Consider the following 72,089-nt stretch of genomic DNA (forward strand, 5'->3'; position numbering starts at 1 on the left):
ATATGGGTGAGATTTAAAGTACTGTTAATCCGGAGGCAAACTGCTCTTGAGCTGTGACATTGTGAAACCAGACAACTCAGGTGTTTCTAAAATGCAGTCATGGCACAGGCATAGAATACTCATTTCCATTCCAAAAGAGAGAAATTAGGAAAAAGAAAGGGGTAACAGATTCCAAGTAAGTGCGAAGTACAAAGCAAACTCCATGAGATTTCGACTTCAGAATAATCCTCTTTGGCTCAATGCTGTGCCTTTTAGGCACACCATGACAGAAGTCGTCCTACCTTTCTGACCCACTGGGGTGACGATCCACCTCTGAAACCACTGGGGGAGTGGTCCCGCCTCCACAGCTTTGGACAATTGTTAGGCCTGTTGAAAGAAAGGTGATGGTCTCCCCTTTTGACACCAAGGAGGCAGCCCTAATGATCTCTGAATTGCGTTTGAGGTCATTCTTCTCTGGTTTTAAAGAATAGTGCACATTTGAAGCTGAATAGCTCTACAGTTCTGTCCTGTAAAATACAAAAAGTAGGACAGTCTTCCTTTATTCCCTTTTGTGTCCTTCTTCTTCAGGTCAAAAACTAGAGCAGTTTTCCTGCTCTGGTGGCTGAGTAAGTCCGTGGTTCACATCTATATGAATCTCCTTATCTTAGCCACACCCTTAACATTCTTCCACGAAAACATCTCTCGTTTTCTTTCCATACGAATAAGCTGAGAAATGTTCACATCTTTAAGTTCCGCTTCCTTATTGCTTAATAATTCCATCTTTAAACCATTTATCCTTCTTTCAGCTTAGCAAAAGCAGTCAAGGACAGTTAAGCCTCCAAAACTTTGCTTAGAAATAACTTCAGCCAAATAGCTTCTACAAAACACTAGAACACAAACAGAATTCAGCAAAACTCTTTGCCCCTTTATAACAAAGATTTTATTTTTTCTATTGTCAACTAACATGCTCATTTCCATTTGAGACCTCATCAGAATGGCCTTTACTGTCCCATATTTCTTCTAACATTCTGATGATTTAAAGCCTACCCCAAGTCTGAGTGCCAGAAAACCAGGAGCAAAATCTCCAAAGGCAGAAGAAGATGAATGTCCCAACTCAAGCAGACAGCAAACTTGCTGTTCTTCCATGTTTTATTCTATTTAGGCCCTCAGCAGGTTGGTTGATGTCCATCAGCATTGGTGAGGGCAATCTTCCACATTTGCTCTACAGATTCAGTAATGATTTCTTCTGAAAATATTCTCCCAGACACACCCTGAAATAATATTTTGCCATATGTTGGGTCATCCCTTAGTATAGTCAAATTCACACCTAAAATTAATCATCACAGTCCTACCCTTTATCAACTTGGCATTCATAAACATGTTCCTAAATACTAAATACCTAAATAAAGACAATCACAAGGTCCTAATTCCAGCTAACATGATACAGCTATCCTGCACATTATTCCCTTTTCCAGTAGTGAAGATAAAGTTGGTGAGTGATGTTTTAAGAATAAGTTGGTAACCCATTCTTAAATACTATTATGTAAAATTAATAATAACAAAATAGTGATATAAAGTCAGTACATTTTATGTTATGTAATTGAAAAATAGGAAAGAAAACAAAGATATTGGCTTAATATATGAATGTCTATATGTATATATATACACACAGAGAGAGATGTATTTGTGTGCATATATGTGTACATATCAAATGCATGTATGTGTGTATATATAGCAAAATAAGAAAACACTCATGGCAGTTTGAGTCTTGTTTCTGTAACTAGTCATATGATTATAGCTGGTATTTATAACTGTCTTCTTCTACTACTCATTCTGTATTTCCTTTGCTTTCAGCAAGCATCTTAGCTAATTGCGATTCTTTACCTGGTAGTGTGACTAAAACCTTCATTCCTGAAGAGTCTCACCTATTAGTAGTCCTGTTTGAATTGGGTTGTAGTTTTCCATTGGCCTTAATCACAGGACATGGTAACACTGAGAGACACTTTAATGGATCTCCTGTATTCCAGACATATTCTCTTTGCCTCCATTTTGGAGTAGTAGTTCCATTTCCCCTTGGCAGTCAGGACTAATCACCCCAGCTAACACCGTAACTCCCTTCTTTCCTGTTGATTCAATGAGACGAGGAGCCCAAGGTGGACAGGTACTAATCTTAAAAATCCCAGTTCTGTGAAATCATTGTTGTGTCTCCTGGTAGAAACGTTCTTCCTTCTTGAACAAGACCCCTAGGCCAGCAGAGCAGAATGTCATGGAAACAGGAAGTAAGCATTTTGTTAGTGAATTTCCAAGGGTGACAATAAGTGGTGTGGTGCTACTCCTGTTCCCACCTCTTGATTTCCAGACTCATGAATCCTGGCTATGAAAGAAACAATACCATATAATTAGAGGCTAATTTAGAGCATATACAGACTTCTGAAAAACTATGCCCCAGCCCTGCAAGGTTTTGGCACTCACTTGCACTGTAACTGAACCTTCTAAAGGCCATTTTATTGCTCTGTCAAGCAAGCTGCTTCAGAATGGTGGTGATCATGGTAAGACCAGTGAATTCATGAGCATGGCCTCCTTACCACATTTCTTTTGCTGTGACGTGATTTCATTGATTAGAAGCAATGCTGTGAGGAATACCACGGCAGTGTATAAGGCAACCTGTAGATCCATGTATGGTAGCTTTGGCAGAAACACTGCACTCAGGGAAGAAAAATCCAGAGTAAGTGTGCATTCCAATAAGGATGAAATACTACCCTTTCCATGATGGAAATAATTCAATGTAATCAACCTGCCACCAGTATCTGGCTGATCACATTGGGAAATAATGCCATATAGAGGGCTCAGTGCCAGTCTCTGCTGCTGGCCTGTTGGGCATACAGCAGAGGCCATAGACAGGTGAGCCTTGGTGAGTGAAAGTCCATGTCGCTGAGCCCATGCTTAACCTCTTTCCCTATCACCATGACCACTTTATTCATAAGTCAATTGGGTGATAACAGGAGTGGTTGGGGAAAGAGGCTGACTGGTATCCACAGAATGGGTGACTCTGTCCACTTGATTTCAAACCCCCCTCTGCTGAGGTCACTTTTTGATGAGCATTCATGTAGGACACACATATTTTAACAATTTTTTTTTTCCTTCAGAGAGGTATATTCATATACCTCTTCCCCGTGTTTCTTTGTCAGCAATTTTCCAATTATGTTTCTTCAAATTCCCTGACTATGCAGTCAAACCATTGACTACAGCCCATGAACTGGCATAGAATCACTTTTTCTCATTTCTCTTTTGTGGCAAAGTGTGTGCAACCAGGTACACTGTTCAAAGATCTACCCACTGGGAGGATTTTCCATCACGACTGTCCTTCAGGGATGTCCCTGAGAGGGGCTGTTGTGATGTAGTTGCCCACTTTTGGGGGGAATCTGTGGAGTCACTAACCTGGCTAAATTTATGATAATCCTCTGTCATTCTCCCAGATCCATTTGTCTTCTGCATAGGCCAAATAGGAGAGTTGAATGGAGATACGGTGTGAATTGCTATCCTGCATCTTTTCTTAACAGCGGCACTAACAATCTCTGCAATTCCTCAATGACTGTTATATTATTGGTGATTTACTATGTTCATGAGTAGAGGCCATTCTAGTGTTTTCACTTGGCTTTTCCCATCTTAATAGCCCTAACTACACAGATCAGAGAGCAAATGTGGGGATTCTCGCAGCTGCTATGTATGTCTATTTCAGTTATGCATCTGGAACTGGGAATGCATAATTGCATACCCACAGGATGGGTTTAGGGACACACTCGACCCACTATGAGATGGAACTGAACTAAAACCTTATTTATCACCTGACCTTCATAAGCTCCTACTCTGAATCGTGAGCCACAATGATGTTTAGTATTATTTCAGAGCTAGTGTCCAGTAGTCCCCCTAAAATTGGATTATTTTATTTTCCCTAATGCACTGGCCAAGGTCTTTTTGGGGAAGACTGGGAGAAAGATTTACAGCATAAATTTTTGGTAGTCTGTTGGAGTATTTCCTCAAGAGGAACTGGACTCCTCCTTACTTCAGGGGGGTTCTGGGCCTATAAATTGGCTCAAGTCTGAGAATTGATTGAAAGATGGTGACTAACTTTATAATTTGAGATACACTTTTGTTTACTTGACTTGGAATTTTTCTGTTTATGCATATCAAATAAAACTTTAGCAGACTTTTATTTCATAATTATACATATTCCAAAACATCGTGTAGTCAATTTTTTAAAATTATTTTTTATTATACTTTAAGTTCTGGGATACATGTGCAGAACGTGCAGGCTTGTTACATAGGTATACATGTGCCATGGTGGTTTGCTGCACCCATCAACCTGTCATCTACATTAGGTATTTCTCCTAATGCTATCCCTCCCCTAGTCCCCCACCCCCCAATAGGCCTCAGTGTGTGATGTTCCCTCCATGTGTTTTCATTGTTCCACTCCTATGTATGAGTGAGAACATGAGGTGTTTGGTTTTCTGTTCCTGTGTTAGTTTGCTGAGAATGATGGTTTCCAGCTCCACCCATGTCCCTGAAAAGGACATGAACTTATTCTTTTTTATGGCCACATAGTATTCCATGGTGTATATGTGCCACATTTTCTTTATCCAGTCTATCATTGATGGGCATTTGAGTTGGTCCCAAGTGTTTGCTATTGTGAATAGTGCTGCAATAAACATACGTGTGCATGTGTCTTTGTAGTAGAATGATCTATGATCCTTTGGTTTTTTACCCAGTAATGGAATTGCTGGGTCACATCTGGTTCTAGATCTTTGAGGAATCACCACACTGTCTTCCACAATGGTTGGACTAATTTACACTCCCACCAACAGTGTAAAAGTGTTCCTATTTCTCCACATCCTCTCCAGAATCTGTTGTTTCCTGACTTTCTAATGATTGCTATTCTAACTGGCATGAGATGGTATCTCATTGTGGTTTTGATTTGCATTTCTCTAATGACCAGTGACGATGAGCTTTTTTTCATATGTTTGTTGGCCGCATAAATATCTTCTTTTGAGAAGTGTCTGTTCATATCCTTCACCCACTTTTTGATAGGGTCTTTGTTTTTCTTTAAATTTGTTTAAGTTCCTTGTAGATTCTGGATATTAGCCCTTTGTCAGAGGGATAGATTGCAAAAATTTTCTCTCATTCTGTAGGTTGCCTGTTCACTCTGATGATAGTTTCTTTTGCTCTGCAGAAGTTTTCTAATTAGATCCCATTTGTCCATTTTGGCTTTTGTTGCAATTGCTTTTGGTGTTTTAGTCATGAAGTATTTGCCCATGCCTATGTCCTGAATGGGATTGCCTAGAGTTTCTTCTAGGGTTTTTACAGTTTTAGGTCTTACATTTAAGTCTTTAATCCATCTTGAGTTAATTTTTGTATAAAGTGTAAGGAAGGGATTCAATTTCAGTTTTCTGCATATGGCTAGCCAGTTTTCCCAACACCGTTTATTAAATAGGGAATCCTTTCCCCATTGCTTGTTTTTGTCAGGTTTGTCAAAGATCAGATGGTTGTAGATATGTGGGGTTATTTCTGAGGCCTCTGTTCTGTCCCATTAGTTTATATATCTGTTTTGGTACCAATACCGTGCTGTTTTGGTTACTGTAGCCTTGTAGTATAGTTTGAAGTCAGGTAGTGTGATGCCTCCAGCTTTGTTCTTTTTGCTTAGGATTGTCTTGGCTATATGGGCTCATTTTTGGTTCCATATGAAATTTAAAGTAGTTTTTTTTTTTCTAATTCTGTGAGGAAAGTTAATGGTAGCTTGATGGAAATAGCATTGAATCGATAAATTACTTTGTGCAGTTTGGCCATTTTCAAGATATTGATTCTTCCTATCCAGGAGCATGGAATTTTTTTCCATTTGTTTGTGTCCTCTTTTGTTTCCTTGAGCAGTGGTTTGTAGTTCTCCTTGCAGAAGTCCTTCACATCCCTTGTGAGTTGTATTACTAGGTATTTTATTCTGTTTGTAATTATTTAAGTTATTAAACTTATTTGTAGTAAATAAGTTCAAGTTCTCTTTGAACTTACTTATTTCTGCCTTAGTTTTGCTATTTAATGAGTTTTGCTCATTATTTGGCTCTCTGTTTGTTATTGGTACATAGTAATGCTTGTGATTTTTGCACATTGATTTTCTATCCTGAGACTTTGCTGAATTTGCTTATCAGCTTAAGGAGATTTTGGACTGAGATGATGGGGTTGTCTAAATATACAATCATGACATCTGCAAACAGAGACAATTTGACTTCCTCTCTTCCTATTTGAATATGCTTTATTTCTTTCTCTTGCCTGATTGCCCTGTCCAGAACTTCCAATTCTATGTTGAATTGGAGTGGTGAAATAAGGCATCCTTGCCTTGTGCCAGTTTTCAAAGGGAATTCTTCCAGCTTTTGCCCATTCAGTATGATACTGGCTGTGGGTTTGTCATAAGTAGTTCTTATTATTTTGAGAAACATTCATTCAGTGCCTAGTTTATTGACTGTTTTTAGCAATGAAGGGGTGTTGATTTTATTGAAGGGCTTTTCTGGATCTATTGAGATAATTGTGTATTTTTTGTCATTGGTTCCGATTATGTGATGGATTACATTTATTGATTCACGTATGTTGAACCAGCTTTGCATCCCAGGGATGAAGCCAACTTGATCTTGGTGAGTAAACTTTTTGATGTGCTGTTGGATTCAGTTTGCCTATTATTTATTGAGGATTTTCTTATCAATGTTCATTAGGGATATTAGCGTGAAATTATCTTTTTTTTGTTGTGTCTCTGCCAGGTTTTGGTAACAGGATGATGCTGGCCTCATAAAATGAGTTAGGGAGGAGTCCCTCTTTTTCTATTGTTTGGAAAAGCTTCCGAAGGAATGCTACCAACTCCTCTTTCTACTTCTGGTCTAATTTGGCTGTGAATCCATCTCGTACTGGGCTTTTGTTGTTTGGTAGGCTATTAGTTACTGCCTCAATTTCAGAACTTGCTATTGGTCTATTCAGGGATTCGACTTCTTCCTGGTTTAGCCTTGGGAGGGTGTATGTGTCCCAGAATGTATCCATTTCTTCTATATTTTTAAATTTATATCCATAGAGTTGTTTATAGTATTCTCTGATGGTAGTTTGCATTTCTGTGGGATCAGTGGTGATATCCCCTTTATCATTTTTTATTGTGTGTATTTGATTTTTCTCTCTTTTGTTCTCTATTAGTCTGGCTAGTGGTCTATTTTGTTAATCTTTTCAAAAAGCAGCTCCTGGATTCATTGATTTTTTGAAGGGATTTTTGTGTCTCTAGCTCCTTCAGTTCTGCTCTGATCTTAGTTATTTCATATCTTCTGCTAGCATTTGAATTTGTTTGCTCTTGCTTCTCTAGTTCTTTTAATTGTGATCTTAGGATGTGGATTTTAGATCTTTCCTGCTTTCTCATGTGGGCATTTAGTGCTATAAATTTCCCTCTAAACACTGGTTTAGCTATGTCCCAGAGATTCTTGTACATTTTGTCTTTGTTCTCATTGGATTCAAAGAATTTATTTATTTCTGCCTTAGTTTTGTTATTTACTCCGTTGTCATTCAGGAGCAGATTGTTCAGTTTCCATATAGTTATGTGGTTTTGAGTGAGTTTCTTAATTCTGAGTTCTAATTTGATTGTGCTGTGGTCTGAGAGACTGGTATGATTTATAGTCTTTGGCATTTGCTGAGGAGTGTTTTCCTTCCAATTATGTGTTCAATTTCAGAATAAGTGCTATGTGGTGCTGAGAAAAATGTATATTCTGTTGATTTGGGGTGGAGAGTTCTGTAGATGTCTATTAGGTCCACTTGGTCCAGAGCTGAATTCAAGTCCTGAATATTCTTGTTTATATTCTGTCTCATTGATCTGTCTAATATTGACAATGGGGTGTTAAAAGTCTCCCACTATTATTTTGTGGGAGTCTGAGTCTCTTTGTAGGTCTCTAAGAACTTGTAGTATTAATCTGGGTGCTCCTGTATTCAAAGCATATATATTTAGGATAGTTAGATCTTTTTGTTTCAGTGATCCCTTTACCATTATGTAATGCCCTTCTTTGTCTTTTTTGATTTTTGTTGATTTAAAGTCTGTTTTATCAGAGAATAGGATTGCAACCCGTGCCTCTTTTTTTTTTTTTTTTTTTTTTTTTTTTTTTTTTTTTTTTTTTGCTTTCCATTTGCTTGTTAAATATTCTTCCATCCCTTTATTTTGAGCCTATGTTTGTCTTTGCATGTGAGATGGGTCTCCTAAATACAGCACTCTGATGGTTCTTGACTATTTATCCAATTCTCCAGTCTGTGTCTTTTAACTGGGGAATTTAGCCCATTTACATTTAAAGTTAATATTGTTATATGTGAATTTGATCCTGTCATTATGATGCTAGCTGGTTATTTTGCACATTAGTTAATGCAGTTTCTTCATAGTGTTGATGGTCTTTACATTTTGGTATGTTTTGCAGTGGCTGGTACTGGTTTTCCTTTTCGCTATTTAGTGCTTCCTTCAGGAACTTTGTAAAGCAGGCCCAGTGGTGACAAAATCCCTCAGCATTTGCTAGCCTAGAAATGATTTTATTTCTCCTTCACTTATGAAGCTTAGTTTGGCTGGAACTAAAATTCTGGGTTGAAAATTCTTTTCTTTAAGAAAGTTGAATATTGGCCCTCACTCTCTTCTGGCTTGTCAGGTTTCTGCAGAGAGATCTGCTGTTAGTTTGATGGACTTCCCTTTGTGGGTAACCTGACCTTTCTCTCTGGCTGTCCTTAACATTTTTTCCTTTTTTTCAACCTTGGTGAATCTGACGATTATGTGTCTTGGGGTTGCTCTTCTCAAGGAATGTCTTTGTGGTGTTCTCCGTATTTCCTGAATTTGAATGTTGGCCTGCCTTGCTAGGTTGGGGAAGTTCTCCGGGATAATATCCTGAAGTGTGTTTTCCACCTTGGTTTCGTTCTCCTTGTCACTTTCAGGTACACCAATCAGACATAGATTTGGTCTTTTCACATAGTCCCCTATTTTTTGGAGGCTTTGTTCATTCCTTTTCATTCTTTTTTCTCTAATCTTGTCTTCATGCTTTATTTCATTAAGTTGATCTTCAATCTCTAATATCCTTTCTTCTGCTTGATTGATTCAGCTTGTATACTTGTATATGCTTCACAAAGTTCTTGTGCTGTGTTTTTCGGCTCCATTAGGTCATTTATGTTCTCCTCTAAACTGGCTATTCTAGTTGGCAGTTCTTCTAACCTTTTATCAAGGTTCTTAGCTTCCTTGCATTGGGTTAGAACATGCTCCTTTAGCATGTAGGAGTTTGTTATTACCCACCTTCTGGAGCCTACTTCTGTCAATTCATCAATCTCATTTTCTGTCCAGTTTTTGCCCTTGCAGGTGAGGAGTTGTGATCCTTTGCAGAAGAGGCTCTTTTTTTGGAACGTTCAGCATTTTTGTGCTATGTTTTTCCTCATCTTCATGGTTTTATCTACCTTTGATCTTTGATGTTGGTGACATTCAGATTAGGTTTTTTGTGTAGGCATCCTTTTTGTTGATGTTGATGTTATTGCTTTCTGTTTCTTAGTTTTCCTTTTAACAGTCAGGCCTCTCTGCTGCAAGTCTGCTGGGCTTTGCTGGAGGTTCACTCCAGACCTTATTTGCCTGGGTATCACCAGTGGAGGCTGCAGAACAGCAAAGATTGCTGACTGCTCCTTCCTCTGGAAGCTTCATCTCAGAGGGGCACCTGCCGAATGCCAGCCAGAGCTCTCCTGTATGAGGTGTTTGTTGAACCCTGCTGGGAGGTGTCTCCCAATCAGGAGGCATGGGGGTCAGGGACCTGCTTGAGGAGGCAGTCTGACCCTTAGAAGAGCTTGAGTACTGTGCTGGGAGATCTGCTGCTCTCTTCAGAGCTGACAGACAGGAATATTTAAGTCTGCTGAAGCTGGGCCCACAGCCACCCCTTTCCCCAGGTGCTTTGTCCCAGGGAGATGGGAGTTTTATCTATAAGTCCCTGACTGGGGCTGCTGTCTTTCTTTGAGAGATGCCCTGGACAGAGAGGAGGAATCTAGGGAGGCAGTCTGGATACAGTGACTTTGTCATGCTCTGGTGTGCTCCACCTAGTTTGAACTTCCTGGCGGCTTTGTTTACATTGTGAGGGGAAAGCCGCCCTCAGCAAGGGCCGATGCCCCTCCCCCAACCAAGCTTGAGGTACCACATCAACTTCAGACTGCAGTGCTGGCAGCGAGAATTTCAAGTCAGTGGATCTTAGCTTGCTAGGTTCCATGGGAGGGGGATCCACTGAGCAAGACCACTTGGCTCCCTGGCTTCAGCCCCCTTTCCAGGACAGTGAGTGGTTCTGCCTCTCTAGTGTTCCGGGCGCCACTGGGGTATGAAAGAAAAAACTCCTGCAGCTAGCTCAGTGTCTGCCCAAACGGCTGCCCAATTTTGTGCTTGAAACCCAGGGCCCTGGTGGTGTAGGCACCCGAGGGAATTTCTTGGTCTGCGGGTTGCAAAGACCATGGGAAAAGCGTACTATCTAGGCTGGATAACACTGCCCCTCTCATGGCACAGTCCCTCAAGGCTTCCCTTGGCTAGGGGAGGAAGTTCCTTGACCCCTTATGCTTTCTGGGTGAGGTGATGCCCCACCATGCTCTGCTTGCCCTCTGTGGGCTACACACACTTTCTAAGAAGTCCCAATGAGATGAACCGGGTACCTCAGTTGGAAATGCAGAAATCACCCACCTTCTACGTTGGTCTTGCTGTCAGCTGCAGACCAGAGCTGTTCCCGTTCAGCCATCTTGCCAGCCCTTGGTACATGATTAATATAAACAATTTTTATTTGTCAATTAAAAAATACATATGTTTTAATAAAAGAATAATCTTACTATTTCACTTCTAAGTACATCATGATTAAACTAGCTAATTCCATAGGTCTGGGCAAGTCAGACTATCCTGATTTCTGCTTTCATCCTGCTGCTCATTACAGTAACCAACCCCAGCTTGCCTTTGGTGGTTGAGTTCTACCACTTAGTCTCTGACACCCCAGGAACCAGTTACTCCCATTGCATTTAGATTTTCCAGTTCAGTGACTGCAGTTCCCACTATGAATTGTGACATGCAGAAAGAGTGAACTCAGAGTTCTTCAAAGATTCTGGGGTGTCTCTCACAAATTTATTTCTCATAGAGTGGTGGAAAGTATATCTTCTGTACCCTCCCAGTGTGGGTGGGTAGTTATCAAATTGTAAATTCATTCTAATATGCTAACCTCCTAAGCCTTTGAATCTCTTTCTCTACACTAAACCAAGGTATAGCGAGCATTTCCAATTTGCTCACAGTGGACCATCCTTTGGTTCCTGTTCTAGCCAGGCAACCAAACTATAGAACCCTTTCTATCCACAGATGCTACAACATTAAATGCAGAATTTCTGCTAAATGAGCACATATCAATAAATATGGCCTGATCCTACTTTATCTTCCTGCCACCATTACCCCATACTGTTAGTATCATAATCACACACATTCTCTGGATTCTGTCTTGTAAATTAGAAAGCTCAAGAAGTGCTTTGTGAGTGTAGCTTACATCCTCATGGGTCATATTTTATACCTCACTTTTAGAAGTCTACTGAAACTTGAGTCCAATTATAGGTCTGGAAGCAAAGATGAGTGATAAGGGGTGTCCTGAGGAAAATCAGCTTCAAATTACATGGCAACTACCTTAGGGGAGTCCATTACTGTTTTCATTGCTCAAGGAAGACAAGGTCAATCCCCTTGGATGGATACAAAGGCCCAGACTATTGTAACTACAGACAGAGGCAGATACCACTGAGGGTTGAGAGACTGATACCCATGGGAGTAGTGATGTCATTGCCACTGGGGGTTGGGAGACCAATATCTCTGGGGGTGGTGTTGCCATTGTCACCAGAGGTGAAGAGACCATTGCCACTAGGATTTAGAAGGCCACTTCCATTGGGGTGAGAAATCTTCTTCCTTGGTATGGAAGACTTACCAGAATTTAGGGGTGAATGTATCTAGTTTCATCAAGATCTTTCCACACATCCCCACTGCAACATATATAGGATCCCCTCTTTTTTCCAGTCAATACCCTCACCCTAAGAGTAGACATCATTCAAAGATGAGAGTTCAACTTGCACTGTAATTTAACCAGTTGCAAGAGAGGTTTTGTGTTTAATTTTTAGCAATTTCAGCCCGCCCTTCAGCTACAGAAAGTAAGGGGCCCCTTCAGGACACACACAGATGCTCTTAGGTCATTTATTTGGTACTTGAGCTAGGAATTTGAGTCCTGGAGCTAATTCTTTTCTTTACCAATTCATCCACTGATGTTATCAGGTGAGACTGGGTGTGTTCAGGGTGGTAGGGCCATAGACATATCCAGTGACATTAGAAGCAACCAACAAACATAATTATATTCATTAGTTTTCCAAAAATGTTTGAAAGTATCATTTACAGAGTCACTTAGCCCCTTGTTTCTTATACATGGTTGATTAGAATTACACAATACAGATATGTTGCATATTTTTTATAAACAGTTCATGCCATGGACTATCAGTGTTCTCTTTACTAACAAAAGAGAGTCATCATTGTCTTTAGTCAGATTAGGGAATCAGTTCTATATACCCCAGGAACAATTCAGAAAACTCACCCTTAAAATTTTGTTTTCCTAGAACTACTCTAAACACTAAAATCTGTATTAGCCAGGGTTCTCCAAAGAAGTTAAGAAGGCTGAGAAGTCTCATAATCTGCTGTCTGCAAGCTGGAAGCCCAGGGATGCCAAAGTGCTACTTTGGATAGTTTCAGCTTAAATCTGGTGACCTGGGAACCATGGAAACCAGTAGTGTAATTCACAGTTCAAGTGCAAAGTCCTGAGAACTGAGGTGTCAATGATTAAGTTCTGGTCCAAATTGAAGGTTCAAGAACCAGAAGCCCTGATGTCCAAGGGCAGGAAAATATCAATGTTCTAGCTCAAGCAGAGAGCACATTTGCCCTTCTTCTGCCTTTTGCTCTATTGAGTCTTTCAACAGATTGGATGATGTCCATTCAAACTGGGGAGATCTTTGCTCAGATGTCTGCAGATTCAATGTTAATCTCTTCCAGAAGTCCCCTCACAGATGTACCATCTTTCTGAGTATTCCTTAGCCCTGTCAAATTGACACCTAAAATTAACCATCACAATATCCAATACTGAACTTATGATTTCAAAATCCCCACTGACTTGCATCCCCTCAACATTTTTCCCTTCATGGTAAGTCATTGATCTGTTCTTTTGACTTCTCAGGTCAAAAATGTTAGATAACATTTTTTTTTTCCTTTTTAACAAAAGTCACTGTTTCCACCCTGACTACCAGAGTCTGCTATTACTAGAGCAATCAAGTTGGTCAGATAATATCAGTTCTCTGCTTTAAAGACTCATAGCTTACTATTTCACATGGCTTGAGAAAATCCAAAGCCTTAGGAATAGCCTGTGGTTACTTATCTCTTGTAAGTCTCCAGCTCACTAGCTTTGCTCCAACCACACTGACCTCTTTGCTTTCTCCATAAAATGTCAGACATGATCTTTCCTTAAGACTCTTGTACTTACTAATCAGTATACCTCTGGCATTCTTTCCCCCGAATAACCACATGGTTCATTCCAGTACTTCCTTAAGTTGTTCTTAAATGTTAAATTTCCAGTGTCACCTTCTCTAACCACTGTATAAAAAAGAAGACTCCCATCCCAGACACACCCATACACTCACAGACACCCCTCTCTGGTACTCACTTTCTTTTCATCTATCTCTAAATGAAATAAGTCAATCTATCTATCTATCTATCTATCTATCTATCTATCTATCGATCTAATCTAATCTATTCATCTCGATAATTTTATTATTTTTCTGCCTTACCCTGCTAAGTATAGCTCTTTATAGTTGGAGGAGTTTTCCTAGTTAGGTTTATTGTTGTTTGTCCCATAACTAGAATAGTACCTGGGGCATTACATGTTTTCCCTCATAGGAGGTAAGTCATTCTTTTAGCACAATTGTAGAAAATTGCTGAGTTTCAGTCTATACCTTAATTCTGAAATTTAGCAATCTAAACTTCTGATTTATTTCTCTAAGCTGGTTAGACCTGTTCATTTCAGTCCCATCACGCCATAGGTCTTGTGTTCATTGTGCTGTGCATATTCTCCTGTAGTAATGGCAACTCCATCCCGAAAACTTGGCTTTCACAGTGCATTATAGATAATTTTATTAATGGTTTCACCTTGCAAACTATAGGCTGCCAGATCCAATTATCTTAAGATGAACCAGTCTTTACTTCTCATTCTCACCTGGGCCGTGACCAATATCAGGTTTTAGGTCACTTTCCTATAACACACTCTAACATAATGTTTTCAAATTTGTGTTTGAGAGGCAAACAAGATTAACCAACTCTGAGTAATTGAAATAGAAAAAAAAAATGTACTTCAAAACATATTTCTCCAACAGTGTTTGGGGATTTATGAGGCAAGGTTCATGAAAAGGGCAGGAAATAATGGAGACTAAGAGAGGTTGGAACTACAACCAGAATCATGCTTTGGGTCCACACAATGGTAAGTTTCCCAAATACACAATGAGTTTCAAATTCAGAGCGAGCAAATTTGAGAAAATGTGAAATATTTACTATTCCAATTGTTTTTTATCCTCTTCCACCTTCTTCCTAATCAATCAGATGTTCGTATTACAAAGTTAACTTTAGTGTTATTTTTTATTTGTTTATATTGAGCAACGTTGAGTGAGTTATTTAAATTCTTTAAATTTCCTTAGGAGTTAATACAATATCAGCAATAGACCAATATTTTGAGAATTATATTAGCAAGTCTAATTTCTTGGTGTTTGGAGATATCTCACAGCCTACATGAAAGATAAGAAATCCTCCTAAACTTATACCACAGATTAGTAACTTTTCTATTCATTTTGCTTATTTTCCATTGCATTTCTCCCTTTGAGACATTAATACACCATGCAAAATAAAGTTTATATGTTTCAGAAGTAAAATAGCAAGTTAACATAATTTTTTTCCTCAAACTCTCCAATGTCTTTGTTTTCATCATGATATATATTACTTAGTGTCTCTCTTCAATTAAGAAAATACAATGCAAGTCTGACCTGATCTATCTTAAACTTCATAATGGGGCTGACATTTTGCAGTGACACTAGCATTGTGTTTCTGGGCAAAGTTAAATACTACTAACATTTCTTTTATTTATGAAGGAAAGAAAAGACAGCATTGCCATATGCTTTAATCATTTACGTGAGTTGCTTAACAAAAAACTGAAAGGCCTTCAGGCTCAAGCAATGTTTGCTGCTGAGCATTCAATTGCAATTGCATGCTTCCTAACTAAGCTCAAAGCAGCCTACAACTAAATTTCCATTTCAATTTCCTAAGCTTGACAACTCAGAGTTACATTTAGAGTAATTCTATAGCAGGGCAAAGGAGATGGATATTCTAGAAATACTAATAATTTGGCTTGAAAGTCAAGTTGAAATTTACTTAATGATATTTGAGAAACATATTTTACCTAGACATAGTTGAGACATAAATAACGTGATGTGTAGTATAACTAAAACGTTGAGTATTAACATTTTCCTCATTCTTTCTGTGTATCATCACTACAGTTTACATGTGTTTTACCATTTTACCTAAGCAGGTTGTATATGCAGTCCTGAGTTTTATCGTTTAAAAATATTTGATATGAAGTTATTTCTCAAGTGGAATTTTTCATCTCTCTCTCAAACCTAGTCCCATTTTGTCAAAGCTTTTCTATCTTCCTCTGCATGTGAAGAGGAATTTCTAATTGGATATAGGCACAAACAATTGTGTATAGGGTTATTTTATGTTAAAATTAAGATGTTTTCTTCTGTTTCATCTCTTATAAATCTTCTTTTTGTGTTTTATCTCCATGCCAATTTTACATGGCTGGGTGTGTGGACTCAGAGTGCCTCTTGAGGACCAGCTATCTTTTTTATCTCTGCTGCGTACCTATGCATTCAGTTCCAAATATTTAAATTGGCATGGGGAAGTAATAAATAAATAAATAAATAAATAAATAAATAAATAAATAAATAAATCTTTCTTAGAACTTAAATTTAAGTCATGTGTTTTAATTCTACATTTTACCATGAATTGAATAAATAAATATTTAAATGCATTCATGAACCAATGGATAAAGAAAAATGCATATATTAATTAATGCATTGATTTGATTCAACTAGGACAATATAAAGACCTGATTTGTTTGTATTTACTTAGCAAGCCATTATTCCAGCATTATAGATTGTTATAGCAATAGCCCTCAATTTAATCATGGCTGTCTGTATCCATGCTCTTGAGAAGACTAAAATCCATTTATACTTGGCTTGGTCATGTGACTTGCTTTGGACAGCAAGCCCTGGGATAACAGGTATATGTGACACACGGAGGGACTTCAATGTGCTTCTGCTTTGGAATATACCTTACTTTGTTGTTTCTGTGACAACTGTGATCACCACCATGAGAATGAGTCCCAGGGTAGCCTGATGGTCATAGCCACAGATGATAGGAAGCACTGACCCCCAGACCTGTGGGTTAGTTCATTCTAGACAAATCAGCCCAAGCTGACTGTAGGTGATGTGGAAGCTCCATCCTTACCAGTGGAAAAACCACTTAACTGATTCAAACCCATACTGACAGTGCGCAGAATTGATTCTTGTTTTCAGGCATTGAAGTTTGGGATAGATTATTTCACAGCAAAAGCAAACAATGACATCCAACTGTAAACTGTTTGTTACCACAATACTATAATGTCAGTTGAGTGTAAGGATTGCTATTTGATATTATTTATTATATAGTGTCTAATCATTCTAGATGTTAGTATCCTATATTTTTTATAGTGCTGCTTTTAGGGAAATTCTGGAAAAATTTCCCAAATCAATGCCATAAATGAGACATTCTTGTATGAGATATGTGTTTGCTATGGTCTCAGAGATTCTGTTGCCTCTAGTGAACCAATCAGTTAACTCACAAGAAAGAACAAAACAAATTAAAATTAGTGAACACTCTACATTTTATATAGAATATCAACAGGATGTTGTTTTGTGCCAGTGTGTCTATGATTGTGATGAATTAGTAAAACTTATTTATGTAATGGACCCAAAACTTGAATTTTCTATTTTATGTCTCTGTTAATTCTATATGTTAGAAAGCAGCAATGATCAGTAGTTGATCTAAGGTATATCAACTTTTTTCCTTGACTTTTTGCCACTTAACTTTCATAATATTAGTCAAGATGGAAAGGCAACTTGAACAATTTCTTGTAATGAAAGTGCCATCATTTATAGAACTATCTCTTACGCATTCACAACTACCTGAAGTAGTCATCTCTAGAATAACTCCCTCATGGTCTGTCACTCTCTAACACAGTGAAATAAAATAAGGCCAGATAAAAATTCACTCGTGTGAAGAAATATTTCCTTAGGGAATTGTTGCAACTGTGATTTTTTTGAAAAATTGAATAGCGTTAATCTTAACTAGAAACAAATGTGGTATTTAAAAAGAAATTCTCAATTGGACATGCTAAATAAATTCCAAAGTTTGGAAACTTGTTCCCAGTCCATCAATCACCTTCCTTGAGTGCCTGCTATGCAGGGAGCATCACACAAGTTCGGTGAACATCTATCACACAATTTCATGACAATGAATGTTAAAACTTAACTGTTTCCCATAGTGATTTTGAAGTATCTTTCATTTGTTCTAATCTGTCTATACTGTTCACATTCCATTTTATCCTCCTGGAACTTCTGCTTCTGATTCTAAATCACCGAAAGTGAAACTAAACATTTCTTCAAAAGAATGGTAGCTCAGTTACAGATATATTTAGCCAATTCTTTTAAGTCCTGTTTTAACAAGATGTCAAATCATTTAAAATGGGAAAAAGGATAGATTGGGCTTATGAGGATGAAAACAATCTGGAAGATACCAGGATGGTCGAAATTCTTTAAAATCCATTGAATGGAAGTGAAATGACACTAATTATGAATATTCCATGTAACACAGAAAGTTAATTTTCTTTTTATCTTATGGACATTTATTACTCACTTATTTCTTGAGCATTTATGAATTTTTTCCATTAATTACAAATAAGACATGACAAGATCACTATTTTACATCCACCCCTTCATATAGTGCTCCCAACTCTATCACAGCAAAAGTCAAAGGTTTACCTCTTGATTTAGGGTAATGCCTCATCATCAGCATCAGGATTATGAACCTGATTAAAATACTAACATTTAAAAATTTTAACCTTATTAAAATTTTACTACTTTTAAAAACCCATCAATAATTTTGAATATATATTTGATACAATAAAAAATAAAATTATTTTTAATATGAAATAAAAAATAAAAAATTAAATTAAAAAAAGTAGTTGCTACCTAGCTCCCACATTAATTATGCCTTGTTTTAAGATAAAGAGCATATTTTAAAAGAAAATATTAATAATTTTTACTGCATGAAAGAGTCACAACATACTCTTAAAATAATACTTAATTTTCATGTGTATTTAAAGACTAGACATATTCTTCAATTTATTTTAATTAGAAAATGTGGTGTTAATTTAATTTAATATGGCTTAATTTAATATGCTGTTACTAAATTTGTGGTCAGCTGTTCCCATATTGTAAAAAATTCACATTTGTAATACAAATATTTTTCAGGTTTGAATTATGTGATTAAAATCATTGACCTAAAAAAAAATCCAGTTAGTTCTTAGTATCCTTACATCAAAAGTAATTAACAATCATTTTAAAAATTTATTCTCATCTACTGCATTCAGTAAAAAAAGAACCTTACTCTTGAATTCAAAAATTTCTGCATCTAGATATTAAAACTTTCTTTGAAAAATGAGTTATTCATTCGTTTAACAAATATTTGTTCAGCATCTACTATAAACTCAACACTGTTACTATTTCATATAGATAAAAACTCATTGTTTTTTCTTTTTCTATCAGGAATGCGTATTATTAACTCTGATAATTCAAGCCACGTGAAACTGCGTTTTTAAAAGTAGGTTGTGGAAGAAAAGCCCAGGAAATTTTTGGTAAAATTAGGTAACACAGGCCGGGTGCGGTAGCTCAAGCCTGTAATCCCAGCACTTTGGGAGGCCGAGACGGGCGGATCACAAGGTCAGGAGATCGAGACCATCCTCGCTAACACGGTGAAACCCCGTCTCTACTAAAAATACAAAAAACTAGCCGGATGAGGTGGCGGGCACCTATAGTCCCAGCTACTCAGGAGGCTGAGGCAGGAGAATGGCGTAAACCCGGGAGGCGGAGCTTGCAGTGAGCTGAGATCCCGCCACTGCACTCCAGCCTGGGCGACAGAGTGAGACAACATCTCAAAAAAAAAAAAAAAAAAAAAAAAAAAATTAGGTAACAGAAACTGTTATAAAAGTGTACTTGCAAGATATATGCATTTTATTAAAAAATAGAAATAATTACTTTTGTCTTTTTGAGATAAATGAAGTGAGGGTAAAGATATATAGCCTTAGAGTTTGTCTAACTTGGCTGTAGATAATATTCACATAGTCATAGAAGTATAAATGTTGCTGTTGGGTTTCAACTTTAGAACCTATGGAAGAATCAGTGTTTGAAACACTTGGTTATGGTTGCAGGAAAGAAAGAGTCTAGCAATGTGAACGGTAGAAAAAGAAGAGGGAAGGAATACATTTATTAAGAGAAAGAAGAATAGATGGAAGTACTAAAACCCTTATTTTCTAGTGTGAAGACAAGGTGAGTTAAGAGACACTGTCATAAGTTAATGAGATAATTAATTTTTAAATTAAGATAGGAAGGTAATCTACACAAAATTAAACATAGTACACTATTGACTATGGGAGTATATCACGGGAAAATAGGGCTTAATATGATGCAGGCTTTTCTCTATCTTTAATAGTTGGGTGTTAATACATGTTTTTCTAAATTAGATAAATTCAGAAGTAAAGATGTTAACACATGACGAAGAATTATATGGAAATCACCAGAAATATTAAAGTGACAGAAATGGAATGAGTTGCTACTAGGAGTGAAATTGGAGGTGGCTTAACATGGACCATGCTATTTGATTAGATACCATCTGTTTGTATTATTTTGTTTCAGATATTATTTTTAAAATTAAAGAGCAAAAAAAAAAAAAAAAAAACCTTAACATCGAAGTGTATTTACATAATTTTACTTTTCTTAAATTTTCTTTTCTCAAAATTTCCCAAGCGTTCCTTCCAACCAATGTGAATATGCAGTGCAAATCTGTTGTATGATTGTTAGTCAGAAATATTGTCAATGAACTTCAAGGCATCATTCAAATTCTCTTTTATGCGAACTAAAGTCAATACTATAGACTTATTTGAAGTGATTATAATAATATTCAAAGAGAAGGAGAAACTGATCTGCCTCAATTATTTCTCTAGAGAGTTGCATTTTATTTAAGTATTTGCTAACACTTTCTTCTGGGTAATAATCCTTTTGGCCAGCACACTAATTCAAGCAGTTTTGAAATACACTGTTTTTAGTTATTTGGTGATATTTTCACAGGATTAAGAATCAACTGATTTGCACTGTGCTTTTATGTGGCAAAACATAGAAAGAAAACATGTTTTATTGGTCCTAACTCATAATTGATTATAAGATGCAAATCAATAAAAATGCAATCATCAAAAAAATGCAAAAAATAAAAACACTAAAAGAGGAAAAAAAGGCCCAAAGTAAATTATGACCTGCACACCACTATTTAATAGAATATAGAAGTTAAAATATCACTTAGAATATATTGTTACAAAATACCATATATAGAAAAATGGTTTTTTTTTTGCAGACATAAAGCATGCTTCCCCATAGAGATACAGTACTCTATAATTTCTAGCTATATACATAATTCTAAATTTTTGTAGTAGTCATTATTTAAAAAGTAGGAAAAATTGAGTGAAATTAATTATAATAATATATTTCATGTAACCCCATATATTCAAAATATTATCATTTCAACATGCATTCTATGTAAAATTATATTAATGCTATATATTTTAATGTTGCATTAAGTTTTTGAAATATAATGTGTAGTTTATATTACAGTGCATTCTGATTAAGAATAGCCGTATTTTAAGTGTGTCATAACCACATGTGGCCAGTAGCTAACCTATTGGACAGCACAGATATAGATCAGTTCTGTCTTCACAGAATATTCTATTGAACAGTGCTGACCTGGAGGGGAAGTGAAAATAAAATAGACATTAATAATAAAGTATGATAAATGGTGTACAGAGCAGAGGCAACAAATTCAGTTTGGACATTAGGAAATATTCCTGGAAATGACATCCCTTATTCTCTATACATGATATATATGCAGGAAACCTCTCATTAATTTTGAAATTTTGATATTTGTGTTCATTGGAGTAAAAGTTCTTTCTTCCAATTATTATTAGCAAAGATAATTTTTATTTTTGAATCCAATTAATTTCCTAATATAAATTAGTCAAATTTAGCATTAAGGCACTAGAAAAACAAATCGTATGTGAGCAAAGTGTTTCAATGTTTCAAAGATGGCTTCATTCAAAATGTGCAAGGAAAGCCAACTCTGGTATAATTAAGTTTGTTGATACTATCTGGCCAGGTGCATTGGCTCACACCTGTAATCCCAGCACTTTGGGAGGCCAAGGTGGGAGGATGACTTTGGCCCAGGAGTTCAAGACCAGCGTGGGCAACATAGTGAGACTTCATCTCTACAAATTCAATTAATTAATTAAAAAAGATTGTCTATATTATCAATCTGAAATATGAGAAAAATATGTAATATTTATGACATTTCTCACAAGAGAGTTTTCACAGTGCAGTATTTCCCCCTTATTTGTGGTTTCACTTCTCCTGGTTTTAGTTACTCCCAGTCAAGCAGTGTAAAAATAGGTGAGTAACTATAATAGGACATTTTGAGAGAGAAGGAGATCACATTCATTATAACTTTTGCTTACAATATATTGCTATAATTATTTTATTTTATTAATTATTGTTGTTAACCTCTTACTGTGCCTAATTTATAAATTAAACTTTTTATTGTAGATATTTATGTATGTGAAAAACATACACAGGGTTCCATGCATATAGGAAAAAACACACAAATAGAGTTTAGTGCTATCCAGTTTCAGGCAACCACTGGAGATCTTGAAGCATATAATCTACAGATAAAGGGGACTATTGTTATGTTTGTGAACATGGTATGTTCAGTTAAGGGAGGTCATGTTTAACCAGGCTTCTGAAATTATTTGAAAACATTACATCTATAATAGATAGCAGAAATTCAATGATGTAGTACTTTTGTATTTTTCTTCAGGCAAAAAGTCACATTACACATGTGTGTGTGAAAATGTGTGCGCGTGTGTGTGTGTGTGTGTGTGTAAGCTAACAAATAAATTATAGAAACCAGTCTCGAAAGCAAAAATAAGATGGAGACTTGGCAATAATCTGATTATGGTGATTATTATAGTTCACCAAACTGTACAATGCAGGAAAAAACAGTTTCTATAGTGTCTTTTAAAAGTGTGTTTGCCCAAATTACTTTGATGATTGCCAAATATAATGATTTTTCCTAATGTATATTAAAGCAAAGTACTTAAATAGCAAGTCACATGTCTCCTTTACTTTCCCTAAGAAAATGACAATTATTGCATATAACAATGAATAAAATTTTACTGAATTTTTAATCTTAATATTCAAATTATATCTGAGTCTTTGAATTTCAAAAATAGGATAGATGATTCTACTTTCAAAATCTTTACTTGCAATATATTGAGATTACAGGAACAGAACTACTAAACACCTGGCAAGTCTTACTTTTCTCTGGCTGGAAAGCTTCACACTTCCTGTCCCTTACAGGGAGGTGAAAAAACAAATGAATGGAAAAGAAAAGGGGACGAATGAGAAGTTAAGGAAGAAGAGGAGAGGCAAGAAAGGAGAGAGAGGAAAGAAAGTCAGCACAACTTTTAAATAGGGTGGCCCTTAAAGGTAGAGGATTAAAAGAATATTGACTTCCTTGACTCCTTCAGTCCTTAAGGTCTCAGCAGTACCTAGAGGATGGCTTATCTCGTGGTTAGAATATTGCAGAAAAAGACACTAGAGGCGGGATTTTATGGCTTTAGCCTGTGAGTAAAAGGAATTCTGCTATCAGTTTTCTATCCAGCACTATTTCTAACCTCTTACTCAATAACTTGTTACCTTAGTCATTAATTTATCATGTGTAACATGGCTTTTTGCCTGAAGAAAAATACAAGAGTACTACATCATTGAATTTCTATCATCTATTATAGGTGTAATATTTTCAAATAATTTCAGAAGGCTGGTTAAACATGACCTCCCTTAACTGAGGCAGCAGTGAGTGTTTGTCATAAAATTGTTCTTACCATGAAGAATTTCCACAGCGTCACTTTAGTAGCTTCCATTCTTTTTCCTACTCCTCTAATTATATTTACTCATCATATTTTAAAATAAAATTATAATTGGCAGAGATTGATGAAGAAAAAGATGAAAAATATAAGACACGAGATGCTGACAATATTTCTAATAATTTCTTACACTGAATTAAAAATACATAGAGGAAACTGCATATAATATAAATGTGCAGCTAAAAATTTATTATATAGTTAACACCCCTATAACCACTTTCAAGGCCAAGATGTGAAATAATATGAACACCCTGCAAACACATTCAAATCACAAACTGCTCCTTTTCTTCTAAAGGCAATCACTATCCTCAATGTCAAGGTAATAACCGCTCACTTTCTTTGTACCATTGCTACCTAAAGAATGATAACTCAATGGAATCATTCAGTTTTGTCTATTTTTGAGCATTATATAAATGGAATAATACATTATACATAAATGTGGGTCTGAATTCTCTTGCTTAATGCTATACTTGTGAGATCAATTGAAATTAGTGTGTGTAGTTGTAGTTCCATTTTCTTGTGATTGTTGTAAAGCATTTCAGTTGATCAATATACCCACAATGTATACACCCACTTTCCTGTTAATGGACATTTGGACAGTTTCCAGTTTAGGGCTTTTATGACAAATGCTGTGAATATTCTGAACACATTTCTGAGTTCACATATAAATACATTCCTGTTGTCTATATAGCTATGAGGAAATAGTTGGGATTTTCGTATCTTTAAATTACTAGAAAGTCACACTGCTTTCCAAAGCGATTGCATGAATTTATATTCCCTAAAAATATAGTATGAGTTTTTCTACATTCAAACAAACACCTGGAATTTAATTTTATCTCTTTTTGGGTGCAGTTTATTGAAACTTTAATATTCTTTTACTTGATGACCAATGAAATTGAACAACTTTTTTCAGTCGTTTTACTGTACATGCCAATTTCCTCTTTATTCACATTTTTTACCCTTTTTTGTGTTTATATTTTTCTTATTGATTTGTAATTCTTTAGATTTTCTGATTATGTGTCTTTTATTTATAATTTTCAAATATGGTTTCAGACTTTAACTTTTTTATGATCAAATCTTTATCACCAAAACTTACATTTAAAATTTATGATCAGGCCAGGTACAGTGACTCACACCTGTAATCCAGCACTTCGGGAGGCTGAGGTGGGTGGACCACTTGAGGTCAGGAGTTCAAGACCAGCTTGGCCAACATGGTAAAACTCCATCTCTACTAGAAATAGAAAAAATTAGCTGGGTGTGGTGGTGGGTGTTTGTAGTCCCAGCTACTCAGGAGGCTGAGGCAGGAGAATCACTTGAACCCAGGAGGCAGAGGTTGCAGCGAACTGAGATCATGCCATTCCACTCTAGCCTGGGCAACAAGAGTGAAAGTCTATCTCAATAATAATAATAATAATAATAATAATAATAAAATAAAAATAAATAATAAAAATAAAAATAAATTTAATGATCAGTGCTTTTTGTGTTCTGTCGAAAATTTTTTGCTCAACATCTGGGGATGCTCACAGTTCTCAGCACCCAGCCCAGCTTCCTTCAAAATGTATACTATTCACAAAATCCTGTGCAAGCTCAGCTTGGAGGGTGATCACTCCCTCCAAGTGCATTGGATCAGTCAAAGCCTCCACCAACTTTGATGCTGAGTGGGATGCTTTGAACATTGAAAAAACCATCAAGACCGAAGGTGTGGATGAGGTCACTATTGTCAACATCTTGACCAACAGGAGGAATGCTCAGAGACAGGATAGTGCATTTGCCTGGCAGAGAAGGACCAAAAAGGAACTTGCATCAGCACTGAAATCAGCCTTATCTGGCCACCTGGAGATGGTGATTTGGGGCTTATTGAACACACCTGCTCAGTATGATGCTTCTGCGCTAAAAGCTTCCATGAAGGGGCTGGGAACTGACGAGGACTCCCTCGTTGAGATCATCTGCTCAACAACCAACCAGGAGCTCCAGGAAATTAACAGAGTTTACAAGGAAATGTACAAAACTGATCTGGAGAAGGACATTATTTTGGACACATATGGTGACTTCTGCAAGCTGATGGTTGCCCTGGCAAAGGTTAGAAGAGCAGAGGATGGCTCTGTCATTATTATGAACTGATTGACCAAGATGCCTGGGATTTCTATGACGCTGGAGTGAAAAGGAAAGGAACTGATGTTCCCAAGTGGATCAGCATCATGACCGAGCAGACCGTGTCCCACCTCCAGAAAGTATTTGATAGGTACAAGAGCTACAGCCCATCAAGAGAGAGCATCAAGAAAGAGGTTGCAGGAGACCTGGAAAATGCTTTCATGAACCTGGTCCAGTGCATTCAGAACAAAACCCTGTATTTTGCTGATCGAGTGTACTACTCCATGAAGGGCAAGGGGATTCGAGATAAGGTCCTGATCAGAATCATGGTCTCCCGCAGTGAAGTGGACATGTTGAAAATTAGGCCTGAATTCAAGAGAAAGTATGGCAAGTCCCTGTACTATTACATTCAGCAAGATACTAAGGGCGACTACCCAGAAAGCACTGCTGTACCTGTGCGGTGGAGATGACTGAAGCCCAACATAGCTTGAGCTTCCAGAAATGGTGCTCCCCATACTTCCAGCTAACAGGTCTAGAAAACCAGCTTGCGACTAACAGTCCCTGTGGCCGTCCCTGTGAGGATGACATTAGCATTGTCCCCCACCTCATTTTAGTTGCCTAAGCATAGCCTGGCTTTCCTGTCTAGTCTCTCCTGCAAGCCAAAGAAATGAACATTCCAGGGAATTGGAAGTGAAGTCTATGGTGTGAAACACTTTGCCTCCTGTGTACTGTGTCAGAAACAGATGAATAAACTGAATTTGTACTTTAGAAACAAAAAAAGGAAATTGTTTATATACCTTGAAGTTATGAATATCTTTATATATATTAATTTTTGGATCCTTTAGTATTTTGCTTTTTGTATTTTATTCTATATTGACATGACTTCACATTTGAGTCTTCTTTTTCCGAATAAGCGTATCTAATTTTCTCATTACCATTTACTAAAACGATTTTATGTATACTAAATATTGTAACTCTATATTACAAAATTGTATCTGTAGAACAAGTCATGCCACATTGTTATTCTTCAAGGGAACCTTGACAAATTCTATCCTTTCAATGTTCAAAAATAAATAAACTTGGCTAGGATTTACAAATCTGTTATAATTTTAAACTATAATCAATATGGGTAAAATTATCATTGTTACAAATGAATCTTATAATCCTGATCATAACATAATACTTTATTAATTTAGATTTTTAAAAAATTTTCTAGTGATATGTTATAATTTGTCCAAATAAGTTGTATGTTTGTTTGATTTATTTGTAGATCCCTTATATTTTAATAACATTTAAATTGCATTTTAATATGTAATTGTTAATTGTTAATTATTGCAATAGACTAATACAATATATGTCTGTTTGTTTACTCTTGCTCATTACCTTATAAAAACTTACACAAATTTGAAAATTACCTAAGTGTTCTTTTGAATTTTATGTACAATCATATTATTTTACAAAAGTGAAATTTTATTTATTCCTTTTAAATATGCATATCTATTTATTCTCCTGACTTACTTCACTATCTAGAACCTCCAGCATTATATAGAATATATAATACTAAAAAAGTGGCAGGGTACTGAAGGTCCACCTCTGTCAGCACAGGCCCCTAGAACTGTAAGGTTGCATTAGCACCAATTTACGTGTTGTTGCATTTCTTCAATTAACTGTGAATTCCATTTGGAAGAGCAAATGGAAATATGTGACTGAACCCAGGTTGAGGATTTACAGAAAAAAGCTGATGAATTAAGAATTCTGGCAAGGGAGTCATTTGGGTGGTCACTCATGGAATGCTGGCTCCACAGGAAAGTAAATGTCCTCTTTCTAAAGAACATCAGCTGACTCTGTAAAAAAGTAAAAGAAGACTCAGAGGATGTCTTGATGGTGATGAATGGCTTGTTGTTAGTTTTAGAGTAAGAAATTTTGAAGAAGATGGGTTTTGTTCTGAGGGAATGTTATTGAAGTACACTAGGTTTAAGAAGTAGAAGACTTCTGAATAATTTATGGTTAATAGAAAATCTTTTGAATTTTAATGAGTCAAGTTCTAGTTCCTTACGTACAATTAAGGAATTGAGTCCATAATGATTTTAGAATCCAATCTTCATTATTAAGGCAAATAATAACTTTGCTTCTGACTAAGAAAGAATAGCTTGCTGTAGTCCAATGTTTCTACAAGTGGAAAAGCCAAATAACATTTACAACAAAGTAGAACAAAAGAAAAGTTATTTCAAGGCAATACAAAAGATAATATGAGAAAGCAAGATTCCAGAGTCATATCTTGGAAAGATGAACTGATAGCTAGTTACATTTTTTGTAATGCAAATGCTCATTACAAGGTAATGGACTATGATTCCAGGCAAAGAGCTTAGCTGGAGGGCCACAAAGGTACATAGGAGGCAGGAAAACTAAAAGACTAAAAAGTTGGGTTCATGGAAAGAAGGTAGGAGCAGAGAACAGAGCTGATGCTGTTCTGGTTGCTATTACTGCGTGATAAAAATCCTCAAAATGTAACACCACCAAACAATGAACGCTTTTATTTTGCTCATGATGTTACATGTTTGGAATTCAAGAAAGCTTTAGCTGGGCAGCTTGAAATGTCTCACGTAGTTGTAGTCAGTTGTCAACTGGGACAGTCATCTGATATTTGGAGTTAAATATGCATCTAATACGGCTCATTCTCATGGCCTTTAATGCTAGGGCTCACCAAGGAATTCAGCTTAACCAGGTGACCAATGAGACTACACAAGTCCTCTCCATCATAGCAGCCTCTTGGCATTCAGATATTTTACATGATGGCTGGCTTCCCAGGAGAACCAAACTAAAGTTCTCCAATATGTCACAAAAGTCAGTGAGTGCCTGGAAGGTAAAAGCTTTTTTATTTTTTTTATTTTTTTAAATAAGACTCCTAATCCTCTATTACCTTCTTGCAAGTCTTCAGCTCCTGTTTCAAATTGTTTTTGACATTCTTGTACACACACCAATAATATAACAATAATACTATTATTAGTAGTAATAATAATAGCTAAAACAGATAGGAAGACATGATTTAGGTGCTATTATGAGCACTTTACTATATTAACTTCCTTAATCCTCACCACAATCTTACTAGGTAGGAATGCTTGTTATCGCTCTTTCACAGTTGAGGAAACTGAGTCACACAGACGTTAAACAACTTGCCAAAATTCACAAAGTTAGTAACTTGCAAAGTCTGGATTTGAATCCAAGCAGTCTGACTGGAGACTCCACATTCTTTATCATTATGCTCTACTCATACACACTTTGGACTCATTAGGGCAGTTTGAAAACCAGATGCCGATAGGCATTAGGATCTAGACAGGGGGGATATTATTTTGCTTGATTTTCAAATAATAGTCTGATGATGAACTATTTAAATGATTTTTAGGTATCTTACTGAGAATAAAGAATGGAGTCAGGCTTGAAACACGGGTTTTCATACAAGGAGTAGAGCACTCTATGAATGAAATTACGAGTCCAGAAAAATTATTTCATGCTACTAAGACAAGTTGGGTGACTTTGTAAACTTTAAAATGCTATTGAGGGGATAAATGTATCCCTGTCCTAATCTCACACCCATGTGCGCTTCCCCTACCAGCCAAAAAAAGCTGAAACTCCTTCAAGTTATTTGGGTCATAAAAGCAAGTTTGTTTTTTGTTTCTCTTTTTATCTTCATCTTGAATCATCTTCTCTTGCTGTATGCTTGTGATATAAATTATAAATTTAAATTATAAGTTATAATCTTGAGAAAGGTTAACTCACTTGTTAGAAAGGACTATGGAAGCTGAGATACTGTCCCCTTGCGCTTGTTCATACAGCAACAACGGTCAGCTGGAGAGCGCCCCGTGTATCCCAGCCTTTCTCTCTCTCTCATGTAGTGGTGATGAATTCGAACTACCATTTCTATACTGAGGTAAAAGCTATCTGCTTATTACAGCAGTGAGAGGACCCCCATGGGTGCATTGAATGGCACTTACATCATACATTTTCCTTGGCTATAGCAGAACTTGTTCAGAGTGGATGCTCTTGGTACATGTAACATGACTGATAGTTTTATGCTCAGCCTTTATAGGTCTACAAAATCATATAAATACATGATTCTATTAACTGCCAGGACTCCCTTGGACATTACTGGGTGTGTTTCTATGGGTCTTTACAAATTCCTCCATGACTATGTAAGAATCTATATATACTGGAATAACTTAGGAAAAAGGTAAATAACCCTAATTTGCTTTTTGTGGTTTGATTTTTTTTTTAAATACTCTTCTTCCTTCTTTCCCCATCCTTCTTTTTCTATAATTTGCTAACATTGAAACATAATACATAAAGGTAGTACCACATCTTTAGAACACAAAGCAAGGAAGTGAAGATACCTTTGCTGATCAAAAACTAATTATAACACAAATGGTTAAGAAATAGAATTAAAGAAAAATATTCAAACAATGAGGGTCTTAAAATAGAAACAAAAAGCTCACTTTGTAGACTTCAGCATTTTATGGTTGTTACACAGCTTACAGGTAAAATTAATTTTCTGGAACGTTGCTTATTAACATTTTTATTGTTTGCCATATTTTAAAATAATATTGTTATGTACCATTGGATAAAACTAATAGTGCATTAAAATGGTCTCACCTTAAATCAGAGACAGTTTGCTGTAACTAGAATTTTCAATTCTCTAATGACTTTTTTCTCTGCTATGAAAAGAAAAAGCTTCTATATTAAAAAGATGTACAGGGGCAAAAGGAAATTTATGATCTAAACTTGCTGCAAATCATTTGTATTGATCTGTTTTGTTTCCATTCTGCTGAAGCTAATGGAAATCATTTGTCACCTGACTTGTCCCAGCTGATTTGAAAAAAAACACTGGACCATTTATCAGGCCAGCTGAAGGTCTGATACAAGGGTGCTTATGTCTGCAATCCCAAGATACATTCAGTTTCTAGGCAAGTAGTGAATATTAGGCTATACTGGTTATAGGTTTAAACAAATAAATTAAATATGATTGCATACATAATACATTGTAATAAAACACTAAATAGGAAACTTATATTAGCCAGTAGAATACTCTACTTACAAGTAAGATTTTAACCATTTTTATTTTGCAAGAACTAAAATTAAAATATAATTATTGGTGGGATTGTAAACTAGTTCAACCATTATGGAAAACAGTATGGCGATTCCTCAAGGATCTAGAACTAGATGTACCATATGACCCAGCCATCCCACTACTGGGTATATACCCAAAGGATTATAAATCATGCTGCTATAAAGACACATGCACATGCATGTTTATTGCGGCACTATTCACAATAGCAAAGACTTGGAATCAACCCAAATGTCCATCTGTGACGGACTGGATTAAGAAAATGTGGCACATATACACCATGGAATATTATGTAGCCATAAAAAAGGATGAGTTTGCGTCCTTTGTAGGGACATGGATGCAGCTGGAAACCATCATTCTTAGCAAACTAGTCACAAGAACTGAAAACCAAACACCAGCATGTTCTCACTCATAGGTGGGAATTGAACAATGAGATCACTTGGACTCGAGAAGGGGAACATCACACACTGGGGCCTATCATGGGGAGGGGGGACGGGGGAGGGATTGCATTGGGAGTTATACCGTGATATAAATAATGAATTGATGGGTGCTGATGAGTTGATGGGTGCAGCACCCCAACATGGCACAAGTATACATATGTAACAAACCTGCACGTTATGCACATGTACCCTAGAACTTAAAGTATAATAAAAAAAAAAAAATATGGTCCCTACCAAAAAAAATATATATATATATATAATTATTTAATATTAACTATGGTAATAGTATATACTGGAAATAAAAGTAAAAACATCATTACAATGCATTAAAGTCAATAAACAGGCTTCTTTTCTGACACATGCATTCTTCTGAAGTAGACTTTTCTCTTTGAAGAACATTTTTGGTGAGTCAAACATTTAATCCACGTAATTTCATAAATGATAATTTATTTAAATTCACTTACATAAAAATAAAAGGTGTGTTTCTCTGCTTCTGTGTATGTAAGCGATTTTAAAGAGTTGATCTTGAGAAGTCAGTTATGTTCTGTGTAATTTTCAAATTCTCATAAACACACTACCCCATATATCCCAGCCCACATACTTCAGCTGAAGGTGAAAAGAAAATCTCTCTCACAAATCTTTTGTGACGTTCTTTCAGGCTATTAAAGAGCAAAAATCTTTGTAAGAATAATTTATTCAAACTCTGCCATTATGGTATTTCATGTTTAAAATTTATCTCACATTAGGACAAATTTACCCATGGGTTAAACTCATATATAAAACAACACTGTAGAGCCCAGTAAAGGGTGAACTACTTTCTAGAGTTGCACTGTATCTTTAATATATGTAATGAGCATCCATTTCTACTTATTTTCTAATATACTATTTTTTTTCTATATCTCCTGCATTCCTTCTGTGGTAGTTGTGCACTATCAATTTGAACAGAGTTTCAAAATTTGCATTTAAATACTAAAATTGAAGAGAAGAGTATGGCTCATTCATTTACTCTTCATTTATTTAACAAGTGTTTATCAAATACTTCTAGGAAGCAGGAACTCAGATCTGGGGATACAATGGTGTGAAAAAAGAGGATATATTCATGTTCTTTGAGAACATAAATAGGAACTGGGTAAGAGGATATAATTTATTTCACAGGCTGTCCCTGTTTGATGACAAGTTCATGACATAAAGTTATTTGATAAAATATAGGAACACGTGAGCTAACTCAGGCTGTTGTTGAAATTTGTTTCTTTCAGTCATCCAATTGTTAAAGAGTACATTTTGATCAAATTTTTTGTACAGGCTAATTACAGTTTTCTGAAAATTTAGAAAATTATGAGACATTGAGGACAAGTATTTTAAGTTTTTCATATAAAAAAAGTCAGATATTCACTTTGTATTTGTTGAATACATGAGTGAGTTAATTAATAATAAATGCTGTCATCTTCTCTTCCCTCATGGTTTAGCATTTTCTTTGTACTCTAAAATTAGAGGGGGCTAAAAATATCAGTGATATTTAAAAATTTGACTCTCCAGCTGTGCTAAGTAAAATTTAAAGATTCTTATTTATTATTTGATGTCATTTGGGTACTCCTGTTTGGATGTAATTTGTGTAACCTCCTGTTTCTCATCATCGTGGTTCAAACTGTAGATATCAGATCAAAATTACCTGTGTCTTGCTGTAATTCATTCATTTAACAAACTTTGGTCATTTGCATCACTTAAACAGTGATGGGGATACAAAGGAAAATTATAGAAGGTCCTGGCCTCAGGAATTAACTTTACTGGAGGAAATAGTCATGTATAGGAAAAAAAATTATATGATTTAACTTAATGTGTGATCTAATAAAGTTACAAACAGTTTTTGAGTATATAGAAAAGCAAATAACTATTTATAAAACTCTGGAAAATTTTCGCATAGGAAAAAAGAGAGAAGCACTCAGAAAAAAAGGCATAGAAGCTTATAGAGACATGGATGGTCATGGGGCGTTCAGGTCAATGTGAAAAATTCGACGTGGATGAAGAGGTATTCTGTGACCAGCTAGGAAAGAATACTTTCTAAAGGCCATACTAAAAAAAACAAAACAAAACCTCATAATTTTTATCAGAGGAACAGGAGGTCAATTTGTGTTTGGAGGAAGGGGAGAAAAGTGCTTTTTTAAAAATAAAAGATTATGTACTTTAATCATGAACAAATAATTTAGAAAATAGCTCTCTAGTCACTCCGGCGCAGCGTTTGTGCCTCCTGGTTATCAGAAACCGAGCCCACGTTGTTCTCTAATACGTGTAAGCGTTTTTTTTCAAGATGCCTGAGGAAGTGCACCATGGAGAGGAGGAGGTGGAGACTTTTGCCTTTCAGGCAGAAATTGCCCAACTCATGTCTCTCATCATCAATATCTTCTATTCCAACAAGGAGATTTTCCTTCGGGAGTTGATCTCTAATGCTTCTGATGCCTTGGACAAGATTCGCTATGAGAGCCTAACAGACCCTTCGAAGTTGGACAGTGGTAAAGAGCTGAAAATTGACATCATCCCCAACCCTCAGGAACGTACCCTGACTTTGGTAGACGCGGGCATTGGCATGACCAAAACTGATCTCATAAATAATTTGGGGACCATTGCCAAGTCTGGTACTAAAGCATTCATGGAGGCTCTTCAGGCTGGTGCAGACATCTCCATGATTGGACAGTTTGGTGTTGGCTTTTATTCTGCCTACCTGGTGGCAGAGAAAGTGGTTGTGATCACAAAGCACAACGATGATGAACAGTATGCTTGGGAGTCTTCTGCTGGAGGTTCCTTCACTGTGCAGGCTGACCATGGTGAGCCCATTGGCAGAGGTACCAAAGTGATCCTCCATCTTAAAGAAGATCAGACAGAGTACTTAGAAGAGAGGCGGGTCAAAGAAGTAGTGAAGAAGCACTCTCAGTTCATAGGCTATCCCATCACCCTTTATTTGGAGAAGGAGCGAGAGAAGGAAATTAGTGATGATGAGGCAGAGGAAGAGAAAGGTGAGAAAGAAGAGGAAGATAAAGATGATGAAGAAAAGCCCAAGATCGAAGATGTGGGTTCAGATGAGGAGGATGACAGTGGTAAGGATAAGAAGAAGAAAACTAAGAAGATCAAAGAGAAATACATTGATCAGGAAGAGCTAAACAAGACCAAGCCTATTTGGACCAGAAACCCTGATGACATCACCCAAGAGGAGTATGGAGAATTCTACAAGAGCCTCACCAATGACTGGGAAGACCACTTGGCAGTCAAGCACTTTTCTGTAGAAGGTCAGTTGTAATTCAGGGCATTGCTATTCATTCCTCGTCGGGCTCCCTTTGACCTTTTTGAAAACAAGAAGAAAAAGAACAACATCAAACTCTATGTCCGTCGTGTGTTCATCATGGACAGCTGTGATGAGTTAATACCAGAGTATCTCAATTTTATTCGTGGTGTGGTTGACTCTGAGGATCTGCCCCTGAACATCTCCCGAGAAATGCTCCAGCAGAGCAAAATCTTGAAAGTCATTCGTAAAAACATTGTTAAGAAGTGTCTTGAGCTCTTCTCTGAGCTGGCAGAAGACAAGGAGAATTACAAGAAATTCTATGAGGCATTCTCTAAAAATCTCAAGCTTGGAATCCACGAGGACTCCACTAACCGCCGCCGCCTGTCTGAGCTGCTGCGCTATCACACCTCCCAGTCTGGAGATGAAATGACATCTTCGTCAGAGTATGTTTCTCGCGTGAAGGAGACACAGAAGTCCATCTATTACATCACTGGTGAGAGCAAAGAGCAGGTGGCCAACTCAGCTTTTGTGGAGCGAGTGCGGAAACGGGGCTTCGAGGTGGTATATATGACCGAGCCCATTGACGAGTACTGTGTGCAGCAGCTCAAGGAGTTTGATGGGAAGAGCCTGGTCTCAGTTACCAAGGAGGGTCTGGAGCTGCCTGAGGATGAGGAGGAGAAGAAAAAGATGGAAGAGAGCAAGGCAAAGTTTGAGAACCTTTGCAAGCTCATGAAAGAAATCCTAGATAAGAAGGTTGAGAAGGTGACAATCTCCAATAGGCTTGTGTCTTCACCCTGCTGCATTGTGACCAGCACCTATGGCTGGACAGTCAATATGGAGTGGATCATGAAAGCCCAGGCACTTCGGGACAACTCCACCATGGGCTATATGATGGCCAAAAAGCACCTGGAGATCAACCCCGACCACCCCATTGTGGAGACTCTGCGGCAGATGGCTGAGGCCCACAAGAATGATAAGGCAGTTAAGGACCTGGTGGTGCTGCTGTTTGAAACCGCCCTGCTCTCTTCAGGCTTTTCCCTTGAGGATCCCCAGACCCACTCCAACCGCATCTACCGCATGATCAAGCTAGGTCTAGGTATTGATGAAGATGAAGTGGCAGCAGAGGAACCCAGTGCTGCAGTTCCTGATGAGATCCCCCCTCTTGAGGGCGATGAGGATGCATCTCGCATGGAAGAAGTCGATTAGGTTAGAAGTTCATAGTTGGAAAACTTGTGCCCTTGTATAGTGTCCCTGTGGCTCCCACTGCAGCCTCAAGTGCCCCTGTCCCACCTGGCTCCCCCTGCTGATGTCTAGTGTTGTTTTTCCTCTCCTGTCCTTTTGTTGAAGGCAGGAAACCAAGGGTGTCAAGCCCCATTCCCTCTCTACTCTGACAGCAGGATTGGATGTTGTGTGTTGTGGTTTATTTTATTTTCTTCATTTTGTTCTGAAATTAAAGTATGCAAAATAAAGAATATGCCGTTTTTATACAAAAAAAAATAATAATAATTTAGAAAATAGAGAAAAGTGGAAAATAAAGATAAGTATATGGATTCTACTGCCAACCTATAACCTGGAGATACTCTGTGCTAACATTTCAGGTATGTTGCAAAATATGTTTCTAATAATCAACTGGATGTTGCAATATGGAATCATACAGTACATGCTGTTTCTCATCTGTGTCTGCAATAGATGATGTAGCTGTATATTGACAAGAAAATCTATCTTAAATGCTAATAATTGTTAAATTTGAAAAGTGGATTTTCCATGTTAAATGAATATGGAATGTAATCCCAGTAAGACAATAAAACATACTTCACTCCTTACAAAAGTAACCTCCAGATGGATCAGAGGTGTAAACGACAAAACAGGAAAAAGCTCTATAGTTTCTTAGAAAAATACATAGGAACCTTTTATTTTATATGTAATGACCTTCGATGAAAACAACTTCCACGTATGACATAAAACTGAGAAATTAGGAATAAAATATTGATTAATTTGTCTATATCTTTAAATAATATGTTTGCTTGGAGGACGCACCACAACCACACAAGCAAAAAAAAAACCAAACAAAACACAAAATCTTGAAAGTAATTGTAACACAAGCCAAAAATATGTAACTAATATGCTCAATATAACATTGCTTCAAATAATTTTATCTAGGAAAAGTCTTCAGATCATACATATATAGGTCGATAAACTATCACAAATGTAACTCCTTGTATAATTGTCACTCAGCTCAAGGAATAGAATGTCACCAGTGTTCTAGAGGATTCTCTAGTGTCCCTTTCCTAATGCTACTTGTTCCCAAGAGTAACTACTGTTCTAATAGCTTTAGTATAAATTATTTTCCTCCAGTTAGTTCTTTGTCTAAAAGGAATCACATGTATGAATACTTTTTGTATGACTTCTGCTGCATGTGTGTGATATTTCACCATATTGTTTATGTGGCTATAGATTGTTTATTATCCCTACTGAATAGTATTTCCTTAAGGGCCTACCCCACAATGTATTCACTCTCTTGATATTTATTGGCTTACAGTTCTACCTACTGCTTTCATGCCGTATTTTTCTGTTCTCTAGATGACACTATTTCTCAGATGCCTTTAGTTGTTCTCAGAGCTTGCTGTCTAGGATTTTTTCCCTTTGCTTGCACATCTCCCAACATGATGTTTTTCTCCTGTAGAAAGAGCACACTTCCTTATTTTGGCATTTCTTTCTGGCAGCTGCATCACAGAGTACATGGTTTAGGCTTCTACAAATGAACACCAGCCTTGGAGATTTAACACAGTCTTCTCTTAGTCATCAAGCATTCAGAAATAGGGAACGTTGAAACGATGTTGGGGTGAGTTCAAATGCAATGTTTACTATATCCGTAAAGGCTACATTCTTGCAACACCCAGATCCTTCTACTGATTCCAGACTACCTCTTCTGATTGAATACCTGTTCTAAGTCTCAAAAAACTTTCCTGTAGCATATTCTAGCTCCAGGCCACCCCAAATACCTTTTTATTCTGTATTTTTACCAGGACAGGATAAGAAAGAATGGATTTGGGCTGCAAACATTTTCATGGACATTACAAAATAGGCATTTTCTTTTTGGAACTGGTTGAAGAATGAAGTAACTACTTCCTATTAGCTGTGCTCTTGAGGAATATACCATAAATAGAAACAGTGAAGGGAAAAAAAATCTGCTTTAGAAATGTTCAAGAAATTGTTTAAGACGTACTAGAGCTTTGTACTAGACAGGAAAGTGTGTTGTCTTCAGAGTTCTAAAAGTTCTAGAAGTCTCCCTTCTACCTCTTTGTATCTATATAGAGGTATTTTAATTATCCCTTTTCAAAAGGGGTAATGCTCCCAATTATGTGCTGATTTTCCAAGGAGACTCATTGTTTCATTTTGTAAACCATTAAGCCTTGTAATCATATTGAGGACTCCAAATAAGTTGTACATTCTTGTAGTAACATTTTGGGGCCTATATGACTAATTTATTTTGTCACTTGTATTATGAATTTAGTTTAGGATGAAACTAGTTTTAAAAAGAAAAAAGCAATTTGACTATTTGTGCAAAAGTGGACAGAACTAGCATAAAAGAGGATGTTGCTCAGGAAAGATATGTAGGTAACAATTACCCTATGACAATTTGTGACGTTAAATTTGTTTTTCTTAGAAAACACTAGGCCTCTTATTCTCCCTAGTAATTTTGTGCAAACATTTGCTTTAAAAGTCTATTGAGGCTGGGCACAGTGGCTCACGCCTGTAATCCCAGCACTTTGGGAGGCCGAGGAGAGTGGATCACCTGAGGTCAGGAGTTTGAGACCAGCCTGGCCAACATAGTGATGCCCATATACAAAAGTTAGCTGGGCATGGTGGTGGGCATCTGTAATCCCAGCTGCTTGGGAGGCTGCAGCAGGAGAATTGCTTAAACCTGGGAGGCAGAGGTTTCAGTGAGCCAAGATCGTGCCATTGTACGCCAGGCTGTATGACAGAGCGAGACTCCATCTCGGGGGGGAAAAAAAGGGTATTGAGTTTTTTTTTTTTTTTTAGCACAGAGTCCTCATCTGCAATCAGTTTTGAGGATTTTTGAAGAAAATGCTAAATCCAGCTCATGTTTTTTTCCTATGAGTGTATTCCACCCCCCACCCCAGGATATTATGATTATAATGTCTCTTCAATGCTCAGTGGACAGCCATATTTAAGGTACTTTCTTTTAATTACATTGTTGATACCAATTGGCAGGTAACTGTCAATGGATTGGTCCATGGGTACTAAATTATGGCATACTATTTTTGAAGTTCTGTAACTTCTGAGTGGGTATCTAAAATCATTTTGATAGTGACAGGAGGCAGCCAAATGTCTAGGCAGATAGGGGCGGGTACCCGATGAAACCCCACCTCTAAGACTAAGACAGTTAAAAGCCTGAAAGCCAAGCTACAGGTTAAATTCCCAGACCGATTGATAACTTTTTGTCCTATTTGGAGTGCTTTTCTTTGATTGATCCCCACCTTTCACCTATTTTGCATATACCTACCCTTTCCAAATTCTGTACACTGTCATGCCCACCTTTAAGTGCTGTTTTCACTTTAACCTTTTGCATACTCACAAATCAATCAGCATGCACTCTCCATCCTGTGCCTATAAAGACCACAGACTCAGTTGGTATAAGCAGGGATGGCCTGACTTAGGAAGAGACAACCTGATTTCAAGGAGGTTGGTCTGCGTTCCCGAACCTGCTCCAGCTCCCCTCTCTGCTGAGAGCCTTTTTCATCGCTCAATAAAATTCTCCACCTTCATCATTCTTCAACTGTCCATGTGCTGTCTTTCTTCTTGGATGCTGGAAAGGAGTGCAGGACCCACCGAGTGAGGGTACTGAGACAGGCTGTCACACTGGCCCTTTGCCCTCACCAGAGGAGGGCAGCTGCCCCACATGATGAAGCAAGGGGCCAGCTGAGCTGCTAACACACAACTAACTGCAGATAGCAGAAGTATGGGGACACTGTAACACCCCTTCTGAGGCTTTGGGGTCGTGGGCACCCTCACCTGGGTGCTGCCATGTTCCCCTTGAGGCGACACACCTGGTCTGGCCACGAGTCCTGCATGGAGCTTGTTCCTGTGTCAGCACCCAGAGAGTCAGTTGAATCCTGCACTCATTCACTCACGTGCTCCCTCTCACAGAGGTTTGAGTACCAGGGGAGGGGTAGAGGGGCACCCCTGCCATGAGTCCAGCAAAGGGGCTCAGAAAAATCCTGCATCAATTTCAATAATGTACATCCTTGGAAGAATGTCAGGACTTCACAATGATGATCCATCTGCTCTTGGACTCTAAGAGTGGTGTACAATATGTTGTGAGTACCAATGACTTTTTTTTTTTATATATTTTATGTTCTAGGGTACATGTGCACAACATGCAGGTTTGTTACATATGTATACATGTGCCATGTTGGTGTGCTGCACCCATTAACTCGTCATTTACATTAGGTATATCTCCTAATGCTATCCCTCCCCCCTTCCGCCACCCCACAACAGGCCCCGGTGTGTGATGTTCCCCTTACTGTGTCCAAGTGCTCTCATTGTTCAATTCCCACCTATGAGTGAGAACATGCTGTGTTTGCTTTTCTGTTCTTGCGATATTTTGCTGAGAATGATGGTTTCCAGCTGTACCCATGTCCCTACGAAGGACAGAAACTTATCCTTTTTTATGGCTGCATAGTATTCCATGGTGTATATGTGCCACGTTTTCTTAATCCAGTCTGTCATTGATGGACATTTGGGTTGGTTCCAAGTCTTTGCTATTGTGAATAGTGCTGCAATAAACATACATGTGCATGTGTCTTTATAGCAGCATGATTTATAATCCTTTGGGTATATACTCAGAAATGGGATGGCTGGGTCAAATGGTATTTCTAGTTCTAGATCCTTGAGGAATCGCCACACTGTCTTCCACAGTGGTTGAACTAGTTTACAGTCCCACCAACAGTGTAAAAGTGTTCCTATTTCTCCACATCCTCCCCAGCACCTGTTGTTTCCTGACTTTTTAATGATTGCCATTCTAACTGGTGTGAGATGGTATCTCATTGTGGTTTTGATTTGCATTTCTCTGATGGCTAGTGATAATGAGCATTTTTTCATGTGTCTCTTGGCTGCATAAATGTCTTCTTTTGAGAAGTGTCTGCTCATATCCTTTGCCCACCTTTTGATGGGGTTGTTTTTTTCTTGTAAATTTGTTTGAGTTCTTTTTAGGTTCTGGATATTAGCCCTTTGTCAGATGAGTAGATTGCAAAAATTTTCTCCCATTCTGTAGGTTGCCTGTTCACTCTGCTGGTAGTTTCCTTTGCTGTGCAGAAGCCCTTTAGTTTAATTAGATCCCATTTGTCAATTTTGACTTTTGTTGCCATTGCTTTTGGTGTTTTAGACGTGAAGTCCTTGCCCATTCCTACGTCCTGAATGTTATTGCCTATGTTTTATTCTAGGGTTTTTATGGTTTTAGGTCTAACATTTAAGTCTCTAATCCATCTTGAATTAATTTTTGTATAAGGAGTAAGGAAGGGATCTAGTTACAGCTTTCTACGTAAGGCTAGCCAGTTTTCCCAGCAGCATTTATTAAATATGGAATCCTTTACCCATTGCTTATTTTTGTCAGGTTTGTCAAAGATCATATGATGGTAGATGTGTGGTATTATTTCTGAGGGCTCTGTTCTGTTCCATTGGTCTATATCTCTGTTTTGGTACCAGTACCATGCTGTTTGGTTACTGTAGCCTTGTAGTATAGTTTGAAGTCAGGTAGTGTGATGCCTCCAGCTTTGTCCTTTTGGCTTAGGATTGTCTTGGCAATGCGGGCTCTTTTTTGGTTCCATATGAACTTTAAAGCAGTTTTTTCCAATTCTGTGAAGAAACTCATTGGTAGCTTGATGGGGATGGCATTGAATCTATAAATTATCTTGGGCAGTGTGGCCATTTTCATGATATTGATTCTTCCTATCCATGAGCATGGTATGTTCTTCCATTTGTGTCTTCTTTTATTTCATTGAGCAGTGGTTTGTAGTTCTCCTTGAAGAGAATGATTTTCATCTTAGTGTTAGCTTTCCCTTTTGATGCTCTTTCAAAATACTCTTTTTAATAACATTTGAGTTTTATCAGATAGGACTGCAAGAGTGTTTTGAGAAGCCATTTTCTTATAATTAATTTCAATTTTTACATTATCCCATTTACTAATGGATCTCTAAATTCCCAATGTCAGTAATGATACTTGTTTGGATATATGTATGGATACATGGATTAATTCCAAAACAGTTGCCCTTTTCCTCCTCAGGCCTCTGCAATGTTTTGAATGGGAAAATAGTGTATTATTTGAACACCAATCACAAAGAAGGAAGACAGGGTGATTTTCTAGGGAATAATTTCTAATTAATCTGTATCATCTTGTTTTATCAATGCTCTTGATTTTGATATCATACTTGACACTTTCATCTGCACATCAACTCAGTATTTATTTGTCTAGTATAGATGTTTGTAAATATAATTTCACCCTCTAGCATAATATAATCAGATTAACTGATCATTCACTTACTTTTTTTTTTTAATAAAAGGAAGCCTGTGAAACAAGTCACTATGAACCACATAAATAACAATATCACAACATCTGTGATAAAGTTGTATGTGGAAGGAATTCCTTTTCCTTGGTTTAAGGGTAAGAAATGCACAAAAATCAAGAGATATTCATAGAACTTCTTGGGAATAGATAGTCTCCTGCCTTCTGCTTCTCCTCTTTCTTCTTCTTCTCCCTTCTATATTTCTGTAAAGCCTTCACGACCCTCTTTCTGAAGGCCATCTGTATGTTAATGACTTCACTATCCCCTCTTTCTAATGGGCCCTTTCACCTAAATTATGTCAGGTGTCTCCTGAGTTGTTTCTCAAACTATGCCCGGAGAGTAGGTATCAGTGAAGAGTGACTGCACACAGTCATAAAGATTCTGAACAAACTTAAGAAGAATCGTCACGAAGATGGCCGAATAGGAACAGCTCCAGTCTCCAACTCCCAGCACGAGCGACACAGAAGACCTGTGATTTCTGCATTTTCAACTGAGGTCATCTCACTAGGGAGTGCCGGACAATCGGTGTTGGTCAGCTGCTGCAGCTTGACCAGCGAGAGCTGAAGCAGAGGCATCGCCTCACCTGGGAAGCGCAAGGGGGAAGGGAATCCCTTTTCCTAGCCAGGGGAACTGAGAGACACACAACACCTGGAAAATTGGGTAACTCCCACCCCAATACAGTGCTTTAAGCAAACGGGCACACCAGGAGAATATATCCCACACCTGGCCAGGAGGGTCCCACGCCCACGGAGCCTCCCTCATTGATAACACAGCAGTTTGCGACCTAACCGAAACAGCAGCAGCGAGTCTGGGGGAGGGGCGCCCGCCATTGCTGAGGCTTAAGTAGGTAAACAAAGCCGCTGGGAAGCTTGAACTGAGTGGAGCTCACAGCAGCTCAAGGAAACCTGCCTGTCTCTGTAGACTCCACCTCTGGGGACAGGGCACAGATAAAAAACAACAAAAAAGCAGCAGAACCTCTGCAGACGCAAACGACTCTGTCTGACAGCTTTGAAGAGAGCAGTGGATCTCCCAACACGGAGGTTGAGATCTGAGAAGGGACAGACTGCCTGCTCAAGCGGGTCCCTGACCCCTGAGTAGCCTAACTGGGAGACATCCCCCACCAGGGGCAGTCTGACACCCCACACCTCACAGGGTGGAGTACACCCCTGAGAGGAAGCTTCCAAAGTAAGAATCAGACAGGTACACTCGCTGTTCAGCAATATTCTATCTTCCGCAACCTCTGCTGCTGATACCCAGGCAAACGGTATGGAGTGGACCTCAAGCAATCTCCAACAGACCTACAGCTGAGGGTCCTGACTGTCAGAAGAAAAACTATCAAACAGGAAGGACAGCTGTACCAAAACCCTATCAGTACGTCACCATCATCAAAGACCAGAGACAGATAAAACCACAAAGATGGGGAAAAAGCAGGGCAGAAAAGCTGGAAATTCAAAAAATAAGAGCACATCTCCCCTGCAAAGGAGCGCTACCCATCGCCAGCATCGGATCAAAGCTGGTCAGAGAATGACTTTGACGAGATGAGAGAAGAAGGCTTCAGTCCATCAAACTTCTCAGAGCTAAAGGAGGAATTACATACCCAGCACAAAGAAACTAAAAATCTTGAAAAAAGTGGAAGAATTGACAGCTAGAATAATTAATGCAGAGAAGGCCATAAATGAACTGACAGAGATGAAAACCATGACACGAGAAATACGTGACAAATGCATAAGCTTCAGCAACCAACTCGATCAACTGGAAGAAAGAGTATCAGCGATTGAGGATCAAATGAATGAAATGAAGTGAGAAGAGAAACCAAAAGAAAAAAGAAGAAAAAGAAATGAACAAAGCCTGCAAGAAGTATGGGATTATGTAAAAAGACCAAATCTACGTCTGATTGGAGTGCCTGAAAGTGAGGGTGATAATGGATCCAAGTTGGCAAACACTCTTCAGGATATCATCCAGGAGAACTTCCCCAACCTAGTAGGGCAGGCCAACATTCAAATTCAGGAAATACAGAGAACGCCACAAAGATACTCCTCGAAAAGAGCAACTCCAAGACACATAATTGCCAGAATCACCAAAGGTGAAATGAAGGAAAAAATCTTAAGGGCAGCCAGAGAGAAAGGTCGGGTTACCCACAAAGGGAAGCCCATCAGACTAACAGCAGATCTCTTGGCAGAAACTCTACAAGCCAGAAGAGAGTGGGGGCCAATATTCAACGTTCTTGAAGAGAAGAATTTTAAACCCAGAATTTCATATCCAGCCAAACTAAGTTTCATAAGTGAAGGAGAAATAAAATCCTTTACAGATAAGCAAATGCTTAGAGATTTTGTCACCACCAGGCCTGCCTTACAAGAGACCCTGAAGGAAGCACTAAACATGGAAAGGAGCAACCGGTACCAGCCACTGCAAAAACATGCCAAAATGTAAAGACCATCGAGGCTAGGAAGAAACTACATCAACTAACGAGCAAAATAACCAGTTGATATTATAATGGCAGGATCAAGTTCACACATAACAATATTAACCTTAAATGTTAATGGACTAAATGCTCCAATTAAAAGACACAGACTGGCAAACTGGATAAAGAGTCAAGACCCATCAGTCTGCTGTATTCAGGAGACCCACCTCACATGCGGAGACATACATAGGCTCAAAATAAAGGGATGGGGGAAGATCTACCAAGCAAATGGAGAACAAAAAAAAGCAGGGGTTGCAATCCTAGTCTCTGATAAAATAGACTTTAAACCATCAAAGATCAAAAGAGACAAAGAAGGCCATTACATAATGGTAAAGGGATCAATTCAACAGGAAGAGCTAACTCTCCTAAATATATATGCACCCAATACAGGAGCACCCAGATTCATAAAGCAAGTCCTTAGAGACTTACAAAGAGACTTAGACTCCCATACAATAATAATGGGAGACTACAACACTCCACTGTCAACATTAGACAGATCAACGAGACAGAAAGTTAACAAGGATATCCAGGAATTGAACTCATCTCTGCACCAAGCAGACCTAGTAGACATCTATAGAACTCTCCACCCCCAATCAACAGAATATACATTCTTCTTAGCACCACATCACACTTATTCCAAAACTGACCACATAATTGGAAGTAAAGCACTCCTCAGCAAATGTACAAGAAGAGAAATTATAACAAACTGTCTCTCAGACCACAGTGCAATCAAACTAGAACTCAGGACTAAGAAAGTCAATCAAAACTGCTCAACTACATGGAAACTGAACAACCTGCTCCTGAATGACTACTGGGTACATAACGAAATGAAAGCGGAAATAAAGATGTTCTTTGAAACCAATGAGAACAAAGATACAACATACCAGAATCTCTGGGACACATTTAAAGCAGTGTGTAGAGGGAAATTTATAGCACTAAATGCCCACAAGAGAAAGCAGGAAAGATCTAAAATTGACACTCTAACATCACAATTAAAAGAACTAGAGAGTCAAGAGCAAACACATTCAAAAGCTAGCAGAAGGCAAGAAATAACTAAGATCAGAGCAGAACTGAAGGAGATAGAGACACAAAAAACCCTCCAAAAAATCAATGAATCCAGGAGTTGGTTTTTTGAAAAGATCAACAAAATTGACAGACCGCTAGCAAGACTAATAAAGAAGAAAAGAGAGAGGAATCAAATAGACGCAATAAAAAATGATAAAGGGGATATCACCACCGACCCCACAGAAATACAAACTACCATCAGAGAATACTATAAACACCTCTACGCAAATCAACTAGAAAATCTAGAAGAAATGGATCATTTCCTGGACACTTACACTCTTCCAAGACTAAACCAGGAAGAAGTTGAATCCCTAAATAGACCAATAGCAGGCTCTGAAATTGAGGCAATAATTAATAGCCTACAAACCAAAAAAAGTCCAGGACCAGATGAATTCACAGCTGAATTCTACCAGAGGTACAAGGAGGAGCTGGTACCAGTCCTTCTGAAACTATTCCAATCAATAGAAAAAGAGGGAATCCTCCCTAACTCTTTTATGAGGCCAACATCATCCTGATACCAAAGCCTGGCAGAGACACAACAAAAAAAGAGAATTTTAGACCAATATCCCTGATGAACATCGGTGCAAAAATCCTCAATAAAATACTGGCAAACTGGACTCAGCAGCACATCCAAAAGCTTATCCACCATGATCAAGTGGGCTTCATCCCTGGGATGCAAGGCTAGTTCAACATTCGCAAATCAATAAACGTAATCCAGCATATAAACAGAACCAAAGACAAGAACCACATGATTATCTCAATAGATGCAGAAAAGGCCTTTGACAAAATTCAACAGCCGTTCATGCTAAAAACGCTCAATAGATTCGGTATTGATGGAACGTACCTCAAAATAATAAGAGCTATTTATGACAAACCCACAGCTAATATCATACTGAATGGTCAAAAACTGGAAAAATTCCCTTTGAAAACTGGCACAAGACAGGGATGCCCTCTCTCACCACTCCTATTCAACATAGTGTTGGAAGTTCTGGCTAGGGCAATCAGGCAAGAGAAAGAAATCAAGCGTATTCAGTTAGGAAAAGAAGAAGTCAAATTGTCCCTGTTTGCAGATCACATGATTGTATATTTAGAAAACCCCATTGTCTCAGCCCAAAATCTCCTTAAGCTGATAAGCAACTTCAGCAAAGTCTCAGGATACAAAATTAATGTGCAAAAATCACAAGCATTCTTATACACCAGTAACAGACAAACAGAGAGCCAAATCAGGAATGAACTTCCATTCACAATTGCTTCCAAGAGAATAAAATACCTAGGAATCCAACTTACAAGGGATGTCAAGGACCTCTTCAAGGAGAACTACAAACCACTGCTCAGTGAAATCAAAGAGGACACAAACAAATGGAAGAACATACCATGCTCATGGATAGGAAGAATCAATATCGTGAAAATGGCCATACTGCCCAAGGTTATTTATAGATTCAATGCCATCCCCATCAAGCTACCAATGAGTTTCTTCACAGAATTGGAAAAATCTGCTTTAAAGTTCATATGGAACCAAAAAAGAGCCCAAAACTATTGCCAAGACAATCTTAACTCAAAAGGACAAAGCTGGAGGCGTCACGCTACCTGACTTCAAACTATACTACAAGGCTACAGTAACCAAAACAGCATGGTACTGGTACCAAAACAGAGCTATAGACCAATGGAACAGAACAGAGTCCTCAGAAATAATACCACACATCTACAGCCATCTGATCTTTGACAAACCTGAGAGAAACAAGAAATGGGGAAAGGATTCCCTATTTAATAAATGGTGCTGGGAAAATTGGCTAGCCGTAAGTAGAAAGCTGAAACTGGATCCTTTCCTTACTCCTTATACGAAGATTAATTCAAGATGGATTAGAGACTTAAATGTTAGACCTAATACCATAAAAACCCTAGAAGCAAATCTAGGTAGTACCATTCAGGACATAGGCATGGGCAAGTACTTCATGTCTAAAACACCAAAAGCAATGGCAGCAAAAGCCAAAATTGACAAATGGGATCTGATTAAACTAAAGAGCTTCTGCACAGCAAAAGAAACTACCATCAGAGTGAATAGGCAACCTACAGAATGGGAGAAAATTTTTGCAATCTACTCATCTGACAAAGGGCTACTATCCATAATCTACAAATAACTCAAATATACAAGAAAAAGACAAACAACCCCATCAAAAAGTGGGCAAAGGATATGAACAGACATTTCTCAAAAGAAGACATTCATACAGCCAACAAACACATGAAAAAATGCTCATCATCACTGGCCATCAGAGAAATGCACATCAAAACCACAATGAGATACCATCTCACACCAGTTAGAATGGCAATCATTAAAAAGTCAGGAAAGAACAGGTGTTGGAGAGGATGTGGAGAAATTGGAACACTTTTACACTGTTGGTGGGATTGTAAACTAGTTCAACCATTATGGAAAACAGTATGGTGATTCCTCAAGGATCTAGAACTAGATGTACCATATGACCCAGCCATCCCACTACTGGGTATATACCCAAAGGATTATAAATTATTCTACTACAAAGACACATGCACACGTATGTTTATTTCGGCACTATTCACAATAGCAAAGACTTGGAATCAACCCAAATGTCCATCTGTGACAGACTGGATTAAGAAAATGTGGCACATATACACCATGGAATATTATGCAGCCATAAAAAAGGATGAGTTTGCGTCCTTTGTAGGGACATGGATGCAGCTGGAAACCATCATTCTTAGCAAACTGTCACAAGAACTGAAAACCAAACACCGCATGTTCTCACTCATAGGTGGGAATTGAACAATGAGATCACTTGGACTCGAGAAGGGGAACATCACACACTGGGGCCTATCATGGGGAGGGGGGACGGGGGAGGGATTGCATTGGGAGTTATACGTGATATAAATAATGAATTGATGGGTGCTGATGAGTTGATGGGTGCAGCACACCAACATGGCACAAGTATACATATGTAACAAACCTGCATTTTATGCACATGTACCTTAGAACTTAAAGTATAATAATAAAAAAAAAAGAAGAATCGTCACATAGACTAAGGGAATTTGAGAACGTAATGGCTTTATTGGTTGATAGTCTTGTGGAATGCTAATTGTCATATTCCTTATTGGAGATTCATAAATCATATTAGTAAATTATATGGTTTGGGAAAATTTATTTATGATTAGATTCTTTAGGTCCTTTAATTTGGTTTTCTATTTAACCCAGGTTTTTTTTTCCAAATATATTATTATTATTGTCTTAGATAATGGTTTTGATTATATCACGGAAAACACTTGGAAAATTCTGGCTTCAGATGGTAATAATACAAATATCAGAAATTGCTAAAAAGAAATTGAACAATTCTTTGGGCGGGATGGTCACTATGTGCAAGTGCTTCACGTAAACTATGTAATTTAACTTTATTTAAAAATCATAATTTGATTTTATTGTTGTCTCCAGCCTAGATACAGGAAAACTGAATGTTAAATGTATTGCCTACAGTTACTCAGTTAACTAAGAGGCAAGCTTGTATATGAACCTGAGAAGGACTTAGATTATATTATAATTTTTTAAAGTTTGGTATATAATTTACTACTTAGAGTGAGGTCCATGGCCCGTACTTGGGAGCCTGGCAAAAATGCACTAAGAGTGGTAGGTTGTCATGTTTATGTCAGTATTATATGGTTAAAGTTCCCTGGAAATGGCATCCCTCACAATACACAGTAAGGCTTCTTTAGGGGAAAGTCCTTTAGCCTCTATGCTTCTCCTTTTGCTTTTTTTCTCTCCATCCTACCTGGAAGATGTTTTGAAGTCTGATGATTTTTGGCCACGTTGAAACCGTAAGACAATAATCAGGAAGAAAAATGTCAAGATGCTAAAGATTATGGAGAAAAAAAATAAGATGAACCTAGGATACCAACATATTAAGACAGAGTTTCTGTCTTGAGGTTTTCACCGATAGCATTCTTATAAGAAAAATAAATACCTATTTCATTATTAGCACTACCAACTTTACATTGTTTTCAGCCAAATTGATTTCTTCGTGTGTTATGATCAAATCAAATGAAAAGTCAGACAAGTAGAAAAGAGCATATAGTTTTGTAGGTAAAACTAACCTAGTATTTCACTGTGGAATAGTCTGAAATGAAGTTTATGGGTGATGGGAGGTGAGGTGGAGCCAGATAATGAACAGCATTGAGATCCAGCCATAGGAATTTAACATCATAATCCTATTGCATATTTTAGTGCTGTCATAAATGAAATGAAGTAATCTGCTCTAATGTTGATTTTAAAATGTTGTATTAGAAAGATTTTCCACAATAAAATTTTATTGAATGAAACTTTACAACAAACAGTATAATAACCATTCTTATTTGGATATGGCATCATTATTGATTCAAGTTAACTTGCCAATAGTTCATAATGGTAGCCATTTTATCAAAATATACTAATGTTTTCCCTTTTTAATTTAGAACAATTTGTTAAGTAGTGCTCCATTCACTGACTTATCATAAGAGCTAAAGAATAGGAAAGAAAGAAAAGAAAACCTTTACTTGTGATATGAAACATACACATAGAGAAGAAAACATGTAATTTTATCTCTTTCTGTCTCTGTATACTGGGTTTTAGTCATATGTGTTTTAATTTCAAGAAAGATAAAGGAGGTAAGAGAAAAGTATCTGGTTGTGTGTCTTGACACATATTCAAATAAACTGAGAAAGGTTATATTGGCTTAGTTGAATAAATAAAAATTGAATCAGCATTGATAGCTTCTACCAAAAATATTTGTGTAACAAATATGTGTCAGGCACTACTTTTAGTACTAGGGAGTACAAATTAAACAAATGAAGATCTTGTTTTTAAAGAATGTGCGTTATAGTGAAGTCAGTCTGACTAAACAGAGCTCTGGAGCTGATAGTAATTATGAACAACATGAAAGGAGCAATGTGATATAGAGCAATGTTGTAGAATAGTGCTTTTTTTAAAGCAATAATTGACCAGTTATCTGAAAGAGGGGAGCAAGCTATCTCGACATTCTGGGAAAATATAAGAGAGGAACAGAAAAAAGTTAAGTATGGTTAGAATAGCATGAGAATGAACAGAATTTTGAGAGATAAATTTAGAGAGTTAGCCAGGAGTGGAACCTGTACAGTCTTTAGACAAAGTGAAGGACTCAGATGGATCAAAGTGAAGATAAATTGTATAATTTTAAAAGGGGTTGTACAGTTGATTTATGTTTAAGGTGATCATGGTGACAACTGTATGTAGAATAGGGTATGTTGAGGGACATGAATAGAATTTGGAGATTAGTTATGATGCAAAAATACAGATGACCAAAGATGGTGGTTTAGACTAGAATGCTGAGGTTGTAAAAAGGAGTCAGATTCTGGAAAAGCTGATGGTAGTGTTGATGGGTTTTGTGTAGACAGAGCAAGAAAAAAGATGTCAACAATAGATATTGCACCACTTATTAAAAAGCCAGTAGAGATGTTGAATGGGCAGTTTGGATCCATAAGTCTGGAGTACAAAGGCAAAGCAGAGATTAGAGAGAGAAAACTGGGTATCCTCAGCATGGAAGTGGCAGTGAGTGAAGATGGTGAAAACAAGAGAGCTAAGGGTTGGTCCTTAGGACTTGCTAATATTTTGAAGTTTGTCAAACATGTGGTTTGAGTCTTTGTCCTCAGAACTGCAGAAATCCAACTATAAAGTTTACAAGGGAAGGATACAAGATTAGATTTGCTTTTAAAAGATAGCTCCAGCTGTGGTGTGGAACTGTATCAAAGGGGATGAGAACCAAATGCAATGAAACACATAAGGTATTTTCTGAAATTTAAGCTAGATAGATGATAGTTTTGATTGACAATTTGTAGCTAAGAAATGAATGAAAACAAATGGACTCATTTCATTTAATAATGTATACATAAATTGAAACATCATGTTGTACACCATAAACGTATATAACTTTTGTCAATAAAGTTGGGAAACAATTTCAAAAAAAAAAGAAAGCAAATGGATTCAAAAGATATTTCGTAGTAAAACCAAAGAGAGCTTGTTCACAGATGGTAGTGCCATTGCAATGGAGGATGGCTTAGGCTAAGTTGGAATAGTAGTTCATTAGTTTAGTTTTCAATTTGTTGAATTTCCTGGACCTTATGGCATTTGAAATATGTAAATATGTTTTGTTTTGTTTATGGACTTGACTAAGTTTTAGCCCATTGCCTTGTAATCATTTTCTGAGCTTTATGTTAATGAACTGCCAATGGCACTACCTATAAAAAAGACTGCTAAACTTTTAAAGTTTAACAGGTTAAAATACATCTGTAGTAGATGCTGTTTGCTGCTGGTTCTCCTCATATCCTCTTACCAGGTAGTAAGTATTGGCTTTCTCTAGGTTATAGCTCTACCTTCCTCTAAAGAATTGCTCATAGTCCATTCCTGGAGATGCCTGAAGAGACCATACTCCCTCCCTTAATCCCCAAAGAGTGTTATAGAGTCTCTTGCAGTATCAGGCTGAGGTTAGACTTCTGGGTTGAAAGGACATCTTTCTTTAGTGTTTTGTGCCACCCAATCCTGCTTTCCTCACTTCCTTACAGAGCACTTGGACAGGAATCCTCTTATCAAGTTTCAGTTCTTAGAATCTAACCTAAGATACTTTCAATCATTATTTCTCCCAAAGGATTTAAGCATTTCCAAAGCCCCTTTTAATTAAAAATAAAAATGTCTTTTCAACAGAATTCTGGACTCAACTCTTGGCACAAAACAAGTTTGTCTTCCATGTAAGTTCATATTCCACATTCTTAATTTCCCTAGCAAGTGTTCATGTTTTGTCTCATCTATGTGTTATATAAAGCTTCTTCATTACTATGAAAAACAACAAATATAATGCTGAACATGTAGGTACCCATCAGAAAAAAACAACTATGATAATATCACAAGTCATGATGGTCAATTACTTTAGTTGACTTACTTTTTTGGGCGCCTGTCACTTATCAGTCCTGCCATTTAAGAAAGTTTCAAAATCTGTTCTCTGGAATATTAATTAAAGAAGACATTCCTAGTTTAATACATATTATATGAAAAAAGTTAAATGACTTTTAGAATACAAATTTTACAAGTATGACCAGCTTTTTTGGTGCAGAATTTCTCAAATGGACTAATGTGAATTCTGAAAATGTAGAGAATCAGATAACATGTAGTGACTCCCAACATTATATAAATAAGGAACATTTTCATCATCGACTATCTTGGTAACTTAGAACTCAAAGAAATAATGTTGATAAACTATTCTAGAACTCACTCACTAGAGATCGCCTATCATCTGTTTACTAACATCATCAGAAATGGATATATCCGCTCTAATGCCGTCACAGCTTTCCGTGTCTTTAGGGTTTAAAATTAAATGTCATTTCTTCAGTGTTTATCAATAGTGATTTAATTTATACCATTTAGGAATGCTTTTATTTCTACTGAAAACTCAGTTGAAAATGTCATCTATTATATTATTCACATCTTATATCAAGACTCTCACAGTAATTACTTCTCAGAATTGATATTAGAAAAATGTTTATGCTTGTAGGATGAGCTACTTTTTGACATTACTATAAGTAAATGCAGTGCTAAGTGCAATGCTAAATTTTAGTTACAAGTTCATTTGGGTGTCTGGTAACATCAGGGGATTTAATTATTTTTGCTCTTTTAAAGTATTTACTTGTTGTGTTTCATACACTGAGTATGGTACTTCTCTACTTTAGAAACACAAAAAATTGGTTTTCTTAATTAATTTGGAAAGGTGTGGTAATAAAGGATTATAATCTTTAAATAAATATTGTATTAATATGTAAGCTAAACAACAAAATGGTACACTACAGATATCCTCTGGTTATTAGATTCTAGATAACATTTTACAAACAAAACTATTTTTTACTTTTTAGTCTGAGCAATAGGAAGAGCATTTTTATGGAGACCCAACTGTTTTCTAACTCCTTTACCTTTGAGTGGCAACAAATCTGAAATGAATTTGCGTTAGACAAATGGTTATTATGATGCAAAATATGGTTTGCTATGACTGCAGGGACATGATTCATTGTGTTTTCCTATTTTGAATTCACGGGGGAATGTTGAACATCTCTGAATATAAACATGGAAAACTTCCATAACATCTGTTGCTAATTTCTGCCAGCTGAAAAGTGATAATGATCATGAATATTTTTGTTGATGATGTGGATACTTTGGTCTAACTAAATTAACTTACAGACTATGGGTATCTAATAGAAAACACACGAGTTGTAATATTACCTGGTTAGCTTTATATTTAGTTACATTTTTAATTGTTTCGACATGTTGAATTTTTATGACTTATACTTTTTAAAGTTAAAACATACTACAAATAAAAACTGTCAGAGTGTGTCATGCTGACAGTTGCATTCGTTTATTCATTCTCTACCACCTATTCAGAAAAGCAAGATTTTCCTGGTATTTTTCACACAGTTAGGGCATGAAAGAGTAGCCGTTGATGATGCAGAAAAGATGAAAAGCCACTCAATTAGCATACCTTAATGCTGTTCTACAATTCCCTATTTTATTAGAACCACATTAATATACCTTGAAAGTATGTCTGCATAAGTCAACAATCTAATAAGGACTAAAATCAAAAGATATAAATTAAATATATTTAAATATGTAAATTGTATCGATAAGACCTCCTTAAGGCAATAAACTCATTGTTTGCATCCAGGTTGACAATTGAAACTTTAATCTTTGGAATTGACTGTAACCATTATGTAACATTTTAAGGTATAAACTGCACAAAAGAAGGGCTATCTTTTCATGCATCTTATTTGAGAAACCTGGCAATAATTTTATAACATTTTTAATGAGAATAATTTGGATGGTGATGTGTTTGCTTATAGGTTTTCTCAAATCATTACGACTGGAATATTAATCCCCGTTAAGGGTTCATTATGTACTTGCCTGGTGAAAGGCTTTGATTCGAAGTTCTTGTGATTTATTATTTAACCAAATATGCAACTCTTATTAAATATCAATTAACTACATATTTGGATTTATTTTACAGTTTGGCTAACAAACTGAGACAGACATTATTATCTACAACAAATGTTTTATGTCTAATTTGGCAAAAATAATATAAATGAAGAAGTATTTATGGCAGGGTGACAGATGGAAAATGATAAAACTTTGAAAGGTGATGATGCTGCTTTTTAACAAAGGCTCCACTAAACCTCAGAATAAATTTCCTTATCTAGTTATTGAAGTGGGAGCAGTAACAATTTTCCATGTCCCCCGATTTATTTTGAACACGAAACTTGTAGAGTTCTGTTTCACTACTCACCAATAGAACATAAAATAATAAATTGTACACCTAAAGAAAGTCTTTATTTCAGTAATCCTTTAAAAAATATTGATTTAATCTGCAATCTGCTGGTGTGCAGGTCCCTAAATGATGACAGTGAGGCCACTTCTGAGTCATCTCACTTTACTTCTCAGCATATACTCTTTGCATTGATTTAGGAAACATTTTGCACACTTCCAAATACAAATTGCTGGGTCACGCCTGGATGAGTTTTCTCATGCTTCATTTCAACTCCTCAATAATCCTTTTCCTCAATGTTACATTGTCAGTATTACTTTTTAACATACCCTGGAACTCAGTAATTTTCTTCAGCAGATATATTATTTCTTAGCTTGACAATTTTCTTTTGATCACCCTCCCTCAGTCTCTCTAGTGCTTATGTTTCAGCCTATACTCGATTGTTTTATACTTATTCATAGACCAAAGATTAGGGATGATATACCTAATCTTTTTATGTTTCAGGTGTTCAATTAAGGCTCCCTCAAAAGTTTATTTTTTACATTTCTTTGGAGCTCAGCCTGACTGAGGTTATATCTTGGGCCAAGAGCTTATCTGTTGTGAAAATTTACTTAACTTCTCTGAGACTAAAATTTCTCATCTGTGATAGAAATTCTTATTACTTCCTCCTGATTTTTCTCTATTTCCTGACCATACATTTGCAAATAACTCCTGCTGTGAAACCTCTTTGAATAGCCTCAGTTTGATTATGCCATTGGTTTTCTGCTGAAACCCTGATCTTGACCCCCTCCTATGTAATTCAGAACATCAATACTCAAAGTGTGGTCAATGGACCTGTGTCTGCAAACTGCGCACCACTGCCTGTGAAGAGATAAGTAACAAAAAGAAGAGCATTTGGAAACTTTCATAGCAGTTTGACATTTAAACATGCAATTCTTAATCCAGTAATTTCTTTTCATTGTATCAGTGCATGATAGTTAAGGAATTTTTAAAAAAATAACTAGAGGCCGGGCGCGATGGCTCACACGTATAATCTCAGCACTTTGGGAGGCCAAGGCGAGTGATCATGAGGTCAGGAGTTCGAGACCATCCTGGCTAACACGGTGAAACCCCGTCTCTACTAAAAATACAAAAAAAAAAAAAAAAAAAAAAAAAAAAAAAAAAAGTGCCTGTAATCCCAGCTACTCGGGAGGCTGAGGCAGGAGAATTGCTTGTACCCAGGAGGCAGAACTTGCAGTGAGCTGAGATCGCACCACTGTACTCCAACCTGGGCAACAGAGAGAGACTCCATCTCAAAAAAAAAGAAAGAAAAAAAAAAAAAACTAGAAAAATAAAAATAACTAGAAATGGTTCTTCTAAAGGTAGTTTGAGAGGCATGGATGTTGTGATTCCACAGTTTTTGAAGTGACTGGTTGATTTTCCAACAAATTTCCTTTCAGTGAGTTTACTCATCTTACCAGGAATAAGCTAGTCAAGATCACCAGTGTAATGAGTGCATATTGAAGAAGTAAGCTCGTACTACATCATAAACATTGATGAGCACTTTTAACATAAGCAGGCTACTATGTATTACTGATGCAAAACAGAAAGACACTGAAACCAGGATGTGGTCATTTATGCACCACTTTTGAAGAAATAAGGGAAACAGAGGAAATAGAGATGCCATGAACAGAAATCCCAGGTGATTAAATGGTTATTTTACAGTTCTGTTTTGCATTTTTTTGTGCATCTATCCATAGTTACTCATTTAAAAATACCATGCTTTTATTCAACAAACGTTTATTAAGTCATCGATATATTTTAAGACATGGTGATATAGTAGACAATAGACAATATAAAATTAATATACTTTACTTTTTAAAAGACTGAGCAAAAATGAATGATAAATGGAATAACAAGTGTTTATTTTGGAATAAAGAGAGAAAAAGAAAAAAGGGAAGGAGGGGAAAGAGACAACTAGTCCTCTGGCAGAAAAATTATGAAAAGAAAGACATTTATCTTTGCCAATATTCTAATAATAGGAAAACTCAAAATCTCCAGAATATCTAAATGACATTTTTAACCCTCACCACAATTTCCCCATTTAATATTTGGTTATAGAAAAAAGATGAAATGATAAAGAAACAACTACAAACACACCTGTGGACATGTTTGTACATTTCTATATTTTTCTGTGTGGTGTGCAGCAAGGATGGAATTGCTGGGTTACAATTTGTGTGTGTGTGTTTGTCTTTAACATACACCACTAGCAATGTATAAAACAGTTCTGCTTATTACATATCCTTAAACCTTTTCTCTTTTCTTTTAATCTAATGAGAGTTGTAGGGTATATAATTAAAGTTTTAGTTTCTCCCTGGTGACTAATAGTGGTAAATGATTTTCATATCTTACAGGCTGTAGGCATATTTAAGGTGGTTAAGTGTCTTCTCAAGATTTTGTCCATTTTTACCACACTATCTTATTAAATTGTAACATTTTTTGATGTATTATGGATAGACTTTGTCTAATATTAATGTTACACATGACATCTCCCAGACTTTGGTTTGCATTTTCACTCAGTTAATCTTATCTTTTACTAGAAATGTTTTTAATTTGTATTAAAACTACTTTATTGGCATTTCTTTATAGTTGCTACATTTTATACTACTTAAGTAATCATTGACTTTCCTAAGGCTGTGAATATATTTTCTTATATTTTTACCTGAAAATGTTATTGTTTTATGTTTTACCTGTAGCCCACAATCCCTCTTGCATTAGTTATATGAGGTTTGAGGTAGGTAGATAACTTGAATTGTATTGATATTTATTCTGATATTAACTTGTTTGCACTACAAATTCATTTTATGTGTGATCAATTGGTGTAGATGAGTGCCTTCTTTCAATGTTTTTACTCAGTTATCTTATGAATCTTGATTGTCTGCATGTTGTTTTAAAGTGATGATTATAAATTACATGTCAGTTTAGTCTACAGTGGAGTAAAATAGCCATAATGTATGCTACGTGATTTAAGTCCCGGTTTCTTAGTGATTGTCATCTCAGGGTGGTTGTTACCTACTTAGCAGCTATTGGAGACATTTTCCTGATTCTGCTATTCCAGTTTCCACACTAATTGCTTAACCTCTGGGTTAATGACATTTTTACTTATTGCTTAGTACAAATCCAGGAGAGGGAGAGGTCAACCAGTTTGTTTTTCCAAATGGGCCCTTTGCCACTTTTTGTATGAGTTGGGCTAGGCTTCTAGCTTGCTTAAGTGCTAAGGAGTTTATAATAAATGTATTTTACCCTTACTGCATTTGTGCCATTATAGCTTCCATTTTTAAATTATCTGATTATCTGATCCTATTTCCTTTCTATCTTTCTGGATTTTTTTGTTTGTTTGTTTTTAATGACACTGTTTTGTGTTTCCCTGTGATGCTTTAAATTCATTTGACCTTTTTACATTTATTTTATTATTTCATGGAATTTCAGGTGAAAGCATGTCATAGTTGCTTGGTCTCTACTTAAGCCAATGTTTTGTTATTTTTCATTCTGGCATATTTGTGCCCCTTATTTAAAAAAAAATATACACACACACACACACATATATACACACAGTGCACACATATACTTACCTGAATATATATGTACACATATACTGTTTATATGTATGTGGGTATACATTTATGAACATATATACACTTATACACAGGCATATATATTGGTATAAAGAAATATGTTTACAGTTACATTTTAGAGAGCCATGTATCATAGGTAATTCATTTTGTGGACAAAATTTTTCAAATAAAATGTTTTTTTAAATAAAGTACTTAATTTTGTACTTTCCAAGTTTTTTATTCTTTTTTTTTGAGATGGAGTCTTGCTCTGTTTCCCAGGCTAAAGTGCAGTGGCCTGATCTCAGCTCACTACAACCTCCGCCTCCCAGGTTCAAACAATTCTCCTGCCTCAGCCTCCCGAGTAACTGGGACTACAAGCACACACCACCATGTCTGACTAATTTTTGTATTTCTAGTGGAGATGGGGTTTCACTATGTTGGCCAGGCTGGTCTTAAACTCCTGACCTTGTGATCTGCCTGCCTCGGCCTCCCAAAGTGCTGGGATTACAGGTGTGAGCCACTGCACCCGGCCTCCAAGTGTTTTAAAATACTAATACCTGACTCAGTGAATGTTTGACATTTTTATCAGTAACTGAGTGTACCAATTCTTAAATAAACACTAACTGAAACTGAATTTATAGTCATTAAAATAGTGAAGAGTAGCACACTGGCTAATCTATATATAACCATTCTGCAATTCTTTGCTTTTTCTAATAATGGACATATTTTTAATGAGAACAATGTTAGCTTAGATAGAATTAATCCATAATACATAATGTGTATCATAAGTATAGGTTGCCGCCATAGCTTTTGCTAACTATTTTGAAAAATTTGTGTGGGAAAGACTAGAAGTGATGAGGATAGCTGAAGCTAATTCATTAGCATTTGTTACAGTGATGCAAAGCACTCTCAGGAGATCAACAGTATCATCCTTCACCTAACCAGTTCTTTTCAGGACAGTTCAACCAAAGGAACAGCTACACTTAAAAAAATTCTGTTTTCAAATACTATAAATCAAAGTAATGATATGCTGCATGTTGAAATAATCACAGTTTATGTCTAGTGATGTACAACTAGGAATCAGCAGATACATTATTTTAAATGTATCTAGTTTGTTATTAGTCTAATTTTTAGAGAAGCAACTTACTGAATACTGAATATGCAAGCAGTTTTATTAACAATTCCAATTTAAATGAGCATTAATGAATAAAACCTTGCCTTGTTTTCTTGTTTACCACCTATCAAAGTTTTTACAATTTGATGAACTTTTTTTTTTTCTGAGATGGAGTTTCACTCTTGTTGCCCAGGCTGGAGTGCAGTGGCGTGATCTTGGCTCACTGCAACCTCTGCCTGCCAGGTTCAAGCGATTCTCCTACCTGAGCCTTCCGAGTAGCTGGGATTACAGACACCTGCCATCACTCCTGGCTAATTTTTTATATTTTTGGTAGAGACAGGGTTTCACAATGCTGGCCAGGCTGGTCTCGAACTCCTGAACTCAGGTGATCCACCCATCTGGGACTCCCAAAGTGCACAGGCGTGAGCCACTGTGCACTGCCAATTTGATGAACCTCTAAATTGACTATATAGAACATAATATTATCATTTAACTCTATTTGTATATTAATATCTAATGACAGCATATTTGGGGAAATAAGTAAGTAGCCTTGGAGGCAGTGTTCTAATGTGATGAGTGCAATATAGTGATGTCTTCTAAAATATAAGCTTAAACATATTTATGTACACCTATATATGCCTGTGTGTAGGTGTATATATGTACATAAGTGTCTATACACATATATATGTATACCTGATACATCCATATGTGTGTGTATATATAAACATATATATGTATGTTCAAAAAAGGAACATGAATATGCCAGAATATTTTAAAATTAATATGTAATTATCTTTTCAGTATACTATATTTTTATTATATAAGAGACAGTCTAAATGAGAAGTATACCTAATGAAAAGGTATAGACTACATTTCACGTGGGAATTACATAAATTCCAGAGCACTTGGTAAATTAATTACCAGATCAAGTCAGTTAAATTCCATAGTAGCATCATAAGGTAGGTCTGTAACTGGGGTATGGAAGGCAACGAGACCAAATGCATTGAATTAAGGCACCGACTTACATGATCAATGGAATGATATTCCAGTATTTTAATAAAATAAAATAATTAGAGATATTGAAATGATTTTTAAAAATATTCATGTAGCAGAGACTGGCTAGAAACTAGTGAAATTACTTTCTGTTATGGGGAACACCAATAAATGAAAGGTCTCATCCTGCTTGCCATATTCCTTATTTTTTTCTGATGCAAAGTTGATGAAAGTGATGTATCATTACCTGGCCAAGGCAGTTAAAAAGCTCTTACTTACTCTATTTCTCCCTTCCCTCTGCTGCTTGCTGTCTGGAGGCAAATGGTCCACAGAGTCATTTCAGATCTCTGGTACTGGTGGAGCCACTAAACTTAGATTCCCATTCTACTGGATTACAGACCACTGAGAATTTAGACTCATTATATCAGCAGATGAACTATTATAACTAATGAAATTTGTGTTCTTTTTTTAAATATAAGCATCAATTCATTTGAAACACCTCCAATTAATTTTTGTTTAGTCTCTGACCTCAGAAGGGAAATTCACAAAATTTATTTATACCTTTCCAGTTTTTGAAATGTTCTACTACCACTGGCTTCTTGAAATAGTTTTATCTTCTGAATTCCAGTCTAACAGATACCTTAGCCTCTTCACCTACATTATAGGCTGCTTCCTCTCAGATGTCTTTGCTGGAATCTCATTCCTCCTTAAATGTTAGAGTACCCTAAAGGTGAGTCTTCAGCCTTCCTCATGGTCATTAGTTGTGTCCTGAATAATTACTTTCAGGCTGGTGGCTTTTATCTACATCTCAAATCCTCAATATCCACCTGAGTTCTAAGCTATGCACCCAAGCCTTAACATCTCCCTTTGGTCAATATATTCTTGAAAAATGCTGAGACTGGATGGTAAATGATCTTACTACAAAAATGATAATTGTGTGATGCATTTGTTAATTGAGCTAGATTTAACTACTTTACAGTGTATACATACTTCAAGACATCATGTTGTACGTGATAAATACACACAATTTTATACATCAATTTAAAAACCAGATTCATTTGAAAAAGAAAAAGATATTATACATTTAGCATGCCCCAACTAGAACTCTTTATTTCTTCCTGAAAACTCGTTCTTTTCCTAGTCTTCTCCATTTCAGTTTATGGCGTTAATAGTCATCAAGTTATAAAGTTCAAAACCCAAGAAGCTATGTTTGATTTCTTTTTTTTATATAACACTTCTGATTTGAATCTTCCTCCAAGATGTATTCTGTCACGTCTCATCATCTACACAGCTGCCTAAGGTAATGGCATAGCTTCTCTGGATTTAAGAATGCTAAGCAGGAAAGTGACATGATCTAATCCATAATTTTAAAAGGCAGCAATCATCTAACATATCTTTTGTTTTTGTTCTTGATTTTCTTAGACAATATCAAGAGTGACCTTGATAATGCAGAAATCAGATCATATAATTTCCTTACTTAAATGATGCCCAGGTGATTCTGTTTTTATAAAGTCTAAATTTATAACATACCATTTATTTTCATCTCATAACAGTGCCTGTGGATTGATACAAAGCAGTGAAAGATTATCATAATCATTCAATGAAAGAGTTGCTTTCACATGCTTTTGGAAATCTAGAACAATAGCTTCATAGTTTATCAACTAGATGAAATTTCACAAAAAAGAAATTAGGATTAAATTATGACCCTTCTAATAGTTCTGCTGTCTAAATTTGTGTAGTTAGGAAATTGCACGTGTAAATATGAAATGATTTTTTAAAATATTCATGTATATAATAATATATAATGTATATATAACATTTATGATATAAGTATTTATATATATATATATATATATATATATATATATATATGTTATGTATACTATTATTACTTTTGGAGACAGGGTCTCACTTTGTTGCCCAAGCTGAAATGCAGTGGCATGATCATAGCTCACTGCAATCTCAAGCAGTCATCCTGCCTCAGCCTCACTAGTATCTAGGACCGCAGGTGTGCACCATGACACTATATAATTACAATTATTTCTTAAATAGAGACAAGAACTCACTATGTTTCCCAGGCTGGTCATGAATTCCTGGCCTCAAGCGACCCTCCTACTTTGGCCTCCCAAAGCACTGGGATTACAGGTATGAGCCACTGTGCCTGGCCCCCTAAGTTTTTTTTTTTTTTTTTTTTTTAATTCACATTGATGTATATTTTTACTTGCATCTTATTCTTATTTCATCATGTTATATAATAATTTTATCATTCCTCCCTGGAATACAGCAATTTTCTTCTGCAGGGGATCCCTGCTTCTACTCTTGCCTTGTAATCCTTTTTCTGCACAGCAGCCAGAGTGACCTTTTGAAAGTATAAATCAGATCGTGTCACCTTCCCTGCCTAGAACTCTAAAAAGAACTCCAGTGCCCTTGAGGAAAAGCAAAAAATAAAACAAGACATATAAAACATCCATGCTGTAGATGAAAGACACTATTACACTACTTGATTTGATTTCTGGTTACTTTTCTGACCTTTTCTCCTATCTCTCCCTCTTGCTCTTGTTAAATAGGCTTCATCCATACTGTTTTCCTCTGTTCCTGAAAGATGCAAGACTCTTTTCTGATTATGTTTGATGAGGTTATTCTCTCTGCTTGGAAAACAATTCCCCCTATCTCAACATATCTAACCCATTCTCTTTATTCTTGTTTCAGTTAAGATAGTATCCTTAAGTGAAGCTTTTCCTTAGCTCTAAGTGCAAAACAATCCTCGAACCCAACAGCCTCCATCATATCACCTATAGCAATTGTCAGAATTTGAAATCACTGTGTTTACATTTATTTGTTTGCTTATTTTATCTTTTAGGATGAAATTCACCTGGATTTAAGCTCTCATTTGTTGTAGTATCTCCTAGCTCCTGATAGAAACTCCCACACATAGTAATCAATCAATACATGTATGTTGCTGATTGCATGATTATGTAATCATGTCTAACTGTAGCCTTGATGAAAATCTACATGGTGGCAAAAGATGTATTTGCCTCATCTTATTCTAACATATAACATTCCACAGAGCTCTCTAGAAGGAACACACATGTAGTCAATATGTTGTTATAACACATAGGTCAGTAGTAAGAAAAAAATATCCACACCAAGGGCTTAACTGAAATGAATTCATTTATTCATACTCATTAAGTGTTGGATTGCAAAATTCCCTTATTATTTATAACCAGGCTATATTGTCCTTGAAATAAATACCGTGAGCAAATTCCTGAAAGTTCTTATCCAAATAGAGCGTTGTTTTGTCTACAACAAAATATTTCTCAACCAGGCATCATATTAGAATAATCTGTAGAACTTTAAAAATAATACCGGTGTTCAGACTCAACCCCAGCCCAATGGCATCCAAATATTTGGTGTATGAGCACTGGTAATTTTTAAAAATCTCTTTAAGCAATTTGAAAATAACCAGAATTGAGAACCACTGGCTCTAGTTGGATGTGATTATTTTTTCTTTTCTCATAGTTCAGTGTATGTTAATGATTGCATTTTCTCTAAGTGTTCAAGGAAAATGCTTCAATATTATTTTCTTTTTTAAAGGCTCTACTTCTACATATTTACTCTCTTATATGTAAACAATTTTTTTCTTCTCTTTCTCAATAGAATTATTCTAAAAATGCAACCTGGATTACCCCAACATATTTAAAATATTATAAGGCTTATAATATTTTAGGTTTAAATATTTAGGCCTTTATTATAATATCTTATTGTCAGGAGTTTTGCATTTCATGAAAATGGCAAGTTTAATATCTGCATTAATAAAATCACAGTCATATCTGTAATCATTTTACAAAAACTGATCTGTCAAGTCTGAAAAAAACATACATAGCTTAATTACTTCAATGATTCATTAAAGATGGGACTGTATAAATGCCCCACATAAAAATAAGTGAAATGGTAGAAATATGAATAAATGTATCAAATATAAATATAATAAAATTTAAATACATCCTTCGTAGTATATTTAAGCCATGATTGTGCATCAGATAGCATCTGTGCATCTTACTTAAAATTTGGGTGCCTAGGGTACCACCAAACTGTGACGTCAGCACTGCTAGAGATGGGCCTCTATTTATTTATTACTTTTGCTTGTTTATTATGGAAAGTTTTGAATATACATAAAAGCAGAAAGACTGCAAAATGCACCTTCATATGCCCATCACCCATTCCCAAACACCACCAGCCTCATCCACAACCTTTTTATTCTCTGCTTCTTGGAATATTTTGAGCAAGTCCTGACATATTGTTTACTCCAGAAATATTTTTGTATGCATCTCTAAAAGATAGAATCTTTAACATCACAATACTAACATGATACCTAAAACAAATACAGTTATTTCCTTAATATAATCAGATATCTTATGTGAAAATTTCAAATGAGCTCCCTTTGTTTGTTTTTGTAAATTACAGTCGAAATCTGAGTTTTTAATTTTCTTGTTATCTATACATTTCTTTCTATTTCTGTTTTTTCCCTGTCGCTTTATTTGTTGAGAAAACCACAGTGATTGTTCTGCAGAGTTTCTACTAGCTGTATTTTTCTGGTTTCATTTTTGTGGGGTCAGATAATATGTTCTTATGTTCATATAGGATAACATAGGAGGTGCTGTGTTCTTTAATCAGGAGGAATAACACTGGAGGAATGACTGGTTAATGATTCCCTTTTTATACTATTAACATGTTGTCAATGAATTTCCTAAGTAAATATATTCAGAAAAATGTCAAGATTGATTCTAATATATCCCTCTAGTTAAGAAATATAAGGAAGATGATAGAATTCCTTAAGTCCTGAATGTGTTTCTACCAACAAAAAGAAGATGTCAGTTAAATATATTTCATGTCGGGTATACCACTGTTCATTAAAAAAAAAAAAAAAAAGATAAATTTGCTATAAATGACAAAACAGTAGAGAAAGCAATTTTGTTTCATATTGCCTACCTAAAATTTTATTTCAGTTCAAATTCCATAACATTTGAGTCATTATATGCATAAACTTTTACTAAAATGAAGAATATAAGTCAATATTTTCCAAACTGGTCTGATCATTAGAAAGATACATATATGCCTTGGCCAAAAAAAAGATTATTGAGATCAGCTAGAGTAAGACTTAATCAGAATCTCTAGGGAAAGGGCTTGGGAATCTCTCTGTGAAACAATTATCTCAGATGACTTTTACAAAAAGGTAAAATTAGAAAACAATGCCATACATTTAAAAAGAAAAATTCTGTAATCCCAGCACTTTGGGAGGCCGAGGTGGGCGGATCACTTGAGGTCAGAGGTTTGAGACCAGCCTGGCCAACATGGTGAAACTCTGTCTCCTTAAAAATACAAAAATTAGCCGGGCATGGTGGTGTGGGGCTGTAGTCCCAGGTACTCAGCAGGGTGAGGCAGGAGAATCACTTGAACTCAGCGGGTGGAGTTTGCAGTGAGCTGATACCATGTCACTGCACTCCAGCTTGGGGGACAGAGTAAAACTTTGTCTCAAAAAAATAAAATAAAAACAACCGCCCCCCCCCCGAGTTTCTTCATTAATCACCAAGAAAATGACTGTGTACTTTGAGGTTTACAATGTTCTTTCCCATTCCTATGTCATTATAGAATTATTTTTAAAAATATGTCAAGTAGGAAATAATTATTTGAATCATTTTTACAGGAGGGAAACAAGTTTATGGAGATAAATTGACTACATCAGTGGAGGTACTCAGACTCAAATCCAATTCATCTGGATACAAATTTATTACTTTTTAACTATAGTGTGCTTTCCTATATTTATTTTGCTCTAGCTGATAATACCGATCCTTCTGACATCTAATTCTATAATACGTATACTTTCATAATTATATGTATAACTAATGAAAATGTTGTAGGTATTACTAGCAATTAGGATTATTTTCATGATGGATAAGTGCTCACTGTGAAGAACTTCCCTCATAATAATAGATCTGATTTCAATTATATGATAGATGTGTATCATTCCTCAAGAATAACTACATTTATTTATAACTACATTACCTTACCTGTGGCCGGTGTTAAAATGTATCTTGTCAGATGTAAAGAATACATTTTTCATGTCTAAAGTAAATTAGTATTTCAAATGAGTTGCCTTGAAATTGTAGTCAAGGATATAAGTGAGATAACATTGTCTGTTTTGAAGGGTCAAGTTGCCTATGTTTGGAGAACTTGGTTTGCCTGCTCTCAGCAAATAGAAGCAGGTTACTCCTCCACAAAGGCATAGTCTGGGTGTGATTGTGCTGATACGAAGAGCTTACTTTCACAGCATCCAGATTCACAGCTGCAGATGGCACTCTTACTCAAAAGAAGAGATAGACCTTAAGAGAAAACACTACATTTTTTTTTTGTTTTCATGAAATTGAATCTTGAAGGTCTCACTAATTATCAATGCCCTTTTTAGCCTTTCTCTTTGAAAAGTAAAATAAAATTCAGTGATGTTCAAAAAATGCAAACCAAATTAACGGAATCAGATACCAAGATTGCCTGCAATTCCAGTTTGGCTTTTATTTTTTTAGTTAGTGTGTTGATAAAGCCACAGGCATATATGTTCTTCAAAGCTTTTTGTCAATATTTAATACTAATTACTATGACAATGTCAAAATACCTGTGGAATTTTTATATCTAGAATGAGTTTTATATCTAGAATGAAAGTATTTTAAGTTGGTCTTAAGGCACTATGGAATAAGAAAGTCACCACTGAAGTGCTATAAATAGAAGGTATTGAAATTAAGTTCAGGGCAATCCCTTTTTTTTTTTAAGTTTTACTTCCATATTTTAAATCCCTGCATTTTATTTCTCCTTCCAAGCTGTATTATAGTAATACTCATTGTCAAGACTAAAAAGAAACCACATGTTCAATTTTTAAATGAGGCCATCAAGAACTCTCTTGGAAAAAAATTATTTGTACTAATTAAGTCTGTGCCACTATGTCTTTTGTGTATTTTAGAATATAGATAATAGGTTTAAAAATCAGTTTGATTTTACAGTACTATCTGGAAGTTACTTGTGGGTTACAAAATGGGTTTTTAAAAAATTGTACCTTGCCATTTACTGAATTTTCTACCCTTTCTCCCCGTGGGATTATATCTTATTAAATTTAACCAGGAGGCAATCCCACTACCTGCGTTTGAAAGTAAAGTTTTACTGGAACATGGGGTATTAGCCCATTTTCACACTGTTATAAATAACTGCCTGAGACTGGGTAATTTATAAAGGAAAGAGGTTTCATTGACTTACAGTTCGGCATGGCTAAGGAGGCCTCAGGAAACTTAGAATCAGGCCAGAGGTGAAGGAGAAACAAGGCACCTTTCTCACATGGCGACAGGAAGGAGAATGAACGCAGGAGGAACTATCAAACACTTATAAAACCATCAGACCTTGTGAGAACTCACTATCACGAGAACAGCATGGGGGAAACCGCCCCCATGATTCAATTGCCTCCACCTGGTCTTTCCCTTGACATGTGGGGATCATGGGGATTACAATTCAAGATGAGATTTTGGGTGGAGACACAGCCAAACTATATCACACAACCATGCTTATTGTTCATATATGTATATGGCTGCTTTTGCATTACAAGACAGAGCTAAGTTGTTGTGATAATGACTGCTTCTAAACACTAAAATGTTTACCATCTGGCCCTTTGCTGACATGTGAACAATATGTATGGAAAGGCTAGAGAGAGAGGAAGACTGAGGTTAGAAACACGCACATAGGGACACTTTCTCATTATCTATTTCTTTCCATTCATCTTGAATGGGCTTTGAAATTTAAAGGGCAAGTCTATTTTCTTATTTTTAGCCTTTCTTTAACAGAATTTTGTTATATTCTAAATTATTAATTTATTTACTTTCCAAATTTTTCTTTCCGTCCGCTCTCTCATTAGTTACTCCAGTACTACTTTTACTTTACAAGATAACACAAAGCAAAAACAAAGCCTGAAAAAAGCGCTGGCTTTAGGATAAGATAGAAAGATTTGAATGCATATCTACAGAGCTAGTTTGTCTGTTCTCCAAACCAGAAGTAGAGGGCTGGAGTGAAGAGGAAGAGAAAAAGGAAAGAATTCTTCAGCTTGGGAAGGGAAGAAAGCTCTGGGCACAGATAGTGGAGTCTCAACTTCCAGCTTTTTTAATATGTGAAAATCCACAGAAAACTACCAATCCATTCTGGGTTCAACCCAACCAACAGTTCTGGACGGTTGGATACACAGAGGCCCACTGAATAGCACATGTGGAATACGGACATCTTGAGTGCAGATGTGGGCGTTGAGGGAAAATATCTTCTTTAATCAAGATAATATGGAATAAAAGTTCTAGAGAATTTTCCAGTATACCATTGAACACACTGACAGAGTTATAAATATTTTAACTTTTTTATCATTATTCAATTTAAATAAGCATTTTAAATATTTTAATTGTTTATTTTCTAACCTAGGCTTAGTTGATTAAATATAATTATATTTTCATATATAATATAATCTTAGAGAATTTTAAAAAAATATATTGTGTACTTAATAAAAGCTTAAATGAAAGATTTAAAAAATACAAATTTAAAATTTTGAATAAAATATTCTTTCCAGGAAAGTAACTTGTGTGCTTATATATATCATTGTCTCTAAAGATTCTCCAAACATAGTGTGCACTAATATAATTTGTGGAGCTTGTTAAAAGTGAGGTATCTGGATTCACCCCTAGAGAGTCTTTTTCAACAGTTCGTGATTTTAAGAGTCTGATAAATACCTACCTTTTTCCCCCTTGAGTTCAAACCGCATTGAGAGATACATGTAGGAATTTTATAAATGGAGATGAAAATACCACTTTTAACTGAAAGTGCTATTTAAAGTGGACAGCTTTGGTTTGCAGCTAAGTGGGTGATATGGTCTGGCTCTGTATCCCCACTCAAATCTCATCTCGAATTGTAATCTGAATTGTAATCCCCATGTGTTGGGGGAGGGACCTGGTGGAAGGTGATTAGATCATGGGTGCAGCTCCCCCATGCTGTTCTCGTGATAATGACTGAGTTCTCATGAGATATGACGGTTTTATGAGGGTTTTGCCCCCTTGCTCTCCACTTCTCTCTCCTGCTGTCATTGAAGAAAGACATGTTTGCCTCGCCTTCCACCATGATTATAAGTTTCCTGAGGCCTTCGTGTGGAACTGTGAGTCAACCAAACCTCTTTTCTTTGTAAATTATGCAGTCTCGAGTATTTCTTCATAGCAGCGTGAGAACAGACTAATACAGTGGGTTTACTCAGACTTCACTCCTGAATTGGACAGACATCCCTAACCTAATACTGTAGTGTAGACAGTCGCAGGCCTTTCCTTGAGAGGAAGCCTCTCACAGGAGTTCATGCATCTTATGAATAGACTTGCTCCGAAGAAAAAGCTGATGAGCTAATGAGGATCAGTTTCTTCTCCCAAGCCACTATATCAGATGATCTCTCCTCATTCCTAGAGGAAGAAGTAAGGTATAAGGAGTAACTAACCAGTAATGTTACTTTGTCTTAAATTCTTTTATGTGTAATGTTTAGAATACAGGGAAATAAGCCACCTCTATTGCATCAATATTCTGTCAATATTGATCTATCTGTCAATATATTATTTTATACCTAATCTAAAATATGAATTAGAAGTAGTCCTGACATAAAACAACCACCACAACAAAACATACACACAAAGGTTTTTATATTCATATGTGCCTGTGAAACTGTTGAATTCTATTCCTGTGATTATGAAAGGCTTGCCTCTATTAAATATTGTGCTAAGGCAGAGTGCATTTTTGTTTATCCTACATGAGTGAGACCGTTAGGCATTTTCCATGTTTTAAATGATAAGAGAAAGTTAATAGCTGGAAAATCAATTAAAATTATGCATGTTATTTTATAAATGAATGTATTACTATCAAAGTAAATAGATTTTCAAAAATTATATTATGAGTTAGTTTGGATTCCTGAAAAGCAGACACTGAGATGAGGATTCTAGTGCAAATAGTTTATTAAGGAAATGGAAAAAATGAAGGGAAATAAGATAGCCGATAAAGGATGCCAGCTTCTGCTGTGGGCTACTGGCACTTTTGCGTGGGTAAGAAACTAGGAATCAGTGGAGAATACATGCCTCCCAGTTGTTCCCCACAAGGGCCAGGGTGCAGATGGTGGGGTACGTATGCATTAATTCCTATCAGCCATGCAGAGAGCTGCTTCTAGGACCATTCATTCCCTGGCACATCTGGACTGCCACAGGGGCACCAAAGCTGGCTCAGCAGCAGGAGAAAGCCCTCAGGCAACAGAAAGCACCTGCTGGAAGTTGAAAATCAAGCTGTTTTTACCTGACCTGGTAAGGTCCTTGTCAAAAAAAAAAAAAAAGGTTGCTGTTTCACCATAAAGTGTTTGCTCTATAGTTTGTGAAAACAGACTGTATCATATCAAGGAAATTCCTTTCTATTCCTAGTTTGGTGCTTTTACAAATGCATCTAGTAAAAATGTTACACAATTTTGCTTCTTTAATATATTGCTGTGGAAATGTAAGACTGCTTTTTTAATATTAAGCTAAACAGGCATTCCATTAACATATCCAACATATTGTTCATTTATTATTCATTCCGTATCTTGTTGAATTTAAGGTTTGGCTTCAAAATTCATGAGGAAAAATACCAATAATGTTCTGTTCTCTCAATATTCTCTATTAGGTTGGTGCAAGAGTAATAGTGGTTTTCGCCATTACTTTTAATGGCGAAAACCACTATTACTTTTGCAACAACCTAATATTTGGCATAAAGGTGATACTGGATTAGTAACACGGGTTTGTCACTCTTCTGAAATTTTCAGTTCTCTGGAAAACTTTATGTCAACTTGACTATAATTTTGTTTAAAATAATTGATATAATACTTCTGTAAAGCATGAAAAGCTTTGTAATTATAAATTCTACATTTATAATAGTAAACTGCTCAGAAGCTTTTTCTTCTTGTGTCATAATTGTATATTTCTAGAAAAATTCTCCATTTAATGTAGTTTTTAAATTTTGTGTTTCTATTTTTTATTGTTTTTATAATATCTACAGTATCTATTGTAACACCTCTATTTATCCCTGATATTGACTTTCATCATTTATAGTTTTTCTCACATTTGACTTGTCTGTCTCACCAGAAACATCCCAACTCAGTTGGATTTTCAAAAATATTTTGTCCTTTTTATTCTCTGTATTGTTGCTTATATTTTAGTTCTAGTATCTCCTAACCTGTATCACTTTTTCTTGTATTTTCTTTGGAATTTAGTTAGTGTTCTTTTATAAACTTTTAATATGGATAAGAGTTTTTTATATAATCTTCTTTCTTATATATGCATTCTAGGATATAATATTTCCTCTGGTACAACTATAGCTGCTTCCTGCACATTTTTTTATGTTTTAAGAGATTATATTAAGAAATGTTTCATGTATATACATAGTAAAGAAAATAGTAAAATTATAGCCTCCTGTCATGTACATAAATTCCAGTATAAATTACTA

The 72,089-nt window shown here is 36.4% G+C and overlaps 3 pseudogenes across 2 annotated transcripts; all 3 read left to right on the forward strand.

Annotated features, from left to right (window-relative positions):
• The first annotated feature begins 24,973 nt into the window (after positions 1-24,973).
• On the forward strand, positions 24,974-26,030 carry LOC104672184 (annotated as a pseudogene).
• A 7,293-nt stretch (positions 26,031-33,323) lies between these two features.
• Positions 33,324-35,886, forward strand: LOC104672183 (annotated as a pseudogene). The gene has a single exon (XR_004059975.1). The product of XR_004059975.1 is annotated as a heat shock protein HSP 90-beta pseudogene (transcript).
• On the forward strand, positions 33,886-35,886 carry LOC115900344 (annotated as a pseudogene). Its single transcript, XR_004059974.1, has one exon. The product of XR_004059974.1 is annotated as a heat shock protein HSP 90-beta pseudogene (transcript).
• Positions 35,887-72,089: the final 36,203 nt, after the last annotated feature.

The sequence above is a fragment of the Rhinopithecus roxellana genome, chromosome 11 (assembly GCF_007565055.1).
Source record: "Rhinopithecus roxellana isolate Shanxi Qingling chromosome 11, ASM756505v1, whole genome shotgun sequence".
NCBI classification, from domain to species: Eukaryota; Metazoa; Chordata; class Mammalia; order Primates; family Cercopithecidae; genus Rhinopithecus; species Rhinopithecus roxellana.